Source organism: Oryza glaberrima, chromosome 10, assembly GCF_000147395.1.
Source record: "Oryza glaberrima chromosome 10, OglaRS2, whole genome shotgun sequence".
In the NCBI taxonomy this organism is placed as follows: Eukaryota; Viridiplantae; Streptophyta; class Magnoliopsida; order Poales; family Poaceae; genus Oryza; species Oryza glaberrima.
The window spans coordinates 5,345,919-5,418,007 of record NC_068335.1 but is presented as its reverse complement, the minus strand read 5'-3'; the positions used below and the strand labels follow the sequence as shown (position 1 = coordinate 5,418,007).

At 40.2% G+C, this 72,089-nt stretch overlaps 3 protein-coding genes across 3 annotated transcripts; all 3 read right to left on the bottom strand.

Annotated features, from left to right (window-relative positions):
* Positions 1–2,164: 2,164 nt before the first annotated feature.
* On the bottom strand, positions 2,165–12,021 carry LOC127753496 (alcohol dehydrogenase-like 4). The gene is made up of 10 exons (XM_052278979.1): positions 11,871–12,021; positions 11,585–11,721; positions 11,243–11,292; positions 9,626–9,969; positions 8,382–8,464; positions 8,126–8,201; positions 3,023–3,084; positions 2,825–2,920; positions 2,543–2,704; positions 2,165–2,457 (listed from the first exon to the last, which is right to left on the bottom strand). The coding sequence occupies exons 1-10, from the start codon at positions 11,953–11,955 to the stop codon at positions 2,341–2,343; spliced, it is 1,212 nt and encodes a 403-aa protein (XP_052134939.1). The 5' UTR covers positions 11,956–12,021; the 3' UTR covers positions 2,165–2,340.
* Positions 12,022–37,139: 25,118 nt separating this feature from the next.
* LOC127786366 (ubiquitin carboxyl-terminal hydrolase 9-like) lies at positions 37,140–47,048 on the bottom strand. The gene is made up of 13 exons (XM_052313752.1): positions 46,723–47,048; positions 45,907–46,131; positions 45,213–45,357; positions 44,328–44,387; positions 44,135–44,230; positions 43,170–43,562; positions 42,950–43,090; positions 41,470–41,640; positions 39,451–39,708; positions 39,213–39,358; positions 38,343–38,900; positions 37,953–38,226; positions 37,140–37,847 (listed from the first exon to the last, which is right to left on the bottom strand). The coding sequence occupies exons 1-13, from the start codon at positions 46,869–46,871 to the stop codon at positions 37,668–37,670; spliced, it is 2,796 nt and encodes a 931-aa protein (XP_052169712.1). The 5' UTR covers positions 46,872–47,048; the 3' UTR covers positions 37,140–37,667.
* Positions 47,049–54,915: 7,867 nt separating this feature from the next.
* LOC127785731 (glucan endo-1,3-beta-glucosidase 10-like) lies at positions 54,916–57,505 on the bottom strand. Its single transcript, XM_052313131.1, has 2 exons — positions 56,107–57,505; positions 54,916–55,349 (listed from the first exon to the last, which is right to left on the bottom strand). The coding sequence occupies exons 1-2, from the start codon at positions 57,295–57,297 to the stop codon at positions 55,275–55,277; spliced, it is 1,266 nt and encodes a 421-aa protein (XP_052169091.1). The 5' UTR covers positions 57,298–57,505; the 3' UTR covers positions 54,916–55,274.
* Between the last annotated feature and the right edge of the window lie 14,584 nt (positions 57,506–72,089).

Sequence of the window (72,089 nt, the reverse complement as noted above, 5' to 3'; positions counted from 1 at the left end):
ACAATTTCAATTTACTAGGCACTTCAATTTCAATTCTTGTTGCTTGGGCTTCTCGTGCAATTCCCACGCTAGCTACTTCTTCCTTTCCTTTCCTCCACTCTCGTGCTCGCTTCTTCGCTCTCTGTCCTACGTGCTCAGCCTCAGCTTCATCCCTGCTGACTGCTGCTTCAGCTTCGTTTTCTAGCTTCAGGTGATGGATGCAACCATATATATAAGGGATAACTGCAAATTTACTACTACTTTAAATCGGTATTGCAAGACTGCCACTAGAAAATTAAAAAAGCCACTAGAATTGTCATTCGAGTGGCATACTTACAATATTGAAAAAACCGGTGGCAAATTTACAAATGCCCCATATAAGATTGATGAAGAGCATGATGTTAGAGAGCACTTGATGGCTCGGTGAAGATACGGGTGCGGGGGCTGATGCAGCAACCGGAGGCGATCGAGCAACGAGGAGATTCTGCCCGGGGTGGTCATCTGCCTCAGCGTGTCCGTGCGCTTCTCCTCCGCAACCCCTGCCACCGACAGAGATAGGAGATGGGAGACAGCAGGGGCGAAGCGGCCCAGCCCCCTCCAACGATGATTATCATGCAGCGTTAGTGATGATGAGATTGAGATGGGCTATTGCCTGATGACTTAGGTTCTACACGTATATACTTCCTCCGTTTCATATCATAGGACTTAATTTCTAGCATTGTCCACATTTATTTATATATATGCTAATGAATCTAGATATATATATATATGTGCCTAAATTCATTAACATCTATATGAATATGGGCAACACTAGAAAGTCTTATAACCTGAGACGGAGGTAGTAGTTACTACAATTTTTTACGAATTTCTATATTAAATGTGTGAAAGAAAAATCATGGAAACGGAGGTAGTACTTTTGCCTGCCAATATATATGGACTATGATGAAGAGGGGAAAACGGATTGTTGTTTTATGCCTAGCTCATCTGCTATATACGTATAGAAATATTGCTACCTTATTCTAAAAATATCATGCCAACATCGTGAAAGTTGCACAAGAAAAAAACTACTCTAATACGCAATCAAAGTCCTAAATTTTCGTGGATTGTCTTGATATATTTATTTAAGTAATACTCCCTTCGTATTTTAATGTATGACGCCGTTGACTTTATGACCAATGTTTGACCATTCGTTTAATTTAAAATTTTTGTGTAAATATGAAAATATTTATGTCATGCTTAAAGAACATTTGATGGTTCTTAGATGATGAATCAAGTCACAATAAAATAACTGACAATCACAAACCTTTTTTTTAATAAAACGAATGGTCAAACGTTAGAAAAAAAAGTCACAACGCCATATATTAACATATGGAGGTAATACCTCATAAGTTTGTTGCCCCTCCCTCCCATCCTGCTTCACCACTTATGGGGGACAAAGAAGGAAATGCTAATGACACATGGGTCTCACTATTTTTTTTATAATTGTAAACACAAAATAAGTGCCACTTACAATGATGTTCTAATCAATACATCATGTAAGCACCATGTCAATCAATACCGCTATTCAAAACTATCGAATAATGACCCAATTTATTTATACTAGTTTTAAAAATTGAAGGTATGCAATATATCTGATTTTACGGTTGGAGAATGCGATTTAAACCATACCCTTATTCTGAGGGACATAAAGTGGACTGCTTCCAACAGTCTAAGATCAGAAAAGTACGAAGGCCCAGCCCTAGGAGGCCCAAGCTGCAGTTGACAGTGTAGCGTTAGCGGCCTAAACCGGCCAATGTGCACAGACGCTGTGCACTTTGGAATCGTTTCTGCAATTGGACGCTGTATTGTAATTTCTACTACTATATGTTTTATTTCATTCAAACTGAAATTGTTGTTCGGTTTGAAAGTTCTCATCCATATTTGAGATCTTTGCAAATGTAAACGGACAGAAGCAATGGAGATCCCTAAATTCAAAAGAACATTTCACAATTATTGTGTAGGAAACCATGATAATAGTATACAGAAGAAACCTGTGCTAACTCTATTACAAATATCAACATTCAGACTGTAACTTGTATGTAACTCGTATGTAATAGATAAAAATGGTGTGTGGCCTTACTGACTAGCAACTCGAGCATGTATGTAACCAATCGTGTGCTCAATTCTCGCGACTGCACACCCACACTCACCAGTTACAAATATTAATGCTGCATTCTAATTAACAATTTGTCTTTTCTTTAACGAAGTTCAACCCATTTTATGTACAAAACGTTCATGCATACGAAAATTATACATCTAGAAACCGCAAAAACATTTATGCTTCATTTATTGTGTATTCAAATTTACAATCCACAAGTTTCATCAGACATGGAGCAGACATCTGAGTGACTTCCCCTCTTCCAGCAACTGGAAAGCTTTGTTGATGTCGGCGAAGGGCATCTCTTGTGTTATGAACCCATCAAAATTTATGTTAATCTCCTGTTACAGAATCAAAATTACCATCCATTAAACATTTGCATTAATCTGACTCAATGAAATTGGTCAAAACAATTTCGGTACTTACACCCTGCATGCACTTCTCCACGATTTCAGGCAGCTGGGATTTTCCCTTGAAGTCACCAAAAACGCAGCCAGTGATCCGACGGCCGTCAAATAACTCCATTGGATGCAGCGGCAGCATCCTGGGCGTTGCATGGATCCCCAGCACAACGGTCAGGCCCCATCCCTGAATTCCATTTCATTCAGAATGCAGGTTTAGTATTAATGAAACAACGCAAATTTTTTCATAACTATTTGTATGGTTTTCCGAAGAGCGGTAAAAACGCCGGATATTTTCACCGCTTACATCATGTGTAGAAACGAAGGCCTCCCGTAGAACATCGGTGATGCCGGTGCACTCGAAGCTGTAGTCGACACCACCATCTGTCATCTCCATGATAACCTAAATATAAAATATCAGGACAATGTTTTGAAAAATGTTTAAATTGCTGATATAGGAAAACGAAGTTCAGTGTGATTATGTGAGCTGCCAAATTATTTGTACCTCGTGGACAGGCTTGCCAGATGCCTTCGAGTTGATGAAGTCAGTGATGCCCATCTCTTTGCCTGCACAAACATTTCAGGCCGCCCATGCTTAGATGCAACCTAAGAAATTCATGATTTTTTTACTGCATCTAGTGCAACTTTTTCAAAACAGAGATTGCTATTTTGTTGATAAATTTAAGCAGAGAATTTTGTAATGAAGATTTGTGAAGACCTTGTAAACAAAGAACTCCCAGCTGGAGCAACTTTTTTTCTGTCCTTTCGGTTGATAGAGAAATGAACTTGAATTTTGTCAAAGATACATAATGCCTCCATGGGACATACTTTGACTGAAAAACTATTGGAAAACGAACACGCCAAATTCCGCAGAAATGAACGAGACATGGTACGTCCTTTCTCCTATTTTCAACAAGAAAAATGGACAGATCTTGTATGAACTTATTTGTCACTTGTTGCTTCTGACAGTGAACAAAAGGAAGGCGTGCACGCCTAAAATAATTTTCAACTCGTGGCGTTTTCATGAAAAGTTGGATTATTTAGCATCTTCTGGAGCATGCGAAATATCAGACTGACAAGATTTTTCTCATTCACGATGTCATCCATATTACGATTATCAACCATTGACATTAGAAATTCAGAGTTATTTATTATATGCAACGTCAGCAATAACTATGAGATCTAAGAACGAAAAGAGCTCGGTTCATTCTGTCATTTGTAATTGTTGAGGTTTATGTGGATTTTTTTCATGGTAAATTCAAATTCCTGTGCTTTAATTTGTTCAGTTACTTGTGCAGCTCAATAGTTATGCTTAACCAATTTTGTTAGGTCTTACTCTCACTTGTTTAGGAATTATCAATCCACCAGTGAGAGAAATTGAACTAATATCACACTGTTTTGAAGGAATTCATGTAAAAACATAAATCAAAAAGAAATAAGTATAACCAATCTCTAAGGACGGTGCTTTTTTTAAACTCATGCAATTCTATCTATTATATACTAAAAGTCCATTAAACTTCCTACAAACGCTCCTAGACTGCCATGTGGCATCCTATAAACGCTCTCGAGTCGCCATGTATCACTATAATAAAATAATAAAAATCTGATCATTTATTTTCATTTAAATTGGTGGGCCCATTAATTTTGATCGATAGATTTATCTTCAATGAAAGGAAAAAAAATCTCTGTCCAGAGTCCGGACGTCAGCCTTGGTGCGCATGTATGTATGATCCCTCCAACCATCGTTCCTCTCTTTTTTTTAATCCCCATAACAATTAAAATTAAATACTTTTTATGGGCCTAAAAAGCCCATTAACATATTAGATCTAGCCAACTCTTTATATATTCTCTCCTAATAAATAGTTTATTCAACATCATATAAATATTTTTAAACATATGTCCAGATTCGTTGTTCTTGGATATGTAACATCATATTCTAATTTGAGTTTTTATGGGACGGAGGGAGTATATAGCACTCTTAAATTAGAGAAAATCTAAAAAAATAAAATCTTTTAAAAAAAACATCCCAAACCTCCCTCCGTGCTCCCATGCAGCGTTAAAGCACATTAACCATCTTATAAATGTTTCTAAACCACCTAGTGACACTTCTAAATTAGAGAAAATCATAAAAATTTAAAAACAAAACATGCAACTATTGGTATCGACTTAAATCGTGGACATATCATTTAGGTTGTTATTAGATTTTTATTTTAAAAAACTCCCAAACCTCATTTCCTTCCTCCTTGCCCCTACAATGTTAAAGACTTAAAATTATATTAAACAGACATATCATTTAGGTTGTTATTAGATTTTTATTTTAAAAAACTCCCAAACCTCATTTCCTTCCTCCCTGCCCCTACAATGTTAAAGACTTAAAACTACATTAAACATCCTATAAATATTTCTAAACCACTAGGGGTCTCTTTTAAGTTTAAAAAAATCATACAAAATTATGAGAGGAAAAACAAAACATCCGACCATTGGTTTCGACTTAAACATCCAACACATTATTTTAGGTTGTTAGATCAATCATTTTTTTTATGAAAAAACACCCCCTCCCTCCCTTTCTGTCCCCGTGCGGTGTGTGTTGTTTCTTTTCTCTTATTTTTTATCTTTATTTATGATAACTAAAATTAAAATTATCTTTATGGAGAAAAAAACCATAAATGAACCTTCCACATGTAAGGTCTAGACAGGTATCCCAGTGTCCCTGTTCTTCTCTTTCTTCTCTTACTATAACTTGGAACAATATAAACTAAAATAATTATAACTTTTCAAATCATATATTCAACTTACGATCTGTTTGAACTATTATAATTTTAGTGAAATCAATACTTTCATATTTATATTGACTATATTTAAATGCCAACATAAAAATTACATTCCAGACCCACATCCATCTTGAGGCAAACACTAAATAAAAAAGATATTAAAATTCGTCATTGAAAATCGGAATATCCCACCTTAATTTTTAATAAAGCTGGTACATCCATTAGTTATATCTGGTTAGACACCTAACAACTTTCTATCAACTTAATTAAATTCTCTCAACATGTATATGGGGGCTATTTGCCCATACAATTTGATATTTGAGCTTTTTATCAATAAATGATCGACTTAGGAGATAAATAAATAATCTTTAGATGATCATAGCATCTAAATTATATATATGATCTACGAAGTCACTAATAAATTAGAGAAAAACTATAAATGATATTGTTTTTAGTCATAATGTGTACCCCATCTAGCGTTATTTTTTTATAGACAACATAATGAAAATAAAAACATGCTAAGTTGAACATCATATTGATCATATAAGCATGTGGGTTGCAACAAAGAATCTTAGTAGTGAAACAATGATGAGGTGGCCTTACCAATATAATGAGTCACTTCCATATAGGAATTAAAAATCATGTCATTTATTTCATTTTCGTAGAACTTGCTACGCTACATTGTAAACTCCTAATATTTAGTGTAGAACAATCTAGAAATGTGTATTTATTACATGACCTCTATTTTAATATTTCTTACTCTATTAAAGTGAGATAATTTAGAAGAGATGACTTTACCCCATGTCAGGTTGTAGGCTCAACCCACTTATGTTTTCAACCTAAATTGCAGAGATCAAATAATTTCAAAGATGCTTCATAGAATGGAATTCTCCAAATTTCTTTAAAAAATGGACATGAAAACAAACAAAATTTATCTGTTTTTTTTTAAATATGGTTTAAAAACCCATTCTAAATAGAAATATTCAAACTTTTAGCAGCACTAATGGAATGAAAATATGTAAAACTTCAAATGGCATCTAACAAAAAAATTGGATATTTTGAGCAAATGTTTGGGGGTAAGTTATCTCTGTAGGAAATCAAAATACCCAAAATTTTCTCATAGGAACTACATATATTGTTTCAACATAATACTTTCTCATAAATTGAGAAGTGTACTGACTCGAGTAATTTTAGTTTAGAATTTATGTACTGCAAGGGTAATCAGAAGAAAATTATAACTAGCATTCAAAACACATTAAATAAGTTCATTTTTTGTTTAGATATAGTAAAAGAATATTTTAAGACAAAGTCATCCACACATGGATATTCATATAAAATTTTATGTACATTAAATAAGATGCACGCGCATATGCGCGGGCTACCTTCCTAGTTAAAAATAAAAGCAAGTTTAGAAACACAGGGCATGAGTTATTTTTACATCTCCTTAAGAGATGGTGTTAGCATGTAAGCATTGGGGTCATATGACCCAAATGACTTCCCACTAATGTCACTATTAATACACATCAGCAATAGAAAAATGCTCATGTTTTGGGGTTTGTATCCTCTGCCATTCAAACTCGAATGGTAGAGAACTACAGTGATCCATAATGCCCTTAGCTATTTTTAGCCATTGGATCAAGTATGGATGCACGAAATCAATTGCTACAGTAATCCCAGTAAAATAATTAATCAATTTTTCACTGTGATTTTTACTGTAAAGACATCCCTCACATTTTACTGTTTGCCTCGACATTTACCCCCTAATGGCAGAGGATCGAACCTCCCTATGTTTTGATACCACTGTACCCCCTTCCGGTTGATAATCCTTATCGTTTTGGACAAGGGCACATTCTTAAAAAAACAACGGTGACCATTATTTTCTATTATAATATGTATAAAATGTTAACAAATATATGATTTTTATTAAAGTACTTTTTAAGACTAATATATACATGTAGTCACCATATTTCAAAGATAAATATTTTAAAAATGATTCATAATCAAAGATTCTAAAGTTTGACCTCACTCTTGTCTAAAACGATAAATATTATCAGTCTAGGGAAGTATTTAAAGAGTGACAACAATAATATTATTTTCTAGATCTGCTACTGAAAGTCTCCCGATCGAAGGAGTCTGGAGCGTGATCGGTCCATAAAGGTTGGTCTCATATATACATTGCACAGGAACTTAAGATCGTCCTCAAGATAGAAGCTGCTCATAGGCTTATGGTCCGGTCAAAGAAAATAACACAATAACCAAATGAATCTATACGTCTGATTACGATGCTTTGTACGTTTATGGATAACTCAGTTGCAAGAACAGGTCTTAGATGATCTGTCTAGCACTCTCATGTTTTTTGTTCTTTTTGGAAGTGGCATTGTGTGACTTGTGTCTCAGTTTACTCGGGTTAATCTACCACTAACTTGAAATTGACTAGCAAAATACTCACTAGGATATTGGATAACAAATGTACCTTTGAGCAATTAACAACTCATACCACGTGGAAAGTTCAAGAGTTCTTTTGCTCTGGATGCATCACTTGGAAAGTGACATGATGGTCATCAGTTGTCAAAATTACTATTGCATTTATAATTTCGTGATTATGCAAATTTTTCTATCTCAATCAACTGATCACTGATCGGCAAAATGGGGCCAGAAATTAGTTCGGTCACATCATATTCTAACGAGACCAATGTATTAATTAAATTCACGCTGGCACAAATTGAACGACAATTTTTTTTCTGCGGTGCATGACAAAGACGTAAAAATTGGCCAACTAAAGGAAAAAAAAGTAAAAAAAGGAACAGCGGAAATATATACGTGGCTAAAATACGCACCTTTGGAGAATTTTTCAGGGTTTATGTCAACTCCGATGATTCGAGATGCTCCTCTCAATCTGGCACCTTCGGCAACCTAAAAGAATTTTAAAATAATCAAAATTTATTTTCTTTTGTTTGCCTTTTCGCATCCTAATTATTACAAACATATATTTTGTTGCCAAATGAAATGTACGTTATAAAAACGCTAGAAAACACATATTTGTAGAAAAAATATTTTATTGCATGAGTATTTCTAAGTAACTAATTTACTTACCGCAAGACCAATGGCACCAAGCCCAAATATTGCCACTGTGGACCCCTTGGAGACGTTTGCAGTGTTCCATGCAGCTCCCACTCCTAATTAACAGCAAAATCATAAACAACTTTTAATTCATTATCTAAATGAACGATTGCTAATTAAATTCAAAACATTAAACTTTCAAGAAATCTACACTTCCATATATATGCAGTATCAATCAAACTTTAAGGCTTTCATTTTCACACATCGATATCACAATGATAGAAGCAAATGCCCACCATTATCATCTAAATTAATAAACAGGGATAAGTACCCAAAAAAATCAAATGGAGGGCCATGCTGCAGAGACCAATCTCTGTAGCATTGTGGGCTGGATATGGAGCTTGGTTTTGTTCAGTTTCAGAGTTGGCCAGAGTAACCAATCTACTGGCATCCGTATCCAAGGTGTCCCATGCTGGACTGTTGGATTTCAAATAAAATCAAAGGAAACATCGATATCTAGTCGGCACTTGACAAGTCCATGAGTGTCCAGATGCATGCTAGCCAGTTTGTTCATGTGTCATGTTAATCCAGCTAGCTGAATTTCCATGTATTGACAGACAGCATCTCAACAAATTTTCTGTTCAAGATCATGGGTGCCCCTGCCTGTTTCTCCTTTATGGTTTATATATACTTTTATGTTGGCTTGTTAACTACCACCTCCGTCCCAAAATATAGTAATTTTTAGCTATGAATCTAGACACACATGTGTCTAGATTCGTAGCTAAAAATGGTTACATTTTGGGACGAGGGGAGTAGTGTATAGTTTATAAAACGGTGGTTGTAACTTCTAGGTTATAAGTTCAAGGAGATATAGTCGTAACTCCTGTCTCAAAAAATTAACTTGGCTCATCAGTGTAAGAACGATTCATGTCATTTTAAAAAAAAAATCCTACTACAAAACTAAAATGCCTATTATTGAGTATATACTACCTCCATCCTAGAATAATTATATTTTTAGAGAAATAAAGACATATTAGCAACCAACACAATTTACCACTATTAATAATCACACTATATGTACACATTCCATACATACACTTGATTAAAAAGAAAGTTAAAAACCATTTTTAAATTTGATTAAAAGGAAGGTTGATCAGTCCCACCACAGCATAAATACATTTTTTGAACAAAATTTGAATGGTAGAAATACAATTATTCTGGAACAGAGATAGGACAATATTTTCTTCACTATATAGGACCAAGTCACGGTTGTTTACCTGTGGAGACCCCACAGCTGAGGAGACTCATCTTCTCCAAGGGAGCCTTAGGGTTGATCTTGACAGCGCAAGCGGAGTCAATCACAGTGTACTCAGCAAAGGTGGAAGTGTTGAGAAAATGGTAGACCGGATTGCATGCGCCGGAGGAGCGGTCGATCATGGTGAACCTCGTGCCACCATCGGTGACCATGGTGCTCTTGAATGGGTTGACACGGTAGGTTTTGCATAGGTTGCTCTTGCTGGACTCACAGTAGGTGCACGCACCACACTCGCCGGTGAAGATGGGGACAACATGATCTCCAGGGGCAAGATCCTCCACACCCTCTCCCACGCTCTCCACCACCCTATTTTTTTAGTTGCATGTTGCTATCAGGTATTGTATAAAAATGGTAACGTCTTTAATGTGCCAAAAATATACTCTTTAGGATGAGTGCTTTTACTATGACAAGATGTATTCGGTTTTGTGAAAACATGCAAATATTCATTCCATTAAACATGAGAAATGGAGAGTAAAGTTGATTCTAGCGCAACCATGAAAAAACATTGTTAAAATTAATGATGAGCTCATTTGCGCTAAATAAAAAAAAGATAAAGGTTTAATTTACATTTCCCATAAACATCACTTGTTATATGTAGACTAGATTTATATGCCAAAGTGATGTGAAATTTTTTATTAAAATGAAATGGAACACAATTGATGAAAATATGTGAGGCTGGTGCAATGAATAATCAAGCATATGAGGTATCGTCGAATCCCATGTGAGCTAAGCTGGATTGTTGGACCTATGCTTTTGGGGAGCCGGCGTTCTATATATCGTCTTCATCTGCCAACTAACAATAATTAATTGTATTTGTATTTATTAACAACTGGTTATCTGTCACATGATCGATCTAATCGCCATACATCGATCCTACTTTATGTCAGACAAAAATGATATCTCTAGCTTGTTGGCATGCACCAATTGTAATTAAGATCGAAAGCACGACCAGTTTCTGATCAAGCAACTCTAATAAATCCACTTATTAGCACGTGTCTGGTGTAACCCTGGTTATGTAGACATCATATCGGATTTTTTTTATTTTCTTAATAATTCTTGGTTTCTTAAAAACCATCTTTTGGAGTATCTTGACGGTGATCTCTAATGTAGTACCATTAGGACGTCCAAGATGACTTTTCTTAAGATGAAGTTGACGATCATTTCACCATTAGCTTTTTTGCAAGCAAAGTCAAAAGTGCAACATCACTTTATACAAAAGAAAAAAATTCAATTGCAACAGAAATTTCAGACTAGCCTTTTGGTCTTTCCTATATATATTAATTCTCTACTGAACTAAAGCTAAAAATCCTATTTCAACCACTTTTATCTTTCAGCCAATTTAATTAATTGTTACATATATACTTACATAGTACCTAATTAATTTTCCTCAAGAACCTTTTTTTTGCATTTGCTTGTTCAAAACGAACATGCATGTAAATTAAAGCAACAGATGAATTTTCAAGAGCTTAGTTATTATAAAGAGAAGAGGAAAAACACAGAGAAAAAAAAATCTTTTAACTAGAGAAAAAAGGAGGATAAAAATTAAAAGAGGGTGAAAGATCAAAGGTTTAGTACTCACCCTGCTGCCTCATGACCCAGTATGCGAGGAAACTTTCGCTGAAGCTCGTTCTATCATCATCATCATCACGCCAGCCAAAACAGCAACATCACATGAACAGACAGATTGAAGGACAAGGCAAGAATCAATCAATTAACAATACTCGAGAAATAATTTAATTGTGTACATCTTTGATATATATAGAAGACAGAATTGTGTATGCTTCCTTCATACAAAAGAAGTTAAGTAACTTAATTAGCAAAATTTCATGAACACGATTACTGCATATTCGTCTATCTTTTTATATACATCTCTCTATATATGTATTTGTATGTGTATATATATGTGTAGAAAGATATATACCTCTCCTTTCCAGGCGCTGAGGTCGGTATGGCAGATAGAGGTGAAGAGCACCTTGAGGCGCACCTCCATCCTCGCCGGCGGCGCCACCTCCACCTCCTCCATCACCAGCGCCTCGCCGGGACCGTGCGCCACCGCCGCTGCACACGCATGATCGTCGTCGTCGATCGTCATCTCATCATCATCGATCACACCGGCCGGCCGGCAAGAAAAGCTTGCCGGCCGACGATGGCCGGAGAGGAGGACGAAGCTAGATATAGAAGGCGATCGATGTCGTTTTAATTCTCACCTTTGCATTTGATCGGCTTCCCTTTGGTGTCGGCGCCGGCGCCATTGGAGTGCAGGGCGCCGTTGCCGATGGCAGTGGCATCCATGGTGTTTCTTGCCTTTGACTTTCCGAGGAGAAATGTGGATTTCTTGATTGTAGCTTCAAGTGAGGCAAGTTGATGGGTTTATATAGAGATGGCATGAGGAGAGAGATTAGCTGGATATATATATATATATATATATATATATATATATATGGAAAATTATATGCTACTACCGGGAGTAACTACTCCCACCTTATCCAGCTCACTAATTCAGAGTTTAGGTGCCGTTTGGTATTTTCGTGGGATACAAACCTTTTTGAATGCATGCTACTTAAACTAGCTAATTAAAAACGAGCAGAAGATGTCACCATCAACTATCTAAAATTAGTATATCGCTTGCATGTTTCTTTTGCTAGCATGTTAATGTCAACTAACTAAGTTCGTTTGCATGCAACTAACAAATAATAAATAATTTCAACAAATAAACAATTTAGTTAATTGTTTAAATAAAATAACCAAGCTAAGAACCGGTTATTGGATCATAACCTGACCCATTAAGAGGAGGGAGTAACTACTCCCGGTAGTAGGAAATAGGTGTCCTATATATATATATATATATATATATATATATATATATATATATATATATATATATATATATATATATATATATATATATATATATATATATATCTTGTAGATATGATAGGGAGGAGACCAACAAGGGATTAAATATTTTGTTTTCTTGAAGCTATAGGTTGAGATTTTAATTTGGTTTCTCTTTTATTTTCTCAAAAGAGGTGCATCAATCCAACCAGCCACCGCTTTAACTCCTGGCACACACAATTATGCATAGCTGGAAGTATATCTGTTTCAAATTACTTATCGTTCTAGCAAATCTCATACAAATCAAAAGGATATTGAAGATTACATAGTTACCCCATTAAATACATCTTAATCTTTTTTGTTTTCAAAGCATATAAACCAATGGGAGTTATTGGGAGTTTATGACTGTATTAATGCATGACTATATTGATGAAAAGGTGGAGATAAGATCACCTCTAAAAAGGCTTTGAATTGTGAGAACCATATAAGTAATTTGATAAAAAAATGAAATGCTAGAATGGTAAGTAATATATATGAAATTGAGGGAGTACTGATTTTTTTTGAAGAAGTTAGGATTTATACTTAGCTAACGACTATTAAGCGTGTTCAAACACGGTGTACTAGAGAGTTTGTGATTAAGGTGATGTGTTTGTCGGTATATCTTGCTGTGAAAAAACAAGGTATGGTTCATGTTCGCCAAACACAATTTTACTATAAAAATTAATTTCTAATTGTATAAAGGTAAAGCTCCAAGTAACTCCATTTTTCACTCAAACAATTAAACAACGCCCGCACCCAACTAAAATCAGCTTTTAAAAAAAATAATCATATCCAACAAGATAACCTATGTAAAAGAAAATTTATTTTTTCATGGTAATTTGTATATGATTTTAAATATTGGTGTTCTAAACCAATCTTACGTCCTATGCAAATAATAATTAAATTAAACATCCTGAAAAACTCAAAGTATAATGTTACTATCATTCACTCCACAAATTTCACCTTAAAAAAACGCCTTTTCACTAAAAAAAATTCACCTTAAAATAAGACTCGTGTAATGCGAAGCAAGAAAATTATTGAAAAATAATATTATACAGAAAAGCGAACAATTTCATGCATGGTGTTGATATAATAATTAGTACTGTGGCAAAATAGTTTAAACTAGGAAAGTGGTATTTTTCCAATAAATCCTACCATTTAACCTACATAAAGTTGGATTAATTGACAGGGGTTAAGCATGTTATTATACCGATCGACACATACACGCTCCACCATTGACTTTTGAAAGAAAAAAATGGAAAAATTAGGCCAAGACCACTAACATTAATTAGGTGTAAAGAAGAGGTATGAACACCCGAAGCTCATGAGTGGAGGATGCTGTAAATTATATATACTCACAGAGTTGTAAATTTACAGGTTTGATCTTTTGATTACGACATGAACTGTAGTTTAATTGCAATTGATGGCATCGTATTAAAGAGACAGCAAACTCTTCTATTTGTATTGAGTGTTTTAGCAAGAGACTAAATCGATCTACTTATTATCAGTCCATTTGTGAATAGCAAGTAAGCATATGAACAAGCACTGCAATCAATGATCAATTTAACATGTGGCGTAAGAAATAAATGTGAAAATAAATCGTGGGTAGATACTAGGGATGAAAACTGAACGGATAGTTTTCAGCTACTCCAGAGAAATTAAAACGAATATAGATACCTTTCGAAACGGATAGTTCGGATACGAATATGGATATAGTATCGGGGTTTCCGATATATATGGATAATAATACGGATATCCGGTGAACACCCTATTTCTTTATAACTCTATAACCTTCAATCTACCTTTTTAGATTTTAATAGTAACACTAGTCCACATTATTATTATTAAACTTTTACATAATTTTTATAAATTATACTATATTTTATATAAAATGAGCTAATTATATACGATGATATTTGTTTCTATTAGAAATTGAGGTGGTTTCCGTGTTCCGAGAAAAAAATGTTTCCATATTCATGTCCGATCATATTTGATCCTTATTCGTATTCAAGATAATTTGTATTTGTTTCCATATCCGTGCTATTCGTATTTGTTTTCGTATCCGGCAAAAAAATATGAAAACGGATATGGTATGAGCATTATCCATTCGTATCCGCTCCGTTTTCATCCCAATAGATACATCTTGCCACTGGACCAGTTTCTCTTTAAAAAATTTAATGATATATATGTATGTATGTATGTATATGTGTGTGTGTATATATATATATATATAGTGAATCTATTCTACACCCATCCCCTAGAATAACTATTCTACACCCCCCCTCCCATGGGTCAAACCCACCTCCCCCACCCTCCCTAGGGCCCAAAACCCCCCTCCCACCTTGGTCAAAGCGTCCTCCTACCGGTCAAACCCGCCCACCACTTTGCTGTTCTCGTTTTGTAGGAATCGTGCAGTAACAGGACGGTCATCCTGCAGTAACAAGACAGCATTATCGCAGTAACAACGTCAAAAAGTAGCCATGATAGATCTAATTTCGTTAAGCGTTTTTTTATGAACTTCATGGTGCAAACGGATTGGAAATATAAGATATGATGTGAGAGATATTGCTCTCTAAAGATTGTGATTTACCTCTTTTTTAGTTCTCGTCTCACTGGAACAGCGTAGTAACACGATGACCAATATGCAGTAACACGTCTGCTTTTCGCAGTAACAACGTTAAAAAATAGTTATGATGGTTCCAGTTTCATTAAGCACTTTTTTTTACGAACGCCATGATGCAAATGGGTTAGAAAAATAAGACATGATGTGTACGTTAGTACTCTCTAAATATTGAAATTTAAAATACTCTAGATCTAAAAAAACATTACTACTATAGGACCACTGTTACGATGCATGTTCTCTGTTACTGCAAATTTCGTCATATTGTTACTGTCAAAAGTGCAGTAACAACCTATAAAGTTTACGGTAACAACCTATACTTTTTGCAGTAACATATGATGTTACTACCCTTCTAAGATAATGTTACTGCCGAATCATAGTAATAAGGTATGATTGTTACAGGTACATAACTGATTTGGTCACAAATCATCATATGGTGATTTGGTTAGAAGTGCTCGCTATGAACCATGAGATCATGGGTTCAAGTCTTGAAGTTGAGATTGGGGGGAGGATGAGAAATCGGGAGGAGGGAGGAGCGACGGGAGAGGGGGTATTTTTAATTGTTCTAAAAAAGAGAAGAAGGAGGGAGAGAAAAAAAAGAAGAAAAGCTGAGATTGGGGGAGGATGAGATGGGTTCAAGTCTTGAAGTTGAGATTGGGGGGAGGAGGCAGGAGCTACGGGAGAGGGGGTATTTTTAATTTTTCTAAAAAAGAGAGAAGGAGGGAGAGAAAAAAACATAAGAAAAGTTGAGATTGGAGGGAGGATGAGAAATCGGGAGGAGGAAGAGAGAAGATGGAGAGAAAAAAAAAGAAGAAAAGTTGAGATTGGGGGGAGGATGAGAAATCGGGAGGAGGAAGAGAGAAGAAGGAGGGAGAGAAAAAAAAAGAAGAAAAGTTGAGATTGGGGGGGAGGATGAGAAATCGGGAGGATGGGGAATCGGAGAGAGGAGCAACGGGGAGGGAGGGAGGTAGGGACGGAGGGGGCGCGGGAGGGGAGGAGCGACGGGAGGGAGGGGGTGGGGACGGATTTGAGGTGGGAGGGGGTGTAGAATAGTTATTCTAGGGGAGGGGTGTATAATAGAGCTACTCTATATATCTATACTAATATAAAAAGGAGGAGTTCACCTCTTTCAATCCTACAGGCCAAATCAACTTATGAAATCCCTACCGTTCATCCGCATCTGCGTCGCCCTGAGCCCTAATCCCTGCCGTCCACCCACATCGCAGGCCCCATTCTATCTCCACCGCTATTTTCGCTCGATGTGCCATCCTCCTAGCGTTAACACCGTCGTTTCTCCATCTTCCCCAGATGACGCGAGCCCCCTTGCTCCCGCTAATAGCCTAGCGCTGCTTCTCGAGGCGCGGCGCGAGCCGCTCACAGATGCAGTGATGACCGACGAGGTGGGCAATAAGAAGCTAGCGTCAGCGTAGGGTGCCCTCGAGATCATCGCGCGGGCACGGAGGTGGAGCTAGGGTCACAGGCGGCAGATGGTGCACGTCCTATCGCTTCTCCTCTGGAAACGATGTTGATGAGATGCCGCTGCGCCTTGGTCACCATCGCTCTGTTGGGAGGCCACCTCCCCAAATCAGTAATGGCTGGCACCTCCCCCAAGCTCCCATCGAATCCACCAGTCTCCTCCACCACCAGACCCGTTTGGCCTTCTTCTCCATCAGATCCAAGTATATATCCAACGATTCCAACCTCTGAGGCACTGTGGCACCACTGGATCAGGCCTACTCAGTAACGATGGTGAGGAGGAAGCTTGTGGCGCCGCGGAGAGGCAATGGGGGCGGTTTCAGGCTCGATAGGCTTGTGAGTGGTCATGACTCATGACCTCCGCGCGCGGCAGAGCTCGGTGCCATGAAGCGCGTGTTGGAGGACACGGAGTAGTAATTCAGCGGCGCAGGCTGCCCTTGCCGGTGCGTCCATCCATCCGCTCTGTCTCTGTCTCTCTCTCTTTCTCTTGATACGCGATATCATTTGGTGAACTGTCTCCCTAATTACAGCCAGTTTTGCCTGATTCAACTGGGATTGTTTTGTTTTGTTGCGTGCAGTGATGATCTTGCTTCTCCATGAGTAAATATCAAAGCCTCGAAGGTGGGATCTGATTTGGATGCTCTTAAGGTCAGTAATATCCAGTTTCCCTGCAGTATGTACTGTTGTTTGCTGTTGGAATTCGTTAATTTATCGTGACACACTAATGTGTTTCTGCTGATTTGTATCATTGCAATTAGAAATTGTGGATTTGCTTTTGATGCTTGATATAATGGCTTTAAAAGAGGCTCTTGGACACTGTGAGGTACTGAGGTGAGTAGGGAACTTTGTTCATTGCCGTGTTGGTGCACCATTGATCTGCATTTCGGTCGATAATTATGCTGCAAGCAGCTAAACATACATTTGCACCTGCTTGATTCCCGCGTAAACATGATGGATCAGTTGAACTCAAAGATAAGGTACAAAATGTTTGTTCTGCTTAGTTGCCTCTCTAAGTCATGAAGACTTTCATAAGCTTTATTCCTGCATGTTGGACATGCTACAACTGATTCTACATCTCTTGCTTCCATTGCTTGCAGCCATGCTTGACATTCGCAAAACCCATTGGGTGGATCAGTTTAAAGCTAATATACTATATACTAACACTCTATTTGAATAGGATATCAAGGGATCTATTAACGTACATCTATTGTTACTACCCTATGCAAATTCATGAGGAGTTGCATTGACCGCCTCACTTTTCTACGTTTCTGCCACCATCGCAATCTCGAGGTTACAATTGCTCTTGGTTCCTATCCATCGCAACCATTTGTTCTGAACTTAGATGCTTGTCCCCTGAGAAATCCCCTTCTGGCTTCACTTGTTGATTGCTAATAGTATGGTACATTGACTATCCTATTTGATTCCTATGAACATCGATGCTCACTGTTTGATACATTTCACTGCCATTCATTTGTTTAACATAAGGCATGCGCATTTAAGCTAGGTGCATGTAATAACCCTTGGGGCCACTTAATGGATCTATTCCCTTTTACATATGCACACATGAGTAGTTATAGAGGTAAAAAAAAGTATGCATAGTTTTATATGATCAGTTTCAACTATCACACGCAACATGAGTCATCGAACTTAGTGTGGAGAGAAAATTTGCTCCTATTTATTTTGAGATATATCATTGATTTATTTTCCAGTAGTTAGCTTCCCTTTTCAGCAAATGTGATCATTTAAAGTGGTTATTAGCTTATTTAAGTAGAAAATCCCTGATTAAAAGAAATGAACATTGGTGGCATTGTATCTTTTATATTTGCATATTTATTTACATTGTTATTTTAATATTTTTTGCAGTAGATTTTCCTTATTAAATGATAAACTGAGTTTTTTTACAGCTGTACCATCCATTTTTATGTCATTGTTGTTAAATTAATTTGATTCTTAATTGTTGAGAGCCTCACCAGGTAAAAAGGAGCCATAAAAAGATGCTTGCTTCACTTAAATTTATGGATAGAAATAAATCCAAGGTCCCATAGACAATACAAGATTTTATGGACCAAAAGCAACTTTTCTTAGCAGTATGTTCCATTAACAATGGGGCATGTAGAGTCAGACTCTTCAGGGCTTGATAGCATTATATTGAACTATGACATAATATCTATGACATAATATCTGTTACATGTAAACGGATTGGATAGCCTACTGAAATTATATATTTATTTCTTATGTTTGATCCATGAATTGTGTTCTGTTTCAGGAAGAATTCAATGCAAAGTTTAAACTGAAGGCCCCAAATTGTATAATAAATTTAAGGTGGTCTTGATGAAGGATCAATTCATTTTCGAGATATATGGAATGCATGCAGATTTATAATACATTCTCATTAGTTCGAAACTCAGTACTATCAGATTTTGTATTTCTTCGATATTTCAAAATTCCCTGTGCTTTGGTTGCACTATGAGAATTTCTAATTTCTTTCATTGTCATTTGTATAGATATTCAAATGATGATAGATTTCTTCCATTTTTCCAATGATTTATTTCTTCCTTACATGGATCCTTGTGCAATGTACTCTGTTTGCATACAGTATAGTTTTGTTTTCTCCCTTTTCAGCCTGAATGTAAATTTCAGGAAGTTTTGATTCTTCATTCTTCTATGGATCGAAATGAATCGGTTTGGCTATATATTGAGTCTGCAAAATATTAGATTGATGGAATATATATTGTGAAAAACGTGCATTACACGTGCACGATTACTAGTATGTGTGTGTGTATATATATATATATATGTGTGTGTATGTATATATACATGTATACAGTATATGTGTATATATACATGCATGTATACATGTATATATGTGTGTGTGTGTAAATTTTTAGTGTATAAATTTCGATATCTCCCAAAACCATTTTACACTTTAAAAATATGTTAATTGGGAAGCTACTTTAAAAAATAAACATGGAAGCACTAGGGATACAAGTGGGTAGTTCCGCTATCTTCATAAAAATCCGCTTGCTAGTTTATTTTCCACATGGTAGTATAAAATTTAGAAGAAAAAATACATCAGAAGTGAGATAAGCGGGCAATCGTTCTTCCGTTTTAGCAGATAAATTGCGCCACGATGCATTTTGGACATGTCGATGTCCATACCGCTCAATGTTCTAGAGGACGACAAACATAGTATTTTTCAAGGTACAGTTGCACGGGAGCTTCACCAGATGAATTACGACACTGAACAATTTGCACTGGTTTCACGCGATCTTGGGGGGACAGATCAGTTAATTACGCCTCTTAATAATGATTTAATCAAGACCATTTGCATTAAACATAAGAAAGAGAAAAAAATGTATCGAACGGTCCAATCGAGTTGTAGCACGTCACACCCTGTTTGACCCGCCAAACCACTCTTACGCATGCACACGTTCTGTTTACGGTCCAATCTATTGGTTATTGATGATTCACGTTGTACTCTATCCATACTTATAAATAAAGTCGTTAAGGACAATTAAACATTATACCTTGTAAATATAAATCATGAATATCTCTCAAGTTGTTAAGTTTGAAAATATAAAAAATATATGTATAGATTTATCTTGAAAAGTACTTTTATAAAAGTATACATATATCACTTTTAAATAAATATTTTTATAGAAATAAGAAATCAAAGTTGTGTTTTAGAGACCGTGTTGCTATTCTAAACGACTTATTTTATGAGTATGAGTATGGAGGGAGTAATTAAGAACCGTTTACTGTATATTGAACTGCTAGTAATCAGGCTTTGGGTAGCAATGGACTGGTTTCGGACGTCCCACGGTGACATTCTTGATATTGTGACACATGTCGCATTGGAGGTTTTCTGTTGGTTGCAGTGTCCTTGTAATAATGTCTTCGTCGGATCGGATTCTCTGCAGAGTGATGACATGATATGACCAAATGACTTATTATATATCAATTGCTCTCCGACAATATCTTTCATTTTGGTTCGACGTTAGTCGCCAGATGTAATAGGAGCGAAATTTGATCGATACAGGAATGAGCCGTTGATTTTGAAGATTTTTTTTTCTGGTTTGAGAAATATTAGGATTGTAAAATCAAAGTGTGTTTGATTCTTATTATGTGATGAACAATTGGCATATGAGTTTATTGGTTTTGATATTGGAGATTATTAGAAGTGGTTTCGGAGATGATTGGAGTTACAGGTGTTAAACAAGGACTGCTGGAGATTTGGTTCGGTCAGACCGGACATGGGTTGCTGGTCAGACCGGCGTGTATCTAGTGGCCAGACCGGGCAACCCGCGGTCTGACCGGCCGACTATGTGTCGGTTTCGGTTTCGGGTTGTTTCATTAGATATCCGTAAATAATTTATGTTTATCGCTTCTAGATGGATACTATGCGTATGCAATACTGTTGTTTGCTAACAATGAGTCAAATTGAAGATAGCTTGATCTCAGAATATGGTTTCTTTGTTTGATTCATATGTAGGTGTCTTGGTGCCTCGGGAGAGTATTGTCGGTGATGGATTGGGAGTCAACTTGGAGATAAGGTAACGTCCAGACGGTCAGATATCATGCGGGATACTTAGGCTAAAGATCAATGTACGTGGTTGGTGAAGATTCCATATGGCATATGATGGAGATATTGTGTGTGTATGGGATACAGAGTCGAATTTGGTACAATTGGAATTTGTAAAGTTGGTTTACTGTACGGGAAGATTTCCTAGAGGGATTAGGACTTCTTGTATGAGTTTGGTTCGTGGCTTTAGGCTACCTATCTCATGTATAAATAGTAAAGGAGGGTGGCCTCCCGGTATCGCTTTAGATAGCATTGAGTTGAGAGAATAGTTAGGGTTTCGAGTTTAGTCGAGATTTTTGTGAGGAGTGTTGTTGTTGCACTCTGTAAACACAAAGAGAAGTAATAAAGTTGTCATCTACTTTGACAGATGTTCAATTTTTATTTGCTCGGGTTCGGCGGTCTAACCGGCAAGACACCGACGGTCAGATCAGCGGCCGCGCGGCGGTCAGACCGGCGGGTCAGTGGCGGTCAGACTGGCGACGGCGACAAGAGGTAGAAGCAATTTTCGGGTGGTTAGACTGGGCAATCTACACCGGTCAGACCGACGACTTCGGCATGGTCAGACCGGCTAGACTGCAGTTCATCGATTTGAAGGTAACTTTTAGTTCTGCTAAAAGTTTTGGTTTTGGGGCAATACAACCATTCACCTATCTCTAGATTACATATAACTATTAAAACTGTTGTAAAAACAACAGCTATGCATACTCTAGCCAACCACTTATAGAAATATGTTTTTAAGTGATATTTTTTGTTTTTAATTAAGCTATAATTTGTAATTTATAATTCAGAGATATTTGCCCTTCAAAATTTATAATAATTTGGTGTAGCTTTTTTGAAGCAAATGCCAAAATAAATTTCATGATGTAAAATACTCGACCAGATTCGTAATCATCCTAGTTACAATATTTGGAACCGGAGGGAGTAAAGAGTTTGGAGTAAGAAGAGAACATATAATTACATTTGACCAATCATCATATTAAAAATACAACTAATTTTTTTGTTGTGACTTATTTTTATATTTTTTAAAAAATAACTAATTTTTATATATTTGAAAAAGTTATTAAGGCGTGATCGTAAACGTAAAAGTCAACTGCGTTATTGGAAAACCGCAAGAAGTATTGGGCAAAAGTATAAGATCCTACATTAATACTGCAAATTAAATTACTCCCTCCTTCAATAAATTTGACACCGTTGATTTTTTTAAATATGTTTGTCCGTTCGTCTTATTTAAAAAACTTTTGTGAAATATGTAGAACTATATGTATACATAAAAGTATATTTAACAATGAATCAAATGGTAGAAAAAAAATTAATAATTACTTAAATTTTTTTAATAAGACGAACGATCAAACATATTTAAAAAAGTCAACGGTGTTTAGGGATGGAGGGAGTAATAAGTACCCATCCATATGTTAATTAATATATGGGCCCGTGCAGACGTGGACGAATTTCGCACGCTACTTTCTTTTCTTGCCCCCAATCACACGTGGTAACTACAATACGTAGATACAGACATACAGTCATAGAGAGTGATGCAATCATGCAAGCGACTTCTCCATGTGTCCGAACGTCGTCACGGCAGATATTTCCATGTCAAAAGTTACAGTGGCCCACCTGACAGTGACCAGACCATAGAGACATGACAGCATGTAGTACAAGAGAGACTTTCTTTTTATACGTTGAATACATTTTTTAAAATAAAAACAGTATAACTCATCGAAAACTATTTTCCAAAAATAAACCTATTGGTCATGTTACACCACGGTAATATTTTTCGGCGAACAATATATTGCCTGGCTACAATAGTTGCATGGCAGCCAAAAAATTTATTTTTAAGTCAACATAGTACCACATATTACAAACCTATATGCTCCAGCTCCAACTTCATCTCTATTGAAACTGAAGCTTAGCGAAATAGTTTCAGCTTCACCTAACAAAACTGGGTGGTGTTAGAAAACGATAGACGAACAAACGATAAAGAACAATAGATCAATCACAAAAGACACGAGATTTAACGTGGAAAACCCTCCTAAAACAGGAGAGAAAAAAACCACAGGCGCCAACCAGCAAAATATCTTCACTATATCTGAGGTGAGGTTACATCACCGCACGGCGGCTTACAAGAGGTATATATATAGTGGAACCCTAAAAGGGATGATGATCCGTACCGCGGGGGCTCCGCCCCCGCACCCCCGGGCGTCCCCAGGCGGAAGCTGGCCTTTATTAAGTGCAAATGAATTTGGATCACAACTCAACAGGTGGAACGCTCTTGCAAAATAAACTAGAGAGGTGAAGCTGTGTTTAGGCTGCTACACAACTCTACTCCAGACCCAACTCCTAAAACTAAATTTAGAAGTTGGAACTCTACCAAATAGCCCATATGTATCTAAAGTTTTCTTTAAAAAGTTTTGGAAAACAAAGAAATTAAACCTACAGGAGATAGATTGCAATTAATATACATATATAACATAGCAGACATGTGCAATTCTTTTTATCCACTTGGTTTTGTCAAGGAACTACGTACATGTTGACTGGAGCAAGTGAACTGGTTGGAGTTGGCGTCGGCTTTTTTTTTTAAACATAATGGGAAATGTTGTCGGCTAATTAGTTCACTTTAGCTTAATTTTGCCCAATAATTTGGGGCTACTCCATGTGGGAGTTGCTCAGATGTGTGCTGGATTTCACTATATTTATAAGAAATTCATTCAATTGAACTCGATCCGGGTCAAGTCGGCATGTGACTACTTGTACATATACAAATGGCGCGTGCACGAAACACCTTTGTTTAATGATATCATTAATTTCAATTTGTTATTTATCAGTGTCTGGTATTTTCCGTGCTACTTAATTAAGTAGAATAAATTACTGGACCACAGCATGACTCAAATTTTAACTAATCACATCTGCATTTTTTTTCGCGTATATTGAAAATAGCCAGTACTCTTTTCTAGAAAAGAGAATGATATACTGTCGTTAGAAAAATATAGAATGGAGTTCCCTTTGAACGATTTACCTCTCCCAAGATTCTTGCTGGATCGTCACGAAGAACAAGGTAGACTTGAAAAATGCATGCAGTTGCTGATCAGTCGCAGTTTTAGTCAATCTAAAAACAATGACTAGATCACGACCTGGAATGCAGTGCAGAAAATACAAGAATTACCCATACTTTTTCTGACTTTCTTTGTTTTTGTCCTCTTGTCACTTGCCCCCATGCCTGACAAATGGAGTTACCTTAGCCTCAGCCTCAGGCCATGCTATTTCATGATATTGAAAAACTGGTAGCCTATCTATTGATTATTATTGTCTTGAAAGCTAGGTGCATACCACATAAAATTATCGTATCAATATACGCATGCCACAAGAGTACAGAAAGTTTTAGAGACAAAAGTATTGAATAGTCACACATTGGTTGTGAAAAGGCAAGGGACCTAATATATAAGTGGGGGAGCCCCTCAACTCATTGGCTAGATTTTGAGGTGGAAAAGATCCTTTCTGGTCTAAAAAGGTGTTTATGGCCTATTTGAATATGGAATTCCTCGTCATTTTTAAAAGAATCAGCTCAAGTTTCACATCAACGGACAAAGAAAAAAAATCTTGCATTCGAAAGGGGATCTTCCTAGGATTATTCCTAGTTACTATATTTATATCAATATCAATGGAAACATAGAGAGGAACAAGATTGAGCAGAAATTAAAGATACCTTTTAAAATAAAGATTTTTATGTGGTATTTAAAGTAGTTCTAACCAAAGACAATTTAGTGTGAAAGAATTGCAATGGTAGTAAAATATGATGCCTTTGTATGCATAACGAAATTTTCTAGCATCTATTCTTCCACTGTTAATTTTGCTAATTTTCTTTGGATATATGTTTGCGTCGCTTTTGGCCTAAAACATCTATGTAGTATTTCTCACATATTTAGGAGCTGGCTTGCTTGTATTGACTAAAACCAAATAACATATTATAGTACGAGCATTCTCTTTATGTTAGTCCGTATGCCTAAGTAGAAATTGTATAGGCTTTTTATAAAGCCCCAACTAAATTTTATATGCACTAGCCAATAGCCCATGCGTTACAAAAATACCCATTAGTGCCGGTTCTTAAGGCCTAATAGGTGTTGGTTTCGGACCCGACACCTTTTGGTCGGCACCAATGATCAAAGTCATTGGTGCCGATTCCAGAACCGGCACCTATAATATTATAAGGGGCCAATTCCCTACATGCCCATGTAATTTCACCCAATCCCTTCTACGCCCCTAAAATTTGTTTGATCTCTTATATACCCCTGAGTTTTTATTTGGATCCCTTACATACCCATTCTGTTAGTTGACCATTAGTTTGACCGTTAGTTATTGTAGAAATTACTTTATTGTCCTTGGTATATTGTTAAAAGCTAAAAATGTTTTATGTGTAAATTATTTGAGTTGTGAAAACCAATAAGGAATAAATTACTAAATATTTGTTATGAATTTTTAAAAATAAAACATTATTTCATTAAAATAAAAAAGATTTATTGTAAAAAAAGTTCTGCATAAGATTTGAAAATTACTTTTCAACAAATATTTAGTGAAAAAAGATTCGTTGTGAAAAAACAAAGGGGATGTAATTAGTTTATCACAAATTAGAAAACAAATTTAAAATTTTTAAATAAATTTCAGATCAAATTTGATGAATTTCGTATATCTTCCCAAAAATTTAAACCTAAATAACATTTAGTTTTTGCTCTTGATTTTCTGGTGAAACTAATGTATGGCTTTAATCATAATTTTTAAAAAATAAAAAATAATAAGTTTTATTTTTTAAGTTGGGCATTAAATGATTATATTGCTTGTATTTTGTATAAGTTTATTTTTCATATGAAAACTTATTGGGTAGGTACCACATATGTATAGGATGGGTAATATAGTCATTTTAAAATATTTAACGGTCAACTAATGGTCAACTAACGGAGATGGGTATAGAGGAGATCAAAATGAAAACTCAGGGGTATATAAGGGATGATGTCAAATTCAGGGGTATTGAAGGGATTAAGTAAATTTTCAGGGGTATATAGGGAATTTTCTCTATTATAAGTGTCGGTTCTGCCATCAGAACCGATACCTATATGATACTATAGGTGCCGGTTCCTGCAAATAACCGGCACCTATAAGGGGTAAAGGCTGACACTTGTACTCACCACATAGGTATCGGTTCTTTATAAGAACCGGCACCTATAATAATAAAAGCAAAAAAAATAAATGGCGCAATAGAAATATATCCTGAAACACAAAAATGACAATATTATATTCTCATCCTCCACATCCACATCCTCCACATAAATCACAGAATTTTATATTCACATCTTGCACATCCACGTGCTCCACATTTTTCAGATTTCAGATTACATCACAAAATAAATATGGGGCAGCTGTCCAACTGTCATTCAGCAAAAACATACCCTATTCTATGATTCTAAAAAATGCAATCAAGTAATATTGCTATTTGTAACAGGTCTACATCATGAAAAGAAAATTTCCAGATTTACTGCATTCTAGCATCCTCATATTGTTTCAGATTCATGGAATATACAGGTTCATGGCATATACAGAACTGCACCATCAAGTTCAGATTTCAGATTGCATCAAGTTCTATATTAACTTTCCCAAAGCTACACAAAAGCATTTTAGCCCCTCCTCTCCAGTGACTCATTTCTATTAATACTAATAGGATATTCACAACTCATCTTCTGCTACTCCTATCCATCAACACAACAACTCATAATTTACAATTAATCTTTTCTGAAAAGATCAAGTTCAGCATACATTTCAGAACAAGAATTTACCAAAATTTCCCCATTTCAAAACACACACATATCAAATGATCAAAGAGCGGCTCCCCAATTAATCTGGACCTCAAAGATCGATCAGCCAGGCAAGCATATGTTATAATATATAATTACAGCATCAGGCAAGATCGATCACCTTGTGTTGGTGACCGGAGTCGATGCAGAGGAACACGATGGTGTTGGTGAGGGAGTGGACAGCGGGAGGAGGACGGCGTCGGCTCCGGCAGGCAGGTGCTGGAGGGCAACGGCGGTGGAGGATTGCGTCGATGCAGAAGAGAGGCCAATCAAAAAAAATGCAAAAGAGATGTCAATTATCCTACAACAAATTATTCCTACAACAGCTGCTACCTACAATTCGTGAGCTAGATTTGCAAAATTATTTTTAAATTGCATCAGCATTTCATCCTAAATGGCCAAATGCTAATTTATAAGAATCCACCATTTCACAACACTGACATTACAATGCTCAGAATCTTGGGGCAATCAAATATTTGCTCAAAGCTTGTAGGGGAGGGGAGAGAAGAGGGGAACCTCTTGGCAACGGGCCCAACGGCATCGGCGCTGGCTGGCGGGCGAGCGGGCGCTGGAGGGAGCGGCGGCGGTGGAGGAAGGCAGAGGGAGCGGCGACGCAGATCCAGGTGAGGGCGCTCCAAGCAGACGGTAGCAGTGGGCGGTGGCAGCGGGCGGTAGCGCTGGAGGGTGGCAGACGGAGGCGGCGAATGGCTGCGGCAAGTGGCAACGACGGCCGGCCGGATCTGGGGGAGGGGAGGGCGCCGCCGCAACCCGTCGCCCGCCGCCTCCCGTCGCTCGCCGCCTGCTGCCTCCCCTCTTGCACCGCCGCCTACCGCCTCGAGCACCGCCGCCACCCGTTGCCCGTCGCCTCCCCTCCAGCCGGATCTGGAGGAGGGGAGGGCGCGGCCGCCGCCCCCGCCGTGCGCGCGAGAGAAGATGAGAGAGGCGAGAGAGAGATAGAGACGATAAGGTTGACTTATAGGATAAGGACGATGCATCGGCCTGGATCGGCTCGGCAGCTCTGCTCGGTTTGGATAGGTGCCATTTTTTAAAAAAACCGACACCTATAATTTATTATTGGTGCTAGTTTTTAATTAACCGACACCTATTTTATAGGTGTCGGTTTTTTCTTAGAAAACCGGCGCCTATACTATAGGTGTCGGTTTTTCTTTAGAACCGGCACGTATAATTTATTAAAGGTGTCGGTTTTATATGTTTTCAATCCACGGAGGAGGAAAAGGCATTATAAGTGCCGGTTTTAGTTATTCCGGCACCTATAGTGCCGATCTCTATGGGCTTTTTTTAAGTAGTGTTTCTACCTTATTAAATCAATTATTAAGCACTTAGTTCAAGAAATATTATGATTTTCCTTATTGAATATATAGGTGGTTTTGAAATTTGGGAAGAGTCAATTATAAAACAGGAGATGACTTATTAAAAGTTGATGTACGTAATAGTATAAATTGTGAGACCCACATGTCAGTGACAGGGGTGGTGTGAGAATGGACACTACCACTACTAACATTTTAAGTAATATAGATTTACCTTTTAGGGTAATATATTGGCTTAGTTTTTAGGCAAACTATAAAGGTGTGACAAGTACAAAGAAGTCATACACATTGTGTATCAGAATCTGGAGTATAATGCTCATGCAGATCTGCACCAACTTTATATGAACATTTACTAAATAGGTTAGCTACTCAAATAAGATGTTTCTCTCTTTTTGTGTAGATGTGTTTTAAACTTGTGTCTTCTCGTCATCCTTTGATTCTGTCATTTACAATTGGTCAAACGATTTGAGCCAAAAAACTTTATAATAAGTGACTATAACTTCAATCTGTCAAAGCAGAGTCCATGTTATTCACTGTCTTAAAAATATTTATTTCAATATCGAAGCGCTCAACAAACAAAATTTTACCATTGAACTTAACACAATAATTTAAAGAGAGAATACCTTATATGCCACTATAAATTGGCCAGTTTCCTTATATACCACTTAAAATTGGCTTCTCCCTTATATGCTACTGGTTCAAGTTTTTCCACCCTTTTATGCCACTCCCAGCACTATATTGTTAGTTGACTATTAGTCAAATGTTAGTTTTTTTTCATAAATGACCAATATGCCCTCTCAACTAAAAAAATGTGTTAACTTCAAAAAATCATAACTAATTTATTTTAAATCATTTTGGAGTGAATAAAATTCTCAGAATTAATGAAAAATGCTCTTTGTATTAAAAATATTGTTGGAAAACTGCATGTTTCATGTTTCATGCTTATATTGAAAATTTATTTGTAATGGTGATGGCTAAAATTGCATGTGATGCCAAAAAAATCAATTTTCATATGTTGTATCAAGTAGCTATATTAGTACTAAAATACCTATTATTGGTTGTATACTAACTCTCAAGGGTAAATGCGTCTTTTTATTATGAAGTTAACGGTCAACTGGCGGTGGAGTGACGGCAATGGCATAAAAGGGAGGATAAACTTGAACCGATGGTATAGAAGGGAGAAGCCAATTTGAAATGGTATATAAGGGAACCGATTAATTTGGAATGGCATATAAGAGATTCTCTCTAATTTAAATGTTATGGCTCTGTACAAGGCATAAGAATTCAGTCTTGTCTATAGGCACAACTTAATTTTAAGAGGCATGGCTCGCAGTTCCTCTCTAATAACAGTGGAAAAGCTCAATTAATAAAGCTGAAGCGCAGGCACCTATAGCTTTATTTGAAAGCAAAACCGATTGTCATAAATCAGATGTTGCAAATTAATAGAAAAGTGTATTTGCTAACGTAATTAAACATCATCTTTAGTCATCTCTGTACCAAACGTTTTTTATTATGTAGGCCTTCACGTTAATTATAGACTGACAAAAGGGCTAGAAATATCTGCATGAATAAGAAATTTCTGAAATACTCAAATTAACAAGGAAAAGGAATATACTAACAATCTAACCTACTAGAATATCCAACAGATATTCATTGGAGAGATAAAAATTTGGAATGGATATTTCTACCCCATGGCAAGTAGTAGGCCAGGGCTAGGGGTGAAAACGGGCCGGGTACTGGTAGTGTCGGATCACAACATTCTCGTATCCTAACCCATCTCTTCCTTTAAATTCGGAACGGATAACATGTCACTCATCTCGTATCCTATCTCTCATATTATTTTCTTTCTCTCATATTATTTTCTTTGAATCGGATTCGGGAATAGATATTTATTTGTATCTCTAACTCATAAATATTTAATACTAATTAAGAAGATAATTAAAGTGCTAAAAGAGATACATCAAGGAACAAATCTTATCTTACTATAAAGTTATCCCCTACTAACTCCTTAAGCTTAACATACAAAGATGCTACATCATCATCCACTAATTAACAAGATGCCACAACATCATCCACTAACAATCATCACATTTAAACATCATGCAAACATGCTATATCTTTATAGTTTTTTATAATTTAAGAGCTTTTCAAATACAAACATATTAAATTATCATCCAATATAATTCACATAATGTTTCAATGTATATCTTTATTATGTTTTATGATATCCTATATACTTATATAGTTTATCCTCACTTAGTTAGTGCTTAAATGATTAATCTATAGGCCAAATTATCTTTCTCCCTTTTTCCTCTAATTAAGCGATATCACATCAATTGTTTTTAGCCGTTAGATGATTAATCTACGGTCCAAACTATCTCCCTACTTTTTACGTTTGAATCACCATTCTACATACTATTTAAATTTAAATTATCATAAACCACATTAATTTACTTAATCTTATGTTATCTAGCTATTTTACACGTTATTTTTTTTTATTATTATCATACTAAATTCCCGCAGCAATGCGCGGGATTTCACCTAGTTATATAATATTGCACGTGAGCTCAAAAAAATAGTGATTAACTAATCTTTTATCATGTTTATAGGTGAAATTATAATATAATTGACATATATTTTATAATTTGGGACATAAGGACGGATACAACTCTTTCCAGTTCCTAACCCATAGTTTTTTACGGAAAAGAAGAAACAGATAAGGAAGAACAATAAGAAAGGGAATTGACGACTGGCTTCAATGGCTGCACATCAAGGTCAGTAGATCGATTGAATTCCGCATGAGGAAGAGGTGATCATGTTTAGGCTAAGAACTTAAAATTATACTAAGTTGAATAAACTCCAACACAGATATGCAAAATGGATCCAAAGAATACTACCGATGCAGTTCGATCTACGGGTTGATGAATACTTGGATCGAATCTTCGCACATGCTCACTTTCCATTTTTATGCAACCCATTACACACATGCTCTTACCTCTTGATCTAACGAATTTGCATCAGGTCTCATGGCGGCCAATTCCAACAAGGTCAACTTCAGTCCTTTCCTCTCGTTGCCGCCCCGTGTACCATTTCACCCATGATCAATCACACATCTTCAATTGTGACGCATGAATTGATGGCATGTGTCACGCCCGGAATTTCTATCCAAAATTCCAAACGCTTACATGTGTGAACCCTCGTCCAGGAATCAGCCGAGGCACACAATAACAAATTGATAATAGAGTACAATTATTACTCTAATTAATAAGCGAATAAAATGTCATTACAGGGGTAGATAGTTCCTCTCAATCAATAAAGATCTAAGCAGCGGAAAAAAATAAGAAACAGCGCAGGCGACTCCTCTCCACAGGCAGCTTGACCAGGGCTACGCCTAATCATCCACACCATCAGCATCACTGTAGAACTCCTCCTCTGATGAATGATTGCAAGGTGGGTATATGACATACTCAGCAAGCCACGTAGCAAATATGCAAGTGCACAGGATAACAAAGGATGGCATAGTAGGGTTTCATTTGCATAAACAACATTTAATAAACATTTCAGAATTTAATAAAACAGTTAAGTAATAATTAAACCATACTAATCCAACGCTATACAACATACCCTGTTGCATAGGCCCAACCATTCTGAACAACCATCCCGGCTGCGCAGTTCTATCTCCAAACCAGGAATATACCATTCCAAACCAGGAGCTAATCAAATTATTACCAGTTATAGCATCTTATATTATGGTGAGAAGTGTGAAACTAATCACGAAAGACATTGTTAGACCCGCCCATAACCGCGGGCACGGCTATTCGAATAGTTTTACTCTGGCCAGAGATGTACCACTGTACCCACAAGACACAGCCCCACAACATGTCACCATGCGCCTCGATACCACCACGGTACCTCGGAAAGGAGCTGTGACAGTACCCCTCGCACAACACAATCCACCACAGCGCACCGTTCCTGGATCATAATCACCCCCTTATAAACGAGGCATGGACTCCCCAGCGACCCCCGTGGGCTTATCTCCGCCACTTCTCAGTCTGGTGCTCCGCAATGAACCATGTTATACAAAAGGTAAAGCCGTTGCCCACGCTGGCTTGTGGTTGGCACGGTTAATGTTTCACAACCGAAACTCGTGAACCGGTCCTTAATTGTCATGAGCACGACCTTCAAAACTATGTGCTCACAACCCACCACTATCAGGTTTTAGTTGGCAAATTAATTAATTAACCAATCATGATTAACCATCATGAGCTATCATTAAGCCATCATTAAATAATAGTGAATCATAAGTTATCCCAATAGTGTGCTAAAGTTTCTAAGCATGGCTAAGCAATCACATCTAATATCAAGCTGAACTATATATAAAGCTCAACTAGTCAATTTATAATAACCCAAGGTATCAAGGAATAAAGTAATCAAGAACAAAAGGGCTATAACAAACAATAGGTTAATTCCACCCAATGACATTCGAAAATAAATGCAATAGTTGAATAGAAACAATAGCTTTAAACGGGATCAACATGCTCAAAGGGTTGTTTGGAATCTGTGTGACTTGCCTTACTGGCCTTGGAACTCTTCAAATTCTTCTCCTGCGAAAACGGACTCTCCGGAAACGTCAGAATCTAAACAGAAAAGAGCAAAAACACCAAAACAGCACATAAACAAGCATGAACAGTACATGTGGATATTTTTAACATGTAGATCTCAATTTTAGAAAAATTTAGAGACTTGAACCAACTAAATCCGAGCTAAGATGAACTAGTTATGAATTTTCAAAGATTAAATCGGATTAAATCATTTATTTAGATTTTAATTGAATTATGACGCAATAATGAATTATTTTTGAAAAGGAAAAGGGAATTATTGCATCAGCGGCTAGGGTTCGCGGTGGACCGGACGCACGGCGGCGGTTCACGAGATTGGACGGCCGAGATCCATCCATCCAAAACGGACGGCCAAGATCCATCGGTCCACGACCGGGCCACGGGGAACGACGACGATGACGTCGGCGGTGACGTCACCACCGGCGGCGACTCGGGCGTGCATGCTCGCCGGCGAACGACGGCACGACAACGCGAACGGAGGGCACCTACGGGTAGCGGACGGCACGGCGAACTCACCGGTGACCAAAGCGACGGCGGACGAGCAACGGACGGCGACAGCGTCGAAGAAGAAGCGGCGGCGACCTTCGGCTTGACGACGGCGACGGTGCTCCGGCGGTTGACAGCGACGGCGAAGGGGCGGACGAGGACGGCGACGAGACGGCGACCACGACGGTGACCTCCCCGAGCAGCGACGACGACTGGAGCGACGGCGGCGCACGGCTGGAGCGGCGGCGACGACGGCGGCGCGAGGGCTCACGGCGCTAGGGCTCTACGGGCGACGAGAGGCGAAGGCGAGGGTGGCGGCAGGTAGCGGCGGGCTTGGGGGTCCTTTTATAGGGGCAAGGAGGCGGCGGCGAAGGCCCACGGCGACCGGGGATGGAAAGGAAAGATTAGGGTTCAGAGAGAAAGAGAAAACCGATTCGAGATCGAATCCACCGCTTTCCAAACGATTTTAGCCGACGATTCCAAAAGAGAAAAGGTAGAGGAGATCCCGAGGATCAATTCCCCTTAATCGATTTCACCGGAGAAGGAAAGGTGCGGCCGAATTTGGAAGGAGACGGCGGCGGTGCGGCGCGGCTAGGGTTTCGGCGCGCGGCTGGAGGTGGACGACGAGTCCGACAGGCGGGACCCACCTGTCAGCGACCGAGCGCGCGCGCGGGCGGCGGCTGCGGGCCGGCTTGGGCCGAGAGAGAGAGAGATGGATTGGGCCGACTTTCGGCCCAAAGCCAAAAGAGGATTTTAAAAACCTTTTCCAATTTAAATTATTCATGAAATGCAATTCCATTTATTAAAAATGCTTCCTTAGCTCAAATAAATCCCAGAAAAATCTAGGAATTATAGAATTAAGCAAAGTATTTAATGAAATTTTATCTGGCCCCATTTTATATTGGAATTTGTTATTTAAAAAAATTAGATCTTCTTTTCAAGGCTTTTAAAATCATTTCTAATAATTCCAATTAAACAGCAATTTATATATTTAGGATTTTTAGGGTGTGACAGCATGTTTGGCCTTGTGGCCACACAACAGAACAGGTCACAGAAACACCTAGCTAGATCCTGAGCTTTACATGACAATGACATGGACAGCTTAGTCTTGTGTGGCTTCTGAGGCGTCCAAGAAGTTCCTCTTCTCGCCACAACCGTGTGCGTCTGCCGTCCTTCATTAAGTGATCATATTAGCAAATTGATGGCCTGGCCTTCTCGGAACACATGTTATAGAGTGTTTGAAAGGAGGGGGTTGGAGAAAATTAACAAGACATGCAAAACGAGATGAGCCATTAGCATATCATGATTAGTTTAGTATTAATTATTTTAAGCTTAAAATATGGATTAATGTGATTTTTTAAAGTAACTTTTGTATAAAAAAATTTAAAAGAAGAGTATCAATTAGCTATTCGGGAAGTATATATGCGCGTGGAAAAAGCGAGACTTTTTTTCTCTCTTTGTCCCTCTCTAGAATGCATAGGATAAGCGTATATACAACTAGTCAAATAATTGTCTTTTATTTCTAAATTTTCGATTTCACATGGGCCACTATCTCTAAAATTATGATCCAAATTTCTAAATGTATGATCGAAATTTTGAATGTCAATGTCTGTCTAAAATTTAGATGCCATGTGTGCCAACTATGTTTCATGATTGCTGAGGAGACAAGCAAAGACTTCTACCTAAAATTATTATTATTTAAATCAGCTTTGACTTATTAAATCGAATTTTATGATACTGCAACAGGAATAGATGATGGAACTTGTATTGCCGGTTTCCAGAAACAACATATTTCTTTTTCGAAGCACAGCAGTATAGACACATATCAAACACATTTCGGTTGCTTAACCCGGAGAATCCCAAGAAGCCGCACTCTGTTTTGCATGAGCGGTGACTTGCAATAGAAACAGAGAAACTCCAACCTGGATTTAATTTCTTTCTGAATGACAGCATCACTTTTCCAAAAGCTAGTCACTCAAATCAATTTATGGTGTTTGTCAAATTAATGCATGGCCAGGCAAAGCTTGCTTGACAATGCTGGTGCAACAACAGTATTAATATATCAAATTAATCGGCAATTGCAGTTTGCAGCTTTTTTTTTCTAATAGCCAACTTTTGTTAGTTGCTTGCAAGTACTAAATATTAAATCCGGCAACAGGAAGATTCAAACGTGTAAGATGTACCCTCAATATATTTTATACATTCTGAATTTCTTTTCTTCGTTCGGATCTGATCATACTAGACTATTTTCTTCGTCAGATTCTACTATTGTTTATTAGTCTACCCGTCTTGTAAATTGTAGTTTTTTATGGAACGAATATAAAGTCTCCTGATGCCAGGATATACAATTCATCTTCCATTATTTTTGCTTTAGTATAAAAGTGCCAATAGTCTTTATCTAATTCAAGCTATGAGGCTAGGCGGCTATGAGCAGACCTTGAGGAACCGTTGAAAAACAATATTATCTTTTAGAATGACAATCATGGAAAGATCCAATGATATATATTTTAAACGGTGGATTGTACTTACGATATCAATAACATATTTTACTATTTCCATGGGAGAATGAAAATGACTGCAAAAACTCTAGAAAGGAATGAAACTATCCCATTCTCACAGCTAATGGTGTTTTGGTCAGAAGCAAACCGAAGAATTTATAAATAATTCAGTAAATGTCACACAGATAACGCATTCAAAAGGTTGTAAATATATTCCAATGAAGGAGGACAAGATTACGTCTTACTACCTCCCCTCCCAAAATGTATGATACTGTTGACTTTTTGCAAAACGTTTGATTATCCATCTTATTTAAAAATTAAAAATTTAGTATTAATATGTAAAGGTATGAGTTAAGATTGTGATTTCTTTGATGATAAAACAATTCAACTAAAAAGTAATATTTATATATATTTTTTGAATAGGACTAATGATCAAACGTTATGAAAAAGTTTACAGTGTCATATAACTTCAAACGGAGGTAGAAGTAGAACCAGATAGTTCCTAAACAATTAACCACACCATGCAAGACAAATTTGGCTGCATCTTATAATTCTGTATTTTTAAACAGAGGACAAGTATGTCGTTGAATTTCGCAGTCACTATTGACTATGGCCCTTCATCCAATTTGACATTGACATTGTGTGTGATCCTACATAGTTGAATCTCAGATACTTGGCTCAAAGCATGTCCAAGTGGCTCTTGTAGGATTTAAATTAATTTTCGTTTCTTATATAAAAAAACTGCATTTGCTGCAATATGCATTTCACCAGTTAGCGAATAATGATCCAATTCATGTTGAAGCTTGGTTCGAAAAAAAACCAAACTACATTTGCCGACGCAACAAGAATTATAGTTTCTGACTTGTTCCGTTTAGCATTGGTATTTGATAGCCAATCCCAATTGATAGCTGATAGATACAGCATAAACAATGGATATTACAGGGGGAGAATAGCAACAGCCAAAAAAACGTACGTCACCAGGATAAGATCGTGGTTATCCCAAATCAAAGTTGGACAAATGGAAACAATTGCAGACATTAATTAACCAATTAAAACAAGTCAAATTTCTAACATATGTGATCATTTTAGATAGCCAAGTAGGCAATTCAAGGGATTGATTTGCTCACAACACGATACATGGCCACAGCATAGTATATTGGTTATGAATCGATTAGTGTATTAGAAAATCAATATATCGTCAAGACCTATAGTATGTAGCAGATATGATTCCAGTAAAATAAGAACATGAGTAGATGTAGCTCAGCAAGCAAAAATGCAGCACATTGGCTTTTTCTCTGGTTCTGACGCAGCTAGTTGCAGTACCAATTTTCCACCACCCATCCAACCACAACAATAAGATCACGTAAATTAACAAGACCTGCTGCTGTACATCAGCATATCGGCAAAGGAAGTTTTAGTAAACATATAGCCGGCAACATTTCAACGATTCGCTAAAAGGGCAAGACAGGAGATATTGGAAGCCCTAATCTGCATGAGAATGGTTGTAACATATTGGAAGATGATGCTAACGAGATGCTGCACCCTCAAAACCTCCACGGTTGGATGGACCTACCATAAACCAATACTCAGTGCCCAAAACCAGCAAATAAGAGTCCTAGCAATCTTCTCAGCAGCATATGTATTGCCCAGAAAACTATGCCATACTGAATTCTCGCCTTCAAATCTATGTGTCCAGCGAATCAACCATATCAGTGTCCACTGCAACACTTTTAGACACACTGCAGGAGCTGCTACCAACTCGCCGATAGAACAGGAGATAAGCTGAGGATGTCCTGATGTCCTCTTCGCCAACAGATGAAACGTGGCTATCATCAAAATGATACCAACTGTCCTCTTCTACTAACTGCAGATACAAAATGTACAGCAAAAGGAATTCAGCAACCAACAGGAAACACCTACTAAGTTAAAAGGATATGCAAGGCCTAGGAAAACTTAGCCCAAAAAGTACCTTTGCATACGCAGAGTAGTGACCACCACCCATTCCGCCGTAATGATTGATCACTGCATAGAGTTCATAAATGGGGGGCTGATCACCTCTTGAGTGATTTGCATATCTACTCATATCAAGATCATGGATTGGAAAGTTGACAAAGGTATCAAGCTTGTTCTTCATAAACCGGCTGTATGAGAACCTTTTTAAGTGAACTACCAATATCTCAGGCAACCTCCATAAGTCAAGCTTTTTGCTGGCTTGCTTGTGCTCCGTGCATCTCGGACAGTACCTGCTCAGATAAGCAAGAAAAGTGATGCAAGCTCAGACATTGACCAAGGTGCTTTCTTTATGGAAAAAACAGAGCAATTTGCAAGTATCAGTCAATAAGACAGAAATAATACTAACCACATGTCATCAGGGCCCAGAGGTTCATCCTTCAGAAAAGCATCTAAGCATGAAAATAAATTGACTGCTTCTTGCCGATTTTTCTTTGACATAAATCCAGGCTTGAAGACCACAGAAAGTTCATCCATGTACTTAATGTCATATACTTCATGTTCTCTATCAGACCAGTCCATTAATAACCTCATGGTCGACCCAGGAACACCGTTAGAATCTGCATCAATATGCTCTCTCTTATTAGCTTTATCATCAGTCAACCAAAGCTGAAATGGCAAAACCTCTTCATCAGCTGCTTCCTCATCCACATTTGATGTAGATACATCTTCCTCACAGGTGACACCATTGTCTGTCAGTACAATACCATCCAGGCTAGGTCCATTGCTATTTAACTTGGTTGCAGACTCATCCAGAGTATGTACTTTTGCCCGCACAAATGGAGCCAGAAGTGAAGAGACAGTTGCATAAATATCAGCTTTTCTTGTAGAGTCACTTGGAATACAAGTCACAAGAGGGCTTCCAATTAGCTTCCGACTAAGATTAAACATGGACTCTGAAGTATATCTGCATAAATTAACAAAACAAATCAATGTGTAAGCACAAAAATGGAAACCAGTTCCAAGGAATAGAATAGTAGAAAAAAGAAAATCACTACCATCAAATACATGGCATGTATCTGAGGTAAGAAATCTCAATGTCTGTAGCATTTTTTTTGTCAGCTACACTAAACTATTCTCACGAATCATAAGCACAAAATTCTCACTAGAACCAAAATTCAAATAAGGGCAGGGTTCACCTATTCTAAGGAGCAACAATAGATGAACAGACATCATGGAATCACATATGTGGTCCTTGCTTACATAATTACAGACTCACCTATCAACCACCCGATGCAGGATCTCTACCCTCAAGAGATTTTCAGAGCCAACCGGTAGCCTGTAAGCAACAAGTTTGTCTTCATCTTTTACATGACAAAGTGGCTCTGATGGGTTCCAATAGCGGTAAATCCGATGATCATATACCTAAAGAATATGATGTTTATTAGCTATTTACTGAAAAAGAGTTATGCTTCAAATAACACCATTGCTACATAAGAACAAACTGGATTTTTTACCTCTGCAAGTAACAGTGTTTCGCAACTTTGTAAGCAACACATAACACTCAGAGATTTTATAAGATCTCCACAAACTCCATTCTTTTGTACCTTCACAGTGTAAGGCATGGGAAGGGCATCTCCAGTACCACTAAATACAGTTACATTAATCATGCGAGTAACTGTTGAGGGCAATGGCAGTGACAAGTACATGAATGGGTCAAATGTAACTGAGATTTTCTTACAATCTGGGCAAACCAAAGTGGACTTGTACTGACCCTGAAACATCAACCAAATGAATTGATGTTACTGCAGAGATGTGACAATTAACAATTATCGTACACCACAAAATACGCCAAAGGGGAAAATGCTACTGAAATTTGAACATGTATATACTCCCTCCTTATAAAAATATAAGGTGTATTCACTGTTATTAACGTCAAGACTTTGACCAACAATTTCTTTATTACTAACATACATATCATTTATGTGACTCAAAAGCATATCATAAGAAAGTTCCTTTGAATGTGAATCTATTAACATTGATTTTGCATCACAAAAATTGTATTCTAACATAATAATTGTTGGTTAAAGCCTAATCCAAAAATAACATATGCCTTCTATTTTTGTATGGAGGAAATATTACAGAATGCAAGCAAAATAACTATACTATCTCTCCCACTTCCTAAAATAGCTTCAAGAAACATCAATCATGTTTCACCATCAGAGAGCAATCATTAATCAACGTTATAACATTGTTCTTTAGTATTTTCTTCTATTGAAAATACCCATCACTGCTTCATAAATCGACCAAGTAATAACCAACAATTGGTTCAAGCCAGATTCAACTCAAGACATAGCTTGATACAACGGTGCCAACCACATAAGTGGGTTCGCAGGTCGACCCACTTGTCCCAAAATATATACTAACCGATCAGAAATATCCAACAAATTCTACAGTGCTAACTAATAATACCAAGCACCAGAACTAGCTAGTATCTTGCACTCAGCAGCAAGTAAAAGGCTGAGCAGTTTATGAGGTAAATCTTGGTACGCTACATCTGCTTGCAGACAGACCTGGCCTAATCTTTCAGGCCTAGTCTCAAGAAGATAATCATTGTAAAAGCAGCAAGCAATGGAAAAGGTATACTGATGAGTGGTGAATAGTTGTGAGCATACATAAACCTAATACCAAAATGAGCCATGCCACATTCAGGATTTTTGTATTTTCATTTCCAGTTTGATTTTAATTCTCTTTGTTCGGTAAATGGCTTTAGATCATTATGCCATGTTAAGGTACAAAATATGCCAACCAGCAACCAATCATCATGCCAACGGCTCAAGCACATCTCACGCCCCTACCAAACCACAACCCTACATTCCCGACTAGATTTTCTATTACATCTCTTTCCTCCCTCGGTTCCACAGTTTCACCAAATCAATTCAACGACAGAGCAGCGCAAGGCATGGCAGGCAGTCACAGAGTGGCAGTGGCACAGCAGGCCAGCAAAGAGCAACGTCAAGCGGCACAGGTCAGCATTGGCATGTTCCGAGGAGAAACAGATACTGTTTTCTAACTGAACCAAACTGAATTATTCGGTTCAGGAGCTCTTTTTTGTGCAGCAATCATTCTGGTTACCACTATTTCAAAACCGGTTGTCAAAAAATAGAAAACATCCAACAAAATTAACCAAAAACTGAATATCCCCACTACTTATGAGGGCTCTACAGAAAAATAGTACCCGTTCTCATCCCAAAAACGGTTAAATTTTTGTGATATAACCACTGTTGAAATTTCACCTGATCCCTGCCTCAAAAAATAACCTGTTTCTTTAAAAAAGAAAATAAAAACCTGTTGTCTGATTACAAATAGTTTCAGCATTACCAAGTTCATTTCCATTATACGAAGATGCCTAAAGAACAACCAGAGATAGGGAACCCTTATTCAAAAAAATGCAGAAATATCTTTAAAATAATTCCAGATCCAAACAATATTTGCTCCACATGGTAAACATATACACGTAGCAAAGATTTCATTACCTGGAATTTATCAACAATTATAGAATCATTTCGAGCTTTATGGTAATTCCAGCATTCCTCAGCAAGTTCTTCATCAGGACGGCCATCGGCATCCTTTGCTTCAATATATGGTTTCTTTTTCACACGGTTGAGATCTTCATGCAGACCATCCAATAGAAATGCAAGTAACTCCTGCATAAAAGAGGGGCAATAAGTAACAGATCAATCTTCTTTAACAAAATGTGAACAATCTAAATTGCCAAATTTTGTCAAATAAATATAGCTTATCCAAACAAGAACTAAACGACAAGATGAGGGAGGCACTAATATATCAAAAAACATAATAAACAATCCCTTATTCCGAAAGACACATTTATTAAAGGTTGCAACAGGTAATATTACACAATGAAAAAAAAAATGTACGGAGAAATACATCAAGTTCTGAAAACAAGCGAAGCAGGGATGCATAAGTAGTGATAAATAGGATGCATCAGTTCACAAAATGACAACAAACTGTATACAAGACGATGACGGTTATAAAAGAGAAGATTACAGCAAGGAAGATAACAGGGATGCAATTAAAACAGATTCTAAAGATGGAAAACATATTCAGGAAAAGAGCTGAAAACTTGTGTCAATGTGTGGCCAAAAAGGACGCACCATTTATCAGAACAGCGAACAAGCCAAAAAGCAGAGACAATTTATCTCTTTGACAGGACATGTTGATTTATGCTACAAGTCGTTTTGACTTTTTTTCTAGTCAAACTTCTTTAAGTTTGACCAAGTTTATATAAAAATTTAGTAACATCTACAACACCAAATTAGTTTCATTAAAACTATCATTTAATATATTTTGATAATATGTTTGTTTTATGTTGAAAATGTGTCTACATTTTTCTATAAACTTGGTCTAACTTAAAAAAGTTTGACTAGGAAAAAAGTCAAAATGACTTATAACAAAAGTTCGAGAAACATAGATATAATCATAGTTTGACACAATTTAAATAAACAACCAACACTATGGTTAAAAAACAAATTTCACAAAACCTCAGGTTTGGAATGATTGTAACGCAAAATCCCAGCTTTTATAATTTGTTTCGAAGAACCCCAGATTTTTGGCCACACTCTTATACCACTATTTATGCATAACACTTGTACAATAAAATAGTATGTGGTATTGTTTTTAGTACATGTAAGAATTAGACCTGGGAGTTTTATTACCCAAAACCTAGGGTTTTGTAATAAAATCTCACAAGAAATTAATGCATATGTACTTCGGAACTGAAATGTGCCTTAACACTAACAGTGCACCGGTGTGTTGAAGGAAAATTAACTTCATAGTTCTGGGACACAACAGCATGTTATCTTAAAGTAAGAAATACGTTTATAATGTACGACTAATTAATGGAAGTTACAATACAGAACAAAGGTGCAAAACTCAGTGTTAGCACCATTTAACAGACATTTATAAGAAGTGTTTAGGAGAAACATTCGGAGCAACCTGAGAATCATGTTGATTGTATCCACTGAACTGTGGAGCAAAACGAGAAAGTTTTGTCTTGAATGGACGTGGAGCTATAGAAGTTCGACCAGCTGACCAAAGTTTTCTCAGTAATTCTCCAAATGCTGTTGCAAGTTCACCCTGCTCAATGGAGATGTTCTCAGAAATCACCAATAAGATCATATGTTCGCAATCTACATAATAGGACAACATGCATTACCTGTAGCCCAAGTGGATTTTCTGTATTTATCTCCCGACTGTAATCCTGTAAAAAGTACTCCACCAATGGAGGTGTATGCACCAAGGATTGTATAGCACTGTTCATGAAACATGTATTTCCCAAGTTATGTAAACCACTCAGCCCATGGATATCATCCTTTGTGCCATTGGAGAAACTATAACCATCTTCTGCGTCCCTTAATAAAGGACTAAAGCTATTATCTTGGGAAAAACTGGAACCAAATCCAGATGAAAAACCATTTGAAAATGCAGGACCTCCAGCAATTGAAAACGATGATGTTGAGGGTTCCAACGGAATTAATGCTAGTTCATTATTTGATCTTGTACCAAGATCCGAACACCAAGCATCATCTGCCTTTGCCTCTATGATAATCTGCAAGCATAAAGAAAGAAGTTGCATCTTCAGTTAATGTACAGACAGAAAATAGAAAATTGTTGGCTTGCCAACAAAATAGGGGTAAATCGTTAAGAATAATAAGATTCAGGACACCCACAATACAGATAGTGAACATCTTAGAAGCAATAGTACATATTCATACCAGTACATATTCATACCCGAACATTGCAATGGTGCAAATGTAAACCATATTCATATGATAAAACACACTGATCAGAAGCATATTCATATGATAAAGACAAATGAGCCAACTTTATTAACTCAAAAACAATTCTCATGTCAACCATAATAGAACTTGAAAAGTGCAAATGTAAATTAAGATAATAAATTAAGCAATATTTAGGAGTTAGACAATTTATGACAAAGTCATTATCCATGTGCAAGGTGACATCCTAAGGCAGACAGCAGACCATAGATGAAAAGGGCGCATAGCAACAATAACAACAAAAAGCCAGCGACCACCTCGCGGCCAGAATAAAGGAAACAATCATAGGTTTCAGCAGATAAAACAATAGATATGTGAATGGGAATTGCATAGTGCATAATACCTCCTGGTCCATCATCAGTTGAGCTTCCTCAACCGTCTCATTAAGATTTATCAGTTTTTTTCCCTTTGTCTTTTGGTAAAAATCCCAGATGTCAATCTGAAGCATTAAAGTAGATGGAGCAAAGAATCATATACATAACCATAACTGACACTACAGATAGAGATATTAGATGAATAAATGATGATGCTTGTACCTTAGACTGTTCGACGGACAAAAGTGAGCAAACCAAGCTATAGAGCTCACTAACTTTGGCCTGAAAGCACCAAATACAAACGTCAAAAAATAAGTCAAGTCAATTGCACAAGAAACTAGAGTATCCAAGAAAGAAGATAATAGAAAGTTAACAAATTTACTGTTCAACAAAAGAGTATCTAAGAAAGAAGATAGTAGAAAGTTCATCTTTCTACTTTTTTAGTAAAAGTGCTATTAGTTCAAGCAGTTAGTAAAACCAGCATTCAAAGTATTTGCCATTGCGCATCAAATTTGTATAATTTTTTTCCTTCTGGTAATAGTCAACCAAAAATATCAGATCAAATTCTGAAATTCAAGGGCTCAGCATACCAAAGTAGAAGATCGCAACAAGCAGGTGATGAACAGATGCGATTTCTTTGACACTTCATCACAAAGAGGGAATCCTCATTGCTTTATTTCATATAATGCAAATGTGTAAGCACTGGTTTTTATTTGACAAATGTGACTCTCCAACAATGTGATCAAGGTATAAAGAATGCCTAAACTGATCATCTAACCTATCAAATATAAGAAATGCTCCAATTTGTCCCACACAATAAGCACAGATCAAGGAGGCATGATGGCTAAGATAAGCTAATGTGAAATACAACCAAATGTTAACCACACAACCTCTTTGAAGCAATAAATTAGGGCTGGATAGTGGAATCATCATTGTAATAACTACACTATTGATTTCATCATCAATGGATAACTATGGAGGGACTACATCCCAAAAGAAATGCCAAACATTATGAAACCAGGGAAGTTTAAAGGAGCATCAGTCGCATTATTGACGGTTAATTACATATGAAGCACAATGTCACAATATAAATCAAATATACCATACCTTTCTACTAATTCTAATAATTCTCTCCAAGCTGTCTCTTCCATCAAATAATTTCAGACGGAGGGGATAGACATCCACAATGTAACTTCTGGAAGTTGGACTACTACAAATTACTCTTCTTGAGAGTTCTGGTCCACCTTTGTACCTGAAAAGTATTCATGTGTCCATGAGTTGATGATCCCAATTGAAGAAGAATGTATTCAAGTACATTAGGCCATGGACATTAGGGATAAGTTATGGTTACACTAGTATTCTGGCATAATCCATTGAAGAGCAACCTGACCTCATGAGTGAAAACGCGTACAGTATGCATTTACCAGTTAGCACATCATTGTTTTAAACAAATATCAACAGGAAACAGAAAAATTGAATAGGGCAACAACTAATTGCCAACAGACTGAGCAAACAGGACTACAAACCAGACTTTTTTGGTTTGCACCTAAGTGGAGCACATGCAATCTACAATGTGGCATATCAAAGCCCTGGCAGCCCAAGCTTGGCCAAATGAACAAGAGTGCCTAAAGAAAATAAGAACTAAAAAAATGTCGCAAAATGGAACTGTAGTTATATGATCAAATTTTAATCAGGCAACCATTTGCTCTCATGACAAAAAGTAAAGAGAAACCCGTGGTTTTATGGGTACAACAAACTTTCTGACATGAAGGCAGTTAAACAGACATATAACATTGCATACCATTCATGTAGCTTCCTCCATACTTCCTGGGGCACCAAAGCGTAGTCATCTCCTTCCCTCAGGGTTCTTTGAAGCTCTGGCTCATCACCAATACTGCTGCTTTCCTCTGAAACTAGCTTTGAGTTATCTATCTCTCCTGGTCTACTTGGAGCTTGAGGAAGCATGTCAGCATCATTCTCATCAGGTTTGATTAAGCCCACATAGCTTTGCCAGTTAAGCCACCAGCTGCAACATTTGCAAAGTCCACACGATGTAATTTATCAGTCACAAAATTCAGATAACATGTGCACAGCAACCAATTGAAATGAAATGCGAACGGATTAAACGGATCAACATCAAACAGGAAACCAAGTCCCACAAGCAATGCTGGATGACATTTACTTGCAGCCAACGAGAAGATCCTGCGCATTGAACTACTTGGACAGCTCAGAAATATATATATATCATGCCTTACTCTATAAACTAGTTTGTAATATTTAATACAGGAGTTTGCAAAAAAATAAAACATTTTTATTAAAGATATACTACAAAACAACTCAGCATGGTGCCTGACGATTATATCATTTTACTGTAGCGCCCCAACCAACACATCCCCCGAGCACAACAAGATTGGATCGCGACTCCGCATCACGCGCCAAACGGCACGCGTCGGATCCCCAGCCCCAATTCGAACCCCTGGATTTTCCCGCAGCATAGATAAGATCCCCCACGGCCGCCACACCGCGGGAAGACGGGTACCTAGATGCTCGCCGGAAAAAAAAATAAAACAAAATAGAACGACACTAAATCAGGAGAGGCCGCGGCGGCGGAGGCGACCTGTGGGAGACGAGGTAGCGGAGATCGCCGTCCTTGACATTCTCCTCGGCCTCCCTGGTGAGCGCGACGACGAGGTCCCGCTCCTCCTCCGCCGTGCACGGGAGGCAGCTCGCGGCGTGGAGGAACCCCTCGGCGCTCGGTATCGTCATCCCTTCCCCGCCGCCGCCGCCGCCCGCGCGATCCCGCCGATCCAGCCCCCTCCCCACCGCCACCGAATCGAGCCCTAGGGTTTGGTAGCTCGCGAGACCTCCTCGCCTTTATTTTTATTTTCTTTTTTTCTCGCGAAACAAGAGGAGGAAGACGATGAGGCGGAGAGAGAGGGAAGGACAGAGAAAAAGAAGGGAAAAAAAAAAAGAAACACTCTCCAATTTGGAATTACGGCCTGTCTGTAATAATAATAAGTAAGCGGACGAGGCGGGTCGTGGAATCACCCCACGTGAATGACAGGTGGGGCCGGGGAAGGGTGGGCCCACGTGTCGGTGTCGTTGGGGGCGGTGGTGTGGCGGGCGAGTGTTCTGGAGAGGAGGCGTGCGGCGATCTGGATCCGTACCGTGAGGGGATTCCGCGTTCTTGGTGTCGATGACAGGTGGGGCCCGCTGGAGGTAGGTTTCGGTTTGGCGTGTATTGGCGGCTACGAATACCGCGTGTTGGAGACTGACTGCTACGGTGGTGGTGGTGGGCCCACGGGTCAGCGTGAGTTTGTGTTTTTGAGGCCCACTGAAACTGGGCCGACCATGGGCTGGCCCATCCTGCTCCAACATCAAGCATTCAAAACCCAGCCTTTCTTGCAGGTTGGGCCTTCTTGTCAGGACTTAAAAGCATTCATCACCTTAGGGCATGTTGAAAGCATGTTCACAGGTGGAATCTGGTAGAGGCTTTCAGAGACTATCTTACAACATTCATTCAAGACGATAAAAGACTAACAATCAATATACTGAAATATTTTATTATTATTTTTCCTTCCTTTTCTCCATCCTCACGTAGTAAAGTTTCCTTTTATAAACAGACATTATGGGTCATGCATATCTTTATCTATTTTGTTTGTGTTAGAAAACTTACCTTCTTAACAACTCGAAGAGCCCACTATTAATTACCGTTATACATGTCCTTATGGCATGTTCGATGGTAGAGACGGGTATGGTCTCTTAAACAATACAAGATTATTTAGAGACCATGTCTTTACGATAGTTGAGACGACAAAAGCTCTAATCATTAACTCAAAAAATATTCCTTTTGTTAATATTCTTTCCATATTTTTATCCTCATGCAACCATATTTCCATATTATAGTGACTAAGAGTCGTTGTTAAGCCGTTGTCATGCATAAGAACGATGTTTTGTATCTCCTCTTTCTCTTTCCTCCATGTCAACAAGTATTCCTAATTAGCAACGCTAAGAGACCACTATTGACAATCATTGTACATGCCCTTAGGCCCTACAAGAATACTTACCATATCGAAATTTTTGTTTGGTTGTGATAATTTTTGTTTGGTTGTGATACACTTTTACCGATCTCACGATGACAATTCCCTAGCCCACTATTACATGTGTGTAATATTTGTGGACAACTTGGATAGAGTTACACACCCACAACTCCACCACCACACTGGTGCTTTCTTGTACAATTTGACATACAACTAAACACATAATATATATACAGCATCTAACTACAGTACATCTTAAGTTGAAAGATAGGTTTAGCCCTAATTGTTTGTAACACTTTGGCTAAAAAGTGACCCAAAGTAAAATTTGCTCTATTAAAAATAACCCAAAAAATCCAATAAAAATAATGCAATGTTGTCTTAGAGGAAAACATTATACAAAAATGACAAGAAAAATGTTTTATCTGTACCAGTACTCTATGCATTACTTAGAAAATGGCAGACCAGATCAGGGTTTTGTCATTATTTTTATAAAGGGGCATTTGCAAATTTGCCACTGGTTTTTTCAATATTGCAAGGATACCACTCGAATGACAGTTCTAGTGGCATTTTTGTAATTTTCTAGTGGCAGTTTTGCAATAACGATTCAAAGTAGTGGTAAATTTGCAATTGCCCCTTTTATAAAAGGTAATGGAATAACATCATCTTTTTGCTTCAAAAAAGCTATAGCCACTTATTACATAGTCCGCTCAACAAAGAGCAAATAAAATTTAGGAATTGAAAGTGCAAAGACTAATAACTCCAACACTTGAGGAGACATACATTTATTCAATTATATTTGTAAATCTCCATCCATAGTATATCTATATAACCGTTGACTCCAAGTTTCAACATGTAGTATGTATTAGTTCCTTGTTTTCATCATACCTTTGTAGTTGTGCCCAGAATCGAAACCAATAACTTGCCAAGGAAAGTACTTGCACATAAGATTTAGATAGAGATTTGTCAAAAACCATAACATTCCTAATAAGCCATAGATCGCAACATATAGCAAATGCTCTTACTAAAATAAGTTTTTTTTTGTTTTTGAGTCAATACCCCTTAGCCAATTCTCAGATATATGCGAGATACTATTTGGAGGTACTAGGCCAAAAGAAATATGAACTGATATCCAGAGAAATTTAGCAAAATGGTGTACCATATATAGTGTGACACGCTCAGTTCAATATCACAAGTGACCATGGTACTCGTCCTAGCTAACTAGCTAGCCTCCTGGGTTGGATGCTCTTCAAGATGCCCAATGTATAAAACCCACTTAGACCCTGTTTAAATGGGACTAAAACTTTTAAGTCCCTATCACATCGGATGTTTGGACACTAATTATAAATATTAAACGTAGACTATTAATAAAACCCATCCATAATCTTGGACTAATTCGCGAGACAAATCTATTGAGCCTAATTAATCCATGATTAGTCTATGTGATGCTATAGTAAACATTCTCTAATTATGGATTAATTAGGCTTAAAAAATTTGTCTCGCAAATTAGCTTTCATTTATGTAATTAGTTTTTAAGTAATCTATATTTAATACTCTAAATTAGTGTCTAAATACAGAGACTAAAGTTAAGTCCCTGGATCCAAACACCACCTTATCTTATACTCTCTCCGTTTCTAAATATTTGACGCCGTTGTTTTTTTTAAATATGTTCGACTGTTCGTCTTATTCAAAAAATTTAAGTAATTATTAATTCTTTTTCTATCATTTGATTCATTGTGAAATATACTTATATATATACATGTAGTTTTATATATTCCACAAAAGTTTTTGAATAAAACGAACGGTCAAATATATGCTAAAAATTTAATGGTGTCAAATATTTAGAAACGGAGGGAGCAGCAACAAGCTCAACAATGTATGAAACCCACCGTTGGACTCGATGGACCTACTTACATTAAATAGCAAATCTGAGATGACAAGCTGCAATTCACATATTGTGTATGACGAGTGGGTTTAGAGATATTCTCTCTCCTTTAAAACTCGTTACTATGCCTGATGCCGACTCCTTCCAGCAAAAATCTTACATGTATGGGACCGGTTTTATTGTCTTTTCACTCCTCTTTACACCTTCTAAAATCCTACATTGCACCTGCTCTTAATGTTCTTGCAATTGCAAATATAACATGGGACATACGGCAGACTCATATATATCCTACCTTCGGTTTTTAATATAGGAAAAAGTACGAATTACCCCCCTCCGAACAATCGCCGTCGTCCGAATTATCCCCCTGAACCATAAAATCGGGCATTCTTCACCCCCAACTATGCAAACCGGACAAATTACCCCCTGGACCAATCCGCGGTGGTTTTGGTCTATGTGACGTACACATGGCAGTCCAGTCAGCACTCTAGTCATTAAAAAAATGTGGGACCCACCTATCATACTCCTCATCCTTTCATCCCCTCTCTTTTCTCTCACTCTTCCCCTCTCTCTCTCTCTCTCAAACGGGTCAACGGCGGCGGCAGGGGAGGACGCGGCGGCGGCGTGCGGGCGGTGGCGGAGCGCGGGGAGGACGCGGCGGTGGCAGGCGGCGCCGAGGAGGGGGGATGAGGAGGACGACGACGAGGATGGCGCGCACAGCCGTGGTGGCGGCGTCGCCGGAGTTCACTGATAGCTCGTGGCGCGTCGGAAGAGCGGGCACAGCCTGAGCATCGTCCTCGCCGCAAACCGCCTCGCCGCCGCTGCCGCCTTGCTTCCTCCGCCGTCGCGCTCGCCTCCTCTGCCGCCACGCTCGCCTCGCCGCCAACCGCCTCTGTCGTCAACCGCGCTTGCCTCCTCTGCCATCGTCCCCCCCGCTAGCCTCACCGTGCTCGCTTCCTCCGTTGTCGTCCTCATCCCCCACCTCGGCGCTGTCTGCCGCCGCTGCATCCTCCCCGCGCTCCGCCACTCCTCCGTCACCATCCTCGTCGTCGTCCTCCTCATCCCCCCTTGCCGCCGCCTCCGCGTCACCTACCGTAGCCACCGCCGCCGCCGTGCACGCCATCCTTGTTGTCGTCCTCCTCATCCCCCCTCCTCGGCGCCGCTCGCCGCCACCGCATCCTCCCCGCGCTCCCACCGCCACTACCCGCACGCCGCCGCCGCATCCTCTCCTGCCGCCGCTGCTGACCCGTTTGAGAGAGAGAGGAAGAGTGAGAGAGAGAAAAGAGAGAGGATGAGGAGTATGACAGGTGGGTCCCACATTTTTTTAATAACTAGAATGCTAACTGGATTGCCACCTGTACGCCACGTAGACCAAAACCACCGCGGATTGGGTCGAGGGGGATAATTTGTCCGGTTTGTATAGTTGGGGGTGAAGAATGCCCGGTTTTGTGGTTCAGGGAGGTAATTCGGACGACCACGATAGTTCAGGGGTAATTCGTACTTTTTCCTTTAATATATAACGCCGTTAACTTTTTTTATACGTTTATCATTTGTTTTATTAAAAAAATTGGTGTAAACGTATAAAAATATAAGGAAATATTTGGTGACAAATTAAGTCATAAAAATAAAATGATAACTACATATTTGTTTTGAAAAAGAGTAAATTGCATTACCGGTAAATAAACTTGTCAGGTGCGTGCAATTTAGTGTATGAACTTATAAAATGCTCATTTTGGTGCATGAACTTGTCTGTTACGTGCAAACTAAGGCTAAAATGGCTCGATAAAGACCAATTTTTCTATGTTGAACATTATAAATTATAAATTAGTAGATGACTTGCATATACATAGTAGAAATGTTATATTTGTAAACTTAGATTCCACTTTATCTTTCTTTGTTTGTCCCTTGCATCATTACTCATATTTTATGCAATCATTATGCCTTATTATATGTTTATCCGTATTAGACTGATGTTTACATAGAGTTTAAATCAACAACAGAATCAGCAAGATTAACCTTGCAGTGCGATTTTAACCTTGTTCGTACGCACCTAACAAGTTCGTGTACCAAAACGAGCGCTTTATAAGTTTATATACTAGATTGCACCCACTTGATAAGTTTGTGTACCGCCGATGTAATTTACTCATTAAAAAATGGAGAGAGTATGAAGCTCGTGTGAGCACCTTTTGCAAAGCTGACCTGCACATTCGGCAAAAGGTCACAGATTGTTTTGTGTATTTTTTTTTACAGAAAATCTCATTTTGAAGTTCTTATAAAAATCACGGTCTTCCCCAATATCCGACCTTCGCTCGTCGTTAGGATAGAGATCATGATGGCTCGATGGCTATGGTTTGATCCATATAGGTCTAGTGTTCACCGATTGGATCTATCGATCTGGTCTTAGTTGATTCTATTCAACAATTAGGTTTGTGTTCGTCGAGGGATGAAACCTTACTTGAATGTGTTACCATGATGAATGGAACTTGAGATTTATGGAAGAAATCTGTTAATCTAATCTTCCTTGATCCAATCTGGCATCGACGATGAAGCGTACCCTTGTTGGGGCCATCTTTTAGATACTAATAGATAAACTAGCAGTTGCATCTAAGCTGCACAAAGCCATGACACTCTTGGTGGATGCATTGGCATGAAGACGTACTAAAACTTCACACCTTCTTTCTGTATAGTATAGTCGAGTTCATATGTGTCCTCGTGGTAGTTCCAGTTGCGAGTTTTATGCTTTTATCATTAGCCCAGCATTGATCTGTTTGTTCATCTTTGTTTGGATTTTTATCATTAGTGATGTTGTCAATACCTTCTCTTTTTTGAAATATGTAGCTTAAGTTCATGTCGGCATAATTTACTTACTTTTTTTAAACAAGTAAAACATCCCTACCATTCATCAATCTATCCAAACAAATCAACCCCCTACGCTGCTTCTGTCTTCTGATCCGATGCTGTCTGTCCACGACCAGATCAACTCTTTTTTTTACCGGTTTCCATCAGAGAACTGTACTTAAATACTCCAGCACGAGACCTATTACTGCCAAAATGTAACCTATCACTTGGATCCAACCAATTTTTTTTCTTCAGCTTCCCAAACTTTGCAGTTCTGCAGTTGCAGTTCCGGATTCAGAGAAAGACAATAAACAGTACTCTCTCCATCCTAAAATACTAGTATAAGGGTGTGCTTAGTTCACGCCAAAATTAGAAGCATGATTGAAATTGGAACGATGTGACGTGAAAGTTAAAAGTTTGTTTGTGTAGAAAAGTTTTGATGTGATGGAAAAGTTGAAGTTTGAAGAAAAAGTTGGAAACTAAACAGGGCCTATTTAGGTTGTGTTCGGGAGGGGGGGCACGCAAAACGATGTTCGCATTAACGCGTGATTAATTAAGTATTAGCTATTTTTTTAAAAAATAGATCAATATGATTTTTTAAGCAACTTTTGTATAGAAACTTTTTGAAAATAAAATGCAGCGTTTAGTAGTTTGAAAAGCGTACACACGAAAAACGAGGGTGGGGAGCTGGGAACTCCAAGCAAAGAACGCAGCCTTATAGAGGTTTTTATAGGAATTATTTAACATTCGAGATTAAATAGCAGAATATTATAATTGATTAAGAATATAAAGTAATTAAAATATAAATGAAGATGTCTATGATTGATGAGATGAAGAGATAGGTGAAAAAATAGTTATATTTTAAAATAAACTTAAACTTTAAAAATAACCACTTCCTCCGTTTCACAATGTAAGTCATTCTATTATTTTCTACATTTATATTGATATTAATGAATCTAGATAGATATATATATATATATATATATCTAGATAGATGTATATGAGAAAGGTTAGAATGAAATGGAGGGAGTACATTATAAGATGATGTAAGTGCACATGTACTCCTATAATAAAAAATAACTCAACCTAAGAGAAGATGTGACATGGTAGTAGAAGCCTGAGGTTTTTTTTTTCTTCTAATGGAAGGAGTAGATTTGTGCCAGTGTAGGTGCAGGTAGTACAGTTCTACATGTACACCCATTCTGCCACTCAGTCCCACAAGGAGTTAAAAAAGAAGGTGTCCAACAGACAACACACGTGAGAGGACATCTCATCCCAAAAAGAAAAAGATTCATTCATTCAGTAGTACTACTGCCTTTGCAAAACAGGTGCTCTTTTGTCAGTAATTTACACATGATTAAATTAGGCTATGATGCACCAAGATGACCGTTTGTTTGGACCTAAACAAGAGGGTTTCCCAGTTATTATAATCAACACAGCCATTGCATGACTGCATCTGCAAAGCTAAAAGCTAGTGGTACAAAGTGAAGCTCACTAGCTAGCTCACAAGTCAGAGAAATGTGTTACGTAGTACTTTTGGTTGTAGTAACTGATAAGATGAAAAGCAACAGTATCTGATCCTCCAGTTCAGTGCAGGTGCAGCCTACTTCTAAGGCCCCGTTTAGTTCACGAAATGAAAATTTTTGGGTGTCACATCGGACGTTTTACCGGATGTCGGAAGGGATTTTCAGACACGAATGAAAAAACTAATTTCATAACTCGCATGGAAACCGCGAGACGAATCTTTTGAGCCTAATTAATCCGTCATTAGCACATTTGGGTTACTGTAGCACTTATGACTAATCATGGACTAATTAGGCTCAAAAGATTCGTCAGCAATTTTCCTCCTAACTGTGCAATTAGTTTTTGTTTTTATCGATATTTAATGCTCCATACATGTGTTCAAAGATTCGATGTGATGTTTTTGGAAAAACTTTCTGAAAATTTGCAGGGAGTTGCCCAAACTTCAATCAAGGTCATGTCCTGTTCAGATTGTTCAGATTCATAGTATTAGGTTATGTCAAATTTGGTAATATGTTGCAATATTTTGGAAAAGATAGAGTAGTGACTTTGTATCGTATCTAAGCCATTATCTGTTAATCACTAGTGTTATCTCCCCAAAATGAACAATTTAATATCAAAATTCAAGAGAGGAAGAGCTTCAAAACAGAGGAAAAAAAGTCTAGTTTAATGACACTGACCAACCCATTAGATTACCCCCTCAATTACAAGGCCATATCAATTACAACAACATGGCAAGGACAGAGATTAAATTAAGGGACATTCACCACCATCAATGCCTTTGTCCACTGCAGCAACAGCAAGAAGCAATGCATCCCAATGTGCGCCTCCTCTGACTCCATTAGAAACCAGAGGCTTCCTTCCTACTACCATCACTTGATCTGCTCACAATCACAATGCCATCATCCTCATCAGGACAGCTACACATGCTGCTACAGCTGCCTGTGTCCACCATGTCCACCAACCCTAGCAAGCACAATCACAAGAACAAGCACAAGCAAAACAAAAGGGAACACCTCAGCAAGTGACCAAAATGGAGCAAAGCTCCAGTGAGGAAACAACAACAGACAGATCATATGCCACTGAAAATTCTTCTTCTCCTTGCATGATTGCAGGTTATGCATAGATAGATCGTAATAGGGGATTCGAGCTTAGGGACGGCAATCGTGTCCGATTGCCCGTTTACCGCCTAGTAACAATCTTATTACTCTATTAGGGTCAGGCATGTTCCTATTCTTTTTTATAATTGCTACTTCATTGCATTGATTGGTTTATGCTTATGCTAGCAAGAGTAGCGAGAATCATGTTGATGGTGATGCAACATGTCACATCTAATCTCTTTCAGCTTGAGCCCAAACTTTATACATTGATCATTGTGTATGTACTAATGTTGATTAGCCATTCTCGCTTTGAATGCTTTAATTTCATAAAAAATTGTGATTGTGACATCAAGTTGTTGGATCAGACAGTAGTCTTAACCTGCATCATGCTCCTTTATGCCTTGACATTCCTTGTGTTTGCAAAAGCACCAAGCATGATAAATACAACACTTTTCAGATTATCCTAAACATTTTTTCAGCATTTGATTACACCGAACAAACTAGTCGTTATCATCTAATCCAAGAATTAACTTTGCTAATTAATCTACTTCTAATGAAAAGAAGAATCAGAGCACATAAAAATTATGCAGCATAATTAACAGGAGAGCAGAGGAGAGCTTTACTGCCGGCTTTGCTGAGGCCGAGATGCTGTAGTAGCCGCCATCCTCGCCATGGCCATTGTACTCGCCGCCGCCGCCAATGGTGCCGCTGCTGCCGCCGATGGCTCCGCCGCCGCCGCCGCCGGAGTTGGTGTTGTCCTTTGGCAGGCGGTAGGAGAGCTCGTAGACCGGCGTGCCGTCGGGCTTGAAGAGGCCGTAGTTGCGCTCCGACGTCGGGCCGGGCTTCATGTTCTCGTTGAAGAGCGCGAACATGTAGGCGCGCAGCGCCACCGACGGCCGGAGCGGCGTGCCCTTCCCGTCGGCGACGAGGCGCATCACGTTGCCGTTGTACCTCGCGGCGTTCTGCGGCGTCGCGCCGGTCTCGTTGGCGTCGCCGGCGGACGGCCAGCCGGTCTCCGACACCCGCACCTCCACCGCCCGCGCCGCCGCGGTGTTGGCCGCCGCGATGGCGTGGTACACGGCGTCCACCTGCGCCACGAGCAGGTTGGGGTAGTGCAGGCCGGAGGAGGGGTCGGCGACGCCGGCGTAGGTCGGCTCGAGCAGCGCGTACTCGAGCTCGACGCCGGTGGGGTCCTCGGCGTAGGCGAAGTAAGGGTAGGCGTTGACGAGGAACGGCGAGCCGGTGCGGGCGTGGAAGTCGAGGATGGGGCAGAGCAGCGGGAGGAGGTCCTTGCGGAAGTACGCCGACGACGGCGGGTACGACGTGGCGAGCACGCCGAGGTTGTGCGCCGTGGTGACGGCCACCTGCTTGTCGAGTCCGAGCTGCGCGAGCGCGTCGTGGAGGCACTGCATCGCCGGGAGCAGCGACCGCGACAGCGACGAGCTGTTGGCGCCGGTGAGCACCTCGTTGCCGACGGTGAGCACCGCTATCTTGGTCGCCGGGAGCGCCGGCTGGACGATGGAGCGGACCCACGACGCGGCGCCGGAGGGGGTTGACACGGCGGCGAGGCACTCGTCGGGGACGCCGACGACGAGCTCCACGCCGGTGTTGGCGAACGCGCGGAGGGTGGCCGGGTCGGCATCGTAGAGCCGGACTCGGCCGACCCCGAGCGACGACAGCATCGGCGGCACGGCGTTCGCCGGGGGCAGGTTGTTGCCGACGCGGCCGTAGTTGATGCCCAGCAGCGCCGACGACGTCGCGTCGGCCGCCGCCGGGAGCAGCAGCGCCGCCATTACCAGGATGAGGGGTCGCATTGCGGCGGCGGCGAGACGGCGACGAGGAGCTGAGTAGCTGGAGCGAGTGGAGTGGAGACTAGTGGAGTGTGGAAGTGAGGTGGAAGGGGGAATTTGTGCTGGAGCGTGGTGGTGTGGGGGGTTGGTGGTGGATGCTGCACTTCACCATTTTTCACCGTTGCAAGTTGCAAACCGTACCGTTAGTGGAGTGTGAGTGGCCGTCGGATATAGGAAAGTTGAGATCGAGCTGGGGATGTGGAGGGTCTGATTAGTGTATATATTAGTAAGCATTATATTTTTTATTTTTAATTACTATATGAAGCTTTATGTGTCATAGTGTTTCATTGAGATGGACTCAAGAATGGGGTCTATCACAACCGAAAATAACCTAACAGGTTTTTCATTCATGCATACATTATTCCTCTTTTCACGAGGCGAGGTATACAAAAGTTGATACAATATCAGAGTTTTTTTTTGAAGAGAACACAGCAGGGGAGGCCCCCGCTGTTTGAATAATTTTATTAAAGAAACCAAGAACAAAGTTACAACAGATTAATCCAACTTATGATTACAAAGTTACATATCAGAGTTTAACAAGCGAAAGCGAAAACTTAGGTACATTGGTATGCTTGCCCATAATCGAGGACACGACTATTCGAATAGGTTATACTCTTATCAGAGGTGTACATCTTTACCCACAAGATATAGCTTCCTCACGTGTCGCCACGCGCCACATACCACCACGTTATATGGATGGAGGGCATGACATAGTTCTTCACTCACCCTAGCCCTAAACAAAAGTATTGACTCAACGCCCGCCTATGGCCGGTGTTCTCGTCTTTCCGGGACAGGTAGGTTATGGTCGAGCCCCATGGCATCAGGATACCCCTTCGGAGTGCCCACCCGGATGCCCGTCCTGTGCCACAACATCTCGACTACCGGACACCCACCCATGCAACCTTCATTTACCTCATAGATATCCATCACCCTATTTCATCCATCTCTATCCGTGTCCTTTTGTCCATGACCAGTCTGGGCTACAAACTAAGCCTTATCCATTAGACATGTAGAAGTACGATAGTGCTTTGCAACAGAGGCCCGAAGACCGGTCCTTAGAGTGGCCGAAGTGCTACTGTCAAAACCATGTACCCCGAGACCAGCCTAAAACTATTTTGGGGGTTTTGAGTAGAGGGAAAGGTGTGTGTCCAATTCCAACATATGCTAACCAATCCAATATGTCCAAGTGAAATGATAAATCCCAAAGTCTAAAGTTATAAAGCCACCTAGGGTTGCCTAGTTAACGAGCGAAGCATCTATCTAAAATCATACTAGTGGAACAATAGATAGAGTACACACTAGTTGGGGATTTATTTTTCTAGGGTAAACAAGGTATGATAACAATAGCAATTATAAAGCTATAACAAAGATGAATAGGTAAAGCTAAATAAAACAGTGATAATGCAGGAATTTAAAGCGGTAATGCAATAATTTAAAATAAAATAATTTTAGATCATGGGATAGCAATATGTTCAATGGAGATGTGACTTGCTTTGTTCGCTTTCCCAAACATTGGCTTCAACCTCCACATAGAACGGATCTTCCAAAGCTGCATCGTCTACAGGACCAACAAAAAGAAAAAGTCTTTTACTCTAATATATCAACGTAAGACACAGAAACAAAGCATGTAAATGGGTTCTTGACTTATTAAATAAAATTTGAGACTTGAACGGTCCAATTCCGAGTTCAAACGGCCAAGTTATGGCCATTTGAAGTTTAAGTGTTGTTTAGGTGAATATTTGCAATTTTCTTGAATTATTTTTAATTTAAAAACAATTATTGCCTCAACATCCGAGGGGTGACGCGTGAGCCGGGTCCACGGGGTGGGACCCACGCGGCAACCTCACGGTCCACGGTGGACCGGATGCACGAGGGCACCGTCCACCGGCGCCATGGGATCCATGCGTTATCCACCCAAGGGCAACGACGACTGACAGGTAACCTCCACGCGGCGGCCACACGGCACACCCAGAGGCGGCCACGTCGACGCTGCCGGCGGGAGGTGGCGCCTGCGCCCCTATGGTCGCCGGCGACTATAGACGCAGCGGAGCAGAGGCTGGAGAGAGGGGGAGGAGGGAAAGGAGGGCGGCGGTCCGTGGCTCACCCCGAAGCGACGGCGGCTCCGAAAATGGCAAACGGAGAGGAGGAAGACGGCGACACGGCTCGGGTCGACGGAGGGAGCGGGGTTCCGGCGGTCCTCGGGCTTGGTGAAGGGGTGGACAAGGTTGGCGGTGACGCGGTGAAGCCGGAGGTGGCAGCACCGAGGCGAGGGTAGGTCCCGGCTGGTGGCGAAGTCCGGCCGGAGGTCTGCAGTGGCGGCGGGAGCTCATTTCTGAGAGCGAGAGAGAGCGGGAGGTTGCGGAAACAGGGGAGTGGGTTGTGGTTAGGGTTTTTGTAGTGGTAGGGGAAGAGTAGGTGGGGAAACGGTGGCGGCAAACCCAGCCGCCATCAATGGCGCCGACGAGATTTGCGGGATCAAATTCGGCCGATTTAAGGAGAGGGAGAGAAAGGGGAAAATGGGGGGAAAGGGAGAGTAGATCATGGGGAGTGATTCCCCATTCCTAACGTGGGCGGAAACATCCTAGAGCGGCACTAGGCGTGGGCGGTGGGAGCGGAGGGAGGAGGCGGACAAGTGAGCTCGCCTGTCGGCGGTTGCGGCGTGAGGCGCGACCGAGCGGGCCGGCCCAGCTAGCGCGCGTAGGGGAGGGGGAGGTGGAGTAGGCTTGGGAGGAAAGGAGAGAAAGGGGGAGGGTTGGGCCGACTTTCGGCCCAAAGAGAAGAGGGGATTTTTAAGGTTCTTCTTTTTAGAAAAGACTTATTGATTTGTTTATTGCTTTATAATTATTAGTTGTGCTATGAAAATTCCACCAAAATTTGGTTATTTTAGGCCTTGAGAAAATATAAAAAATTCTCCAAGCCTTATTTGATTTTTAGATTGTATATTTTTAAGGTTGGAGGCTTTAAACTGATTTTTACTTTTTCTAGGAATAACTTAAACGATGCTTTTTAGGTAAATTTGGGACGTGACAAGGTCATTGCAAAAAGTACAGCGAAGATTGTAGTGTGTAAGTTTTTATAATTTTTTTGTTTCATCAGATGATAATAACGAATTGACTTAATATATTTCTATCCAGGTGTTATGAGTTTTCTCTACTATTAAAGTTACCTCTCTTCTATTTCCTTTGCTTATCTCACCACTATTTTCTTATGGGACTATTATATATCTGTTGACAGAAAATCCCACCTCCCATCTTTCAAATTTTGGACCATCGAATATACTTTAAGATTCGTGCCGAGGTATTAACCCTAGCTCTCCTCTTCCCGTTCCCCTCGCATCGCGCATTCCGTCGCTACCACTCCCATCGTGCATTCCTCCGCTCGATCCCCCGCCGCCACAGCCCCACCGCGCCGCCGCCCGCCTCGCCGGCTGGCCGGAGGGCGTCAACGGCGCCGGCAAGACCCCTCGGCCAGCTTCCTCCCCTCCCCTCCTCCTTCTTCCTCCTCGAGCCGTCGGCGGCGAGATGTCCCCATCACCAACGTCGGCCCATTGCCCTCCTCCAGCCCCGCGGCTCCGGCGCCACCGCCCGCCCGATCCGCTGCCCACCGCCTAGCTGCCGCCTCCCCCGGCCATCCCTCTAGAGCCAGCGAACTCCTCCCCTTCCCCCTCCCCCTCCCCTCCCACCCCCCACCCCACCCTGGGACCCTAACCCGTAGGGTCCTCTACCGGAGTCTAGGGTTTCGTCGGTGCTGGAGAAGAAGAGGAGGTCGCCGGAGTTGGAGGAGAAGGCCTATAGCATGAATCTTGAAGCTTATTCGGTGGCCCAAAATCTGCAACATTTGGGGATGCAATTTCTGTCGGCGGAAGGTTAGCAATTCCGTTTTATTATATCTTCTAGCATGATATGAAGCATTGAAAATTTAGTACCATAGTTGCTGAAGTAGTTAGTGAAGGAAGATATATTATTTCAGAAAATAAAAAAGCTATTAGAGGGATATCTATTTACAACAACATGGTCGATTTGTTGAAGCAAGAGATAAGAGGTATTGATCAAGAAAGCACCCTTTTATTCCATAATGAGCGAGTGCTGCATGGCAAAATGCATGAAGCTCAATAGTCGAATAGGCAAGCTTCGTCAATTGAGACCTTATTCATATTTTTTTAATTTTTTTATAACCATTTAGATGACATGCAATAAATGGGTAGACATCCACTCGAGCTGTTAAAACAGTTTCCCCAGGACTTCATTTGGTGAATTTCTGGGATTTTTCTCATATGTAGGTTATTTTCGAAAATCCAAATAGGTTCACTGTTTTTATTTCAATTTGAATCAAATTTTGGATGTTTTCATCATTTTGATCGAGATGAAACAATTGTGAGATTTATGGAAGGTTATTTCAAGTGTCTACCACTTATTTTAATTTTTTTATTGTTTATATTTACTGCATGCAAATGCACGGAAAATCCAAGAACACCAAAATTATCTTCAAAAGACAAGGACAAGATCAAAATTTCTTTTTCTAAGTCTTTCTTTTTTGTCTTGTTTTTTTACTACAAAATTCTTCTTCTAAAGAAAAGTATACTTGTTCAGTTTTTGTTTCAGATTAGCTCGTAAACAGAAAAAGAAGAGAGAAATTGTTTTTGTAAAATCAAAGTGGCAAAAATATAATCTGGTGTCAGACCGCAGTGGGTCATCTACATCAAGAGTTCTTCGATTTGTGTTTGCTCGGGTTCGGCGGTCTAACTGGCGAAACACCGATGGTCAGACCGACGGCATTGCGGCGGTCAGACCGGCGACGGCATCAGACGATGGCAGCTGATCTCGGTGTCAGACCAGAGATTCAATCTTGGTCAGACTGACGGCTTCCAGGCGGTTAGACCGGCGCATCCACTTCGGTCAGACCACGGTCCGTCAAAATTAAAGGTAACTTTTAATTCCGCTAAAAGTTTGGATTTTTGGGTATACTAACCATTCACCCCCTCTGGTTGGCTTAGTTCTTTCTATTCGATCCTACAATCTGTCTTTTTTAATGCAACCAGGAAGTAAACTACAGTTGCAGGTAGCAGCTGCCATTTGTTTCCAGAAGTTTTTTGAGATGGTTCTGTTTCTAAAGTGAGGATGGCCAAGGAGGGCGGGAAATGTTCTTTTGCATTTTGTGGTTTCTAGTGAAGCTTAGTGCATCGATCCCAGCAATCAATTTGAATAAGTGAAATTCATGTTTGAATTTGTTTGTGTGTATGCAATTTTTTTAGGCTTTTACCTAGGGATTTATTTTCATGTGTTGGAAATCTCTCTAGGTATTTTATCTTTTGGCGATTTTGAAAGTACAGGAAAAATACAATCATGGACAACCTCCTCAGTTACAAATATGCACAGCAGCTTTTCCTTCTGCTAGGTTACCATCCTTCTATTTGCATTAGCCTCCAGAAAAAGACAGGACAATTTTACAGCAATAGAATCCTAATCTGCTAAGGACGCGATGAGCGTGGCGCGATCCATCTCATAACCATATATATTCCTGCATGCATGGTAGCCGCCACCATCTGCTAGCTTCTCCACTGTTCCCTCCACCATGTTCAACGCGAAGACGCCGCCGTCGGCGTCCCCAATGGTGAAGATCACCGTGCCGCTCTTCTCGCCAAACCACCGGAGCTTCATCGGGGTCACCGTCGTCACCCTCAGCCAGGGGCGAAGCTAGGATTTGAGATTAGGGGGGTGTAGGGTGAAGATAAACCATGAGACTAAATAACTAATATTGATAGTAAAGGAGGTCAAATAGTTACCGTCAATAATAAGCAATGCGTAAACTAGTCCTTTTAAGAAAAACTTGAATTTCAGCTCTTTAGTAATATCATTGTAAGTTTGAAACTAGTCTTTATTGCTAAATTCTTTTAATGTAAACTATTAAATAATCTCACAAATAAGTATCATCTATTTTACTTTGAAAAAGATGAGAAATCACAAACTAATTTTGTAAATCATGTTTATTGCTAATATTTTTAGACTTACTAACTAGCTAAACTGATAATACTTTCAAGCTACACAAAATAAACTAGATAAATACTTATCTTAGCTAACTTAATATAGAGTAAAAATATGGGGGTGTAGTGGTGGTAGTGTTTGGATAGGGGGGTGTTGGCACCCTTTGGCACCCCCCTACCTGCGCCACTGCCCTCAGCCCCGGTACGTCGACGTGCAGGTCGTGTATGTCACCAACGTCCTCAAATTGTGTGGTCAGCAAGTGGACGCAGAGGGACACCCTGCCGACAAACCCCACCGTGATGTACCGCAACTTCTTCCCGTCCGGCGACACCCCGAGCAAGCGGAAATCCGGCCAGTATCCCCCGCGAATGTAGGGCACGGAGCACACGTCCATGGCTGAGTCCGACAGCCGCACGCCGAACGCTTCTCGGTGCAAGGGCCAGTAGGCCACGCCGCCGACCACCACGGCATGGCCTAGCCGCCGCAGCCTATGGTCGAGTATCTTGCCACCTTGTTTCCTTCGTTCCGGGCCCCAGCTGCCGGCGTCCGACGAGTAGCACCGCATAGCCGTGAAGCCGGGGCGGTTGTAGATGATGAGCAGGCGGAAGAAGGAGCGCGACGGCGGCGTGTCGAGGTCGTCGCCGGTGAGTATCGCGCACGCGTAGCTGCCTGGACAGTCGCCGCCGGTGAGGGGAGGGAGCACGGCCGTGTCGCCCGTCATGGGGTTGGAGACGACGAGCGTGAGGCCGTCGCTGCGCGCGTCGCGCCGGAGCTCGAACACGACGCGGCCGTTGCGGGACGCCACTGGCTGGGCGTAGTCGAACATGGGGTCGCCGTCCGGGAGCGAGAACGGGCCTAGGAAGAACGTCCGCGAGGCGGATGCCGCCGGAAAGAAGCGCGGCTGCGGCGAGCTCGAGGCCGCGAGCCTCTTCCGCCCCCACGCGCAGCGGCCGACGTCGTTCTCCTGTTGGAAGCAGCCGAGGGCGAGGCTTGGGAGGAAACGAGCGGGCTGAGGCAGTGCGCTGGAGATTGTGGCGGCGTGCGTGGCCACGAAGCTGCCCCAGCGGGGGCACGTCGACGCGAAGCGCGCGACGTCGGTGGCGTCGGAGAACACGCGGAGCAACATGTCAAGGAGGACGTCGTCTGGCAGAGTGGTCAGAAGCGCGCCGTCGTTTCGGCCTCTCTGGTGGCAACGCCGGCGCGACAGCCACCTGCCGGTGTACGGCGTGTTGTCGCGACGTGCGCGGGCTGGTCGCAGCGGCGGCATGACTAGCTAGAGCCTGGAGGGTGGAGATGGACGGACGACAGTTGTAGTTGTGCCCGCTAAAAGGATGTTTGGCTGCATGCGCTTCGATCGTAATGGCGTACGTGCATGTTGGGGTATATAGGCCGGCATGTCGAGTCCGAATAGGACTCCAGCACCAACCTGGAGACGGACTCCGTGTCGGACTCGCCTCGCACTCGCAGGGTAGGGCCGGTGGGGGTAGGTTTTATTACTCCCTCCGTTTCAGAATGTAAGTCATTTTAGCATTTCTCATATTTATATTAATATTAATGAATCGACATATATATCTATCAAGATTCATTAATATCAATATAAATATAGAAAATATTAGAATGACTTACATTATGAAACGGAGGAGGTAGTATGTATTAAGAACTCATGCATTTATTCAATACTAGTAAGAGTGCACGTGCAAAGCACGTTCCTCACTATATGTCATAGTAAACATATAAACACAATCAAATTTATAAGGTTTTCCTACGACGCGTATCACACAGGATATATAAATACAAAATTTAATATTAATATGCCACATATCTCTCTCTTTACACTAACTATGAAAATGAAGGACATCTAATGATACGAAATATACAATTTTTTCATAGCTTTGATAAATGTTTGGAAACCTCGAGCAACAGATCTATGTCTATTTTGCATTCAAACAACTCCAGCTAATGATACCAAATATGTAATTTTTTTTATAGCTTGATAAATGTTTGGAAACCTTGAGCAATAGATCTATGCTTATTTTGCATTCAAACAACAACACTACGTAATAAAGTGTCTAATTGGAAAAAAAAGGGCAAGGAGTTCACATTCTACATTATAGCTTCCTTGGTCACCTGGTTATGCATGTGCACATATGCCTAGGCATGTGGTCGCTTTTTGATTTTGCTGTCCAGTTTGAAAACCCTGAAAAACGCTAAAAAAAACATATGGCAAGATCGAGCTAGCACCAACATGACCTTGCATGGCATGCTTCCAGTGTTCATGGAAGTCTAGGCAAATTATCATTGGGTGTGCAATATCTCAGCATCCTGAAGCACCATAGCCCTTGCACATTGGAAACAATTGATCCCAATAATCCCAAAAGAACATTTGTGATGTGATTCTATACTAATTAACACAGTTGTATTATATAAAAACCAAATAATAGTCAGTGTTGCTGTAGAACTACTTAACAATGGCAATTTTGGTATACTTGGTTTTGAAATCTGCATTTAAATAGTACTTCCTCCGTTCTAGAATATAAAAAATTTTAGAGTTGGACACGGTTATTAAGAAAGTAGATAGAAGTGAATGGTGGAGGGTTATGATTGGATGAGTAGTGGAGGTAAGTGGGAAAAGTGAATGGTGGTGGGTTGTGATTGTTTGGGAAGAGAATGTTGGTGGAGAAATTGTTATATGTTGGGACAAATCCTGAGGGCTAAAAGTTGTTATATTTTGGGATGAAGGGAGTAGGAGTTACACCTATTGAGTTTCACAGATAAAAACAGCATGCCTAGTTAAAGTGTGTACATCTACTATAAACTAAAATGATATCTTAGAAATAAAATTATGTTTACCTTGAAGCCAAGTGCACATGGACTGAAATTCAATATTTAAGCTTGACAACTATATTGGCCCTCAAATATTCCTAGGGCGACAAATATATTTCAGTATAAAAATAACTTGCTTATAATCTCAGATAACATAAACCATTTGTTTGTTCGGTTTTATGGATTTCTGCATTGGTCCTTTTGCACTGACTGTCAGGCAAGATTGTAAAGAATCACAAAAATGTGGCTGCATTGAAGGGAAATAAGTTGTCATCTGTGAATACAGAGATGGACTAATTATCCGTGTCAACAGAAACAGGTGGTGTTTGAATGTCTGAAGATGAAAATTAAGTGTTTCACATAAAATGAGGTTGTAATAACATGTGATTAATTGAGTTTTAATTATTCCAAACTTGATAAATAGATTAATCTGATATTTTAGGACAACTTTCATATATAAAATTTTCGCACGAAACATACCGTTTAGCAGTTTGAAAAGTGTGCCTCGAGTATCTAAAATTTAATCCAACTTTTGTTGGAGAAAAGAACAGGGCACATTATGAACAAGCAGATCATGTAATCCACAAGCAGATTATGAACAGAAGCACTAATTATCCGGAGTCACATTTTAGCATATATCATTTGGAGAGCCTCCATGATCCTTGTTTGCTTGAAGGCTGCAAAATACCTTTACTGGGCAGGAAGAGCAATCCGTAAAGTAAAGAAGCCATATATCCAAGACTCCTTTTATCCTGCGGTTAAATGAAGGGTTAATAATGAAATGCAAGGCACCAGAATTCAGAAGCAATGGAGACGGTTCTCTTTTATTTTTGCGAATGAGTGACGGAAGACCAATTTCCACGCAGTTAGCTACCTGCATCCATTACTGTCTTATGTGTGAAGGTACATACTATCTCCGTTTCTAAATATTTGACGCCGTTGTCTTTTTTAAATATGTTTGACCATTCGTCTTACTCAAAAATTTCAAAAATTTTAAGTAAATTATTATTTTTTTTCCTATCATTTAATTCATTGTTAAATATACTTTTATGTATACATATAGTTTTACATAAAAATAAAACTATATGTATAAAAAGTTTTTTGAACAAAACAAATGGTTAAACATATGCTAAAAAGTCAACGATGTCAAATATTTAGAAACGGAGGGAGTATGAAGAAAAGAGAGGACGTAGTAAATTGAGACATAACAGGTAATTTTTAAGAACAGAAAATAAAGCTGGACCTTTTAACTCTGAATATCTCAGAGCGAGCTGATGGCTGCACCACCACCAGTCAATGCACCCATCAATACAAAGCTCTTGGTTAACCCAAAAAGAGGTTAAATTCCTAGAAGAACAAACCAACCCAGTGACAACCAACGAGCTGACAAGGTTCAATAAGAAAATAATTCGCAACCAAAATTTTAACCTAACCCAACCTTACTCTCAAGAATGGACGACAACAAATACAGGATAATTGCGGTTGAAAAAAATGATTCTAGCAACAATTGCATCAGATCCATTTCACCCCTAATACAATCAGTTCGATTATCAGTGAACCAACCAAAAAGGTCACACTTTATATGGCACAACTACATGTCCAGAAACGTCACAGCACAGATAAATCATCTATCACCTTGCGGAGATGCTGGTCGCTGGTCGGTGGGGAGGAAGCTGACGATTGTCTGGCAGTAGAGCTCACATGTGGAGAAGTGGATCATGTGCTTCAGTGCTTGTTGATCGACTCGGATTGGCCGGCGTCGGAAGCGGCTGGTCGTCCTGCACGATGCAGAGATTCGGCACGGCAACCGTCGGTCGGTCCCGGGCAAGGGTGACAGGAACGAGAGGCGGTGCTGAGAATCGGCGGCGGCGAGATGACAACCTGTCCGTCGGGTGATTAGCGGAGCGGCAGCATGACGGTCACCTTGCAGCAACGACATCTCAGTGCGGGCGGGCGCGCGGTGGCGGCCCTGATGAACCAGGCGCGAGCCGCGAGGGGTAGAAGGCGGCGGCGTTGGGCTGGCGCACTCGCCCTTTTTTCCTTTTCTTTTCTTTGACTGGTCGCTAATTTCTGTAACCGCAGGTTACTGGAGGTGGGGATCGCTAATTGCACGGGTTGATTCAATTTTTGATATAAGCCATTGGATGAATAGATCTAAGGGTCAGAAAAGACAGGTGTTTGATGAACTAGTGCTTTTTATATTAGTATAGAGTATAGATAGGAGGTTATATATATGCACACACGCTAGCATGGGTGAATCCTGCTTGAGAGAGCTTGGTTTATTTTTTTTTCGGAATTGCTAAGCTTTTATCGGCAGAAAATGCATACCCAAATCTTATAAATTTTGGATCACCGGATGTATTTCGAGGTTCGTTCTTCAAGTGCTTCTTCTCCAACTCCAGCGACCACCTCTTCCTGGCGTCGGCGACAACCCAAACTCTAGTAGAGGACCGATGAATTAGGGTCCCGGGGTGGGGTGGGGGTGGGAAGGGGAAGACGGGAGAGGTTGTCGAGCTTAGAGGGATGGCCATAGGAGACGGCGCCCTGGCGGTGGGCGGTGAGGCGGCGGCGGTGGCACCGGAGCCGCGAGCATGGAGGATGCCGGTGGGCCGGCATTGGTGGCGGGGGCATCTCATCGCCGGTGGCTCGAGAAGGGAGGAGAGGGGAGAGGGAAGAGGGGGAAGGGGGAGGAGGCCGGCCTGGGGGCCATGCCAGCACCGTTGACGCCTTCCGGCTAGCCGGCAAGACCAGGCGGCAGCACGCTGGGGCGGCGGAGGCGGAGGCGCGGCGCAGATCGCGCAAGAGCGCTAGGGAGCGGCGGCGCGGTGTCATGAGAAAAGAGGATGAGGAGGTTTTTAGGGTTGGGTTTCTCTGCACGAATCTTAAAGTAATCGAATAGTCCAGAATTTGCAAAATTTTTGGAGGAGACTTAAAATCGGGCGCCTGATGGTTGGGGGGGGGGGGAATCGGACGCTGATGTCAGCATGACGCATGTGTGCAAAAACACTTTAAACTATTTTTTCTCTGAAATTATTTATCCAAATCATGATCCGGTTGCACCATTAAATTCGTTGCAATTAAATCTTCAAAACAAGAACAAACATGGATATATTCTGATGAAAAAAAAATTAGTTTATTATTGAATTATTTTTAAATGTTGCATGTGTTCCACCAGATATATCGGAATTGTTTTACTAAGTAGATCGAAAATGTTTTAATCGTTTAAATCGAGCGTTGTCACCTTATATAAAAACAATGTTTTAGCAAATAGCAAAAGAATGTTTCAGTTCACTGTAACATTTGATCCATATATAGTGAAATATTATAAGTACACTAGGTGAAAAAAAATTTGTGGAACAAAAAATGAAACGGATTTTCTTAATAGAGGGTTTCCAAAATATGTGGATGATCAATTTGTTACAAAAGATTGTTTCAATTTACTGCAACATTAGATTTATACATAGTGAAACATTGTGAGTACACTAGGTGAAACATTTTTTTTAGAAAAAAACAGAACGAATTCCTTTAATCGAGGGTTTCCAAAATATGTAAGTCATTTGCAACGGAGTATGTGGCGGAGATATGTGGCAGGTAGGGGCAGGGACACGTGGGTGGGGCCAGGGGGGCACGCGTCGTGGGGGGAGGGAGCGCCCAATTTTTACTCCCTCCATCCGAGCAAGCGCGCCAGCTAACTCCCTACACCACACTCCTTCTCCACCATCCATAGCTGAAGCCCAAACCCCTCTGGGTCGGCGGGAACGGCCACGCCACCACCACCGCCGCCCAACCCGCGCCAATGAAATCTCCACCTCGGTGATTCCCCTTCCATTTCCTTGCGCCGGAATGACTCAAACCCATTTCATCAACTAATTATAGGGCCCCTGTCACGCCTAGAAATTCACGAACCAGAATTTCTAAGCTGAATGTGTATTAAACCCCTGTCCAGGACCAGCCAGGGTACACAAACGACAATTGTTGACATACAGATTCACGTCTTACAAAAATATAAAAGATTACAAATGCAGTGGAAAAGATAAAAGCGAGCTAAGCCTGAAGACTTGACTCCTGCAGCGGGCGACTCCATTCCACAGGCATCCTTGATGGCAGCGACGAAACCAACTTCTTCGAGACATCTTCAACTGAGAAGGACTTTAACTCTAGTGTGGGGGAAAAGAGAGCAAGACTGAGTACTACCCACTGTACTCAGCAAGTCATACCGGAAGAGAAGGTATGATGCAGGATATATCCAAAGGAGGCTGAAGGTCCTTTTTCATAAAGCTAGCATTAAAAGCAGAAGTTGAAAGCAGTAAAACAGTTATAGTAATTAATCAATATTAACCAATCACTGTCCAACGCTACACCACGTTGCAACAGGCCCAAACCACCACCTGAACTAACTAGTTCATTAGCTAACTAGGGGTGAGACTAATCACGGTGAATCTGGTGGACCGCCCATAACCGCGGGCACAGCTATTCGAATAGTTTTACTCTGATCAGAGGTGTACAACTGTACAAACAAGACACAGCCCCACGACACGTTCCCGTGCACTGACATGCCACCACGACATACCGGAAAGAGGCCATGACAGGACCCTTCGCATAACCCCCTCTAACCGATCGCACCACACCTTAGGGTTCGCCCCCGTCCCCAGCAGGCAACGGGCAACCCCCCTTTCTTGCCATGGTGAATCCGGAAGCCGATCAACCGGACACCTCAGCCGACCCAACTCCATCACGCCCACCCTCGCATGGGTACGTCGGCTAGAGGAAAGCTACACTACAAGCCCAGCCGTTGCCCACGCTGGCTTGTGGTAAGTACGATAAGTTCTTCCAGGGCATCTCGCGAACCGGTCCTTAATTCCCGTGGGCACGACTAACAAAACCATGCACCAACAGCCCACCATGTAGTGTATTTTAATTAACCAACACCATTGCGGTGGCACTAATCCAAAGCTATTGCCAATAATCAAAGTCTATGCATTAATGTGATTCCCCCTTTGTGTACTAGTTGAACTACGCATGGCTAAGCATTCCCTAAACCAATATCTAAGCATTTTAATACCCAAGTTATCAATGGCATAAGGTAAACAATATATGGCTGAGTAGTAGGACCCATCCCACATGATATTGTAAAACAATGCAACATTTAATAGAAATGCGGGACATTTGTAAATTGGATACAATATAATCAATCGTAATGCATGACTTGCCTTGCTCTCGACTGAAGAGACCACAACAACGACTTCGAGAAACTGCGGATCGACGGAACGGCCGAAATCTACGCGACAAACAAAGTACACAAGCAAAACAGGCTATAAGACTACTGAAACAGAGAACAAAACCATTTTTAATAGATTCTATGCATTTTTATGAATTTACTAAGACTTAAATGGACTTAATCGGAGCTCGGATGAATTAGATATGATTTTTAGAAGATTCTATGTGTTTTTACTAATAAAGAAAAAAAACCTTAATGTATTTATTGCGCAATATGTCCCAGGGCTGACGTCATCCAGGGGGGAGCGGCACAGATGGGACCCACGGGTCATTGACTCAAGGAGGAAGGGAGAGGTGCCGGCCAGTGGGCCCCACCGGGCAGCATCACAAGGGGGAGGGGCGAGGCGCCCGGTCGGCTCAGCTCGGCTTCAAAGCCGACCGGCCAGCCAAGCATGGCGAGCGGCGGCGGCATGTGCGGTCGCCGGCGACGGCAACCGGTGGCGACCGTCGGCAAGTGACGGCGCGCGACGGCACCGCGGCTAGCGGCGGCACCGCGACGCGACGGCGGCGCGCAAGCGGCGAGCGGCGGAGAGAGAGGAGAGGAAGAGGAGGGCCTCACCGACGATGAACGAGGGCGACGAGCGACGGAGGGAGGTCGGCGAATAGCGGGCGGCTTCGGGAGAGACCTAGGGAACACGATGAGAGAGGTTAGAGGGAGAGAGGGAGTCCACGGCA

Bases quoted from the DNA above. Each gene is read 5' to 3' on its own strand.
- LOC127786366 (XM_052313752.1), bottom strand. From the start codon at position 46,871: ATGACGATACCGAGCGCCGAGGGGTTCCTCCACGCCGCGAGCTGCCTC. The intron at 44,388-45,212 runs GTATGGTATATT...TGGTGCTTTCAG, and splicing joins TTATTAGAATTAGTAGAAAG to GCCAAAGTTAGTGAGCTCTA. The intron at 43,563-44,134 runs GTATTATGCACT...TTATGCTTGCAG, and splicing joins AACTGATGATGGACCAGGAG to ATTATCATAGAGGCAAAGGC.
- LOC127753496 (XM_052278979.1), bottom strand. From the start codon at position 11,955: ATGGATGCCACTGCCATCGGCAACGGCGCCCTGCACTCCAATGGCGCC. The intron at 8,465-9,625 runs GTAAACAACCGT...GCTGTTAATTAG, and splicing joins CAGCTGTGGGGTCTCCACAG to GAGTGGGAGCTGCATGGAAC. The intron at 3,085-8,125 runs GTGCGTATTTTA...ATGTTTGTGCAG, and splicing joins CCCTGAAAAATTCTCCAAAG to GCAAAGAGATGGGCATCACT.
- LOC127785731 (XM_052313131.1), bottom strand. From the start codon at position 57,297: ATGCGACCCCTCATCCTGGTAATGGCGGCGCTGCTGCTCCCGGCGGCG. The intron at 55,350-56,106 runs GTAAAGCTCTCC...TGTGCTTGCTAG, and splicing joins CGGCCTCAGCAAAGCCGGCA to GGTTGGTGGACATGGTGGAC.